Source organism: Monodelphis domestica, chromosome 6 (genome assembly GCF_027887165.1).
Source record: "Monodelphis domestica isolate mMonDom1 chromosome 6, mMonDom1.pri, whole genome shotgun sequence".
NCBI lineage: Eukaryota > Metazoa > Chordata > Mammalia > Didelphimorphia > Didelphidae > Monodelphis > Monodelphis domestica.
In genome coordinates this window covers 46468038-46540126 of record NC_077232.1, presented here as the reverse complement: position 1 = coordinate 46540126, position 72089 = coordinate 46468038, and the positions used below count along the sequence as shown (strand labels likewise).

The window sequence follows — 72089 nt, the reverse complement described above, 5'->3', positions numbered from 1 at the left end:
CCCCTCACCCTGGACAAGTCTCTTCACCCCATGGGAATCTGTTTCCTCATCTCTAAGATGAGGGCATTGAATAGGTAAATCCTAAGGTCCATCCCAGCTTTAAGGACTATAATAGAAAAAGATAAGACTTTAATTTGCAATGTGAACAAGAAGTGGACTTCTTGTACCTAGTTTGTGAATTTTGTGTGTTCTTTTTGTTAATCTCATGTTTCTTCTTTAAAAAGCAATTTTTAATCAAGTGACCTTTCTTGTAGCAAAAGAAACATTCCCTAGTTTCTCTGCACTGGTTTTTGTCTGTAACTAGGTTTCTTGTAACTAGATGTTGTGTAAGTCTTAACTGTGTTTAGTCTCTTGATTTCATCAATCTCCTTTTCCTTCAAATTTTTCTGTCATTTCTAACTTTTCCTTTAGGTCTTGGACTTGTTTACTTTGTTCTGAATTACTATCATGTAAGTTGCTGCCTCATGCAGTTCTATCAGGGTGGCCGAATCATACTTAGGGAAATAGTGCTTGAAGAAATCTTTTAAATTAGGTGTGCAACCCCTTAGAAATTGCCTATGGACATGCCTTGAAGATTTTTCACTATTTGTTTCTAAGACCTAAGATTGATTCTGCCATCTCTAACAGATGGTCAATGTATGTGGCAGGATGTTCCCCTTTGTCCTGCACAATCTTATCAAACCTAGCCCATGCATTTGGTTTTGAGCAGCATTGTTTTATGGCCTGAAGAAAGTATTCCCAGCATTTTCTTAGATAAGACATGCTAGTAGGGTTAGCAAAGTCCATATCTAGACCAGCTAGTCAGGCTACTATCAGATCCTGTCTTCTCTAGGAATTGCCTTTGTTCATGTGGGCTAAACAATTCTGAGAGTAGGAACTCTACATCCTCAAAATTAGGATCAAAAATCCCAAAAGCTCTTTTCAACTCCTTTTGAGGTTTGAAAGGATTTTCTACAAATTTTGGGAAACATGTTTTTATGGATTCAAGTTCCTGTGAGGAGAATTGTCTATGGGCTCTGGAGTATAGCACACCAGCAGTTGATGATAGCTTAGTGACCTCTTTTAATGGACAGATTTTCTCAGGTTCAAAGTCAGGCTTGTTCTCATTGTCACCTTCATTTCCCTTATCAGTGACTTTAGCTGTCTTTTCTTCAGATGCACTGTCAGCCTGTCCATTGTCCTTGCCCATAACCTGATCTAGCCCTTTCTCCTTAATCAATTCCTCAAACACAGCCTTAATCATGCTTTCCAGGTTGTTATCAATAGCCAGTATCTTTTCTGCCTTCAGGGGAATCACAAATCTAAAGATCTTCTTTACTTGGGTTGGAGTCTGTAACACTGCCATTAAAATCACATACACTTGAGCCAAGACCTGCCAGAGTATAGGGTCTGTTTGAAATGGCAACTACAAAATAGACAGTTATGTTGCCTATATAATCAATAGATTCCACGATCATGTGGGTCATTCTGCTGTACAGAATGTGGTAGACCCAGAAATAAGTGATGACAGCAATGACCACAACTCCACAAATAACTTGTTTGAACATCTTTTATCTTTTCTATTCTGCCTTTCAAAGAATTGTGGGGTTCAGTCAGACTTCAAGGTGACAATTGTAATAGAAAAAGATAATCTAGGAGATATGTCTGTTGTGATAAATGAGATACTCTGGCTTGACTAGAGAGATACTAGGGGAAACTTGTGAGTGCCTAATTGTAATGGAGATAGAGATACTTCTGAGAGATAGAGAGATACTACCAGAGGGGATACTCTGGGGTGACTAGAGAGATACTAGGGGAAACCTGAAAATGCCAAGTTGTAATAGGGAGATACTACTACTAGGGGAAATCTTGTAGGGTGTTTATCAATTCCCTAGATGGCTAATTGATTAATATTTTTTCTACCCTCCTCCTCCCTCAATACCTCCCTTCACCACCCTCTTCTGAAGCTTTTGGATTTGTCCCTCCCCCTGAGTGGACTATGAGGTTTGTGAGGAAAAACTCTTTTCTCTTCCTTTCTCAAGTAAGGGGGTTTATTGGGAACAACAGGACAAGGATTGAAATTGAGGTAAGAGGGATGGGTTATCCCTAATCTATAATGAGGATTAGAAGGATTTTGAAAAATGTCAGTCCTGTCACAGCTGTGATACAAAATCTGTTAGGGAGATGGGAGGACAACTGTTTAATCTTCTTTCTTCTTCCTTCAAACTCAATTCTCAGAGACACCAATATCTACTTCACCACACTCAGCTCCAAAAGGCAAAAGTTAATTTCTTCACAGCCTAGCTCCAGAAGCCTTCCCCCTCCCAAGGGTCCTTAAGCCTAGAACAGCAGACGCTAGACACACACACACACACACACACACACACACACACACACACACACACACACACACACACACACAATCTACCCAATCATGGAGCTTGCAGTCAGATTGAATTGGACTCCATTTTGGTCGACTTACTTTGGGATCAGATTCCACTAGTCGGCCATCCATCTAAACCTGCGCCTGCACTATATTTGTACCTTGAAACTATAACATTCGTGCCCCCAGCTGCTCCCATCTTCTGCTCAGACCACAGATTTGTGGTTTCCCATTCTGAAGCAGCCTTAAAAATAAAAAGGCTTTCGCATTCCAGCAGCCTTCCCAACTAGGCCCACAGTACCATTTTCTTCCCTAATTAAAGAGTGGGTCACATTCCCAAATACACAAGTCTAGTCCTTTTTTCAAGAGTACCCACTCTGACTTGACCCTAATTGGGTCTGGCAGGTACCTCTGCTGTCAGGAAATCCAATCCCTTTAACAGAGGGCTGGAAATGACGACTTTGACATCTGGTGCCCCCTCAAAATGTTAATTTGGAAAGAACACAGAACTACTAAATAGTCAGAAAACCCACTCTTTAATGATGGAGAGGAGTTCAAGCTGTGATAGAGATGACAACTCCAAGGAACAAAAGAATTTGGGGCACCTATATACCATTTGAGGAATCCAAGGACAGGGAAAGATGATTAATTGACATTACTATGGCTATAAGGGAATGGGAGTGTTCAACCTATAGGGACAGGATACAATCAAGCTTGGGAAAGGAGCCATAGCCAAAAGGAGCTATTTACAATGAATACTAAAGTGTGGTCCCTACCCAGGTGGGGGGGGGGGGAGTCTTCTTGGGAAAGGGTCTCTAATACAATGGGAGAAACTACTGGGATAAAAGGATATTTTTGCATTTGATTAACATCTATTAACTCCACCTAGTGTGGAAAGGAAAACTGCATCAAGCTTTGGGCCTTTTTGCCACTGAGGTGGACCAGACAGCTGTTGGAGTGAAGATATTGACAACAATGACAGTTGGTGAGAGGAGGGGTGACTTAGAGAGTAATAGTTGCTCTAGAGGGCACTCTTTCCTGGCCCTAGGACTGGAAGGAGTGCTCTCTGTCTCTGGATAGAAGTACCTCTATTTCTGATTTTTTTTTAAAGCCCTTACCTTCCATCTTGGAATTAATACTGTGTATTGGTTCCAAGGCAGAAGAGTGGTAAGGGTTAGGCAATGGGGGTTAAGTGACTTGCCCAGGGTCACACAGCTGGGAAGTATCTGAGGTCATATTTGAACCTAGGACCTCCCATCTTTAGGCCTGGCTCTCAATCCACTGAGCTACCCAGTTGCTCCATATTCCTGATTTTTACCAACTGTTTGCTCTATCTGGATTCCTGTGATTGAGTCATCGAACAAAAGGATTTAAGGGGAGCAGTTTGAACTTAAGGCTGGTCTTTAAGGCGCTAGCCTGAAGAGACAGGCCCAACCAGCTCTGAAGATCAGGACCTTTTCTTCCTCTTGCTGTCTATTGCTAAGACTTTAAATTTAAGAAAGCTAGCATAGATTAACATAGCCAGGAATAAAAGAAAGCCTCCACCATCCTGCGAGTCCTGGCCTCAGCTCAAAAGCTGAGAAAGACTCAAATTCAATCTGGGGAAAAGTACAGGGAACCCCTCTTCCCTCTTCCCTGATACCTCCCCAATCCAAACTTGTTATTGAATTCATCTTTATTTAAATAACCCACAGTCAGATAAATGGAGAACTATCATTTCAGGGGGACATAAAGGGAGCAGAACCTAAGGATATCCATAAAAGGTCCTTATCAGATCCCTGCTGGGTGACCTTGTTCAAGGGGAGGTTTGTCCCTCTAGAGGGTCAGTGCTTACCTGCCCTGAGGTATCTTCAACATCAATAAATAGAGAAGACATCCCCTCAGGCTATCATAGTTGGCCCATTTTTCTGGAACCCCATTTTCAAAAATAGCCTCTCAGCAGGGGCTATCTTTCTCCATTTACCTCACCAGTATCCATATTCCCTCTCTCCCTTCAACTCCTCCATTCCCTGTTACAAAACCTTCCTCATCCCTTATAGCTCTTCCATCCTCAACAATTCCTTTAACTATTTCACTATCTAAGTCCATTATATATCATAAGGTCTATTTTTCAGTCTGAAACTGAAAGTCTGAGATTCCCTTCTGAATGGATTCTCACTGGAACTGGGACAAACCTGGGTTTCCAGCTTTCAAGCTAATCCTAAAACCTAGGGTTCATCAGATCTTACTAGGCTACAAGTTTGGGGGTTTCTAGATTCCACATGAACACTAATATACTTCTGTTTTTGTGCCTCATTCTTCTTACTATAGAACAAACAAAGTAGATGGACTATATGATTTTTCACAGCTCTAATTTCATGCTCTAGTAATCTTTACATATGATGGATTAATTGTGCAGCTGGAAAAAGAATCCAGTACCTTTGTGATGTGGTCACATAACAAAATGATATTACAAGAGATGGGTTTTTCACATACCAGAGTCACCAGGGGTGACCAAGATTCATAACTAGGGTTGGTCAAAAGTCTACACATTTGAACCTAGAACACGATCATATTAAATGTTATCACTGATATGATTCTTCTAGTCTCCAGAAGCCTCTCCCACTGTATCACACTCTCCTTTCATGGATCAAACTCAGGACCTTCAGAATACAAGGCTGACTGCACTAAAGAGTCATTTGGCTTGGGCTTGGCCTCACCTGACAGGGATTGTCTTTACCTTAGGGTCCATTATTCACTCTGAAACTGCTAGTCTCAGATTCCTTTCAGGGTAGATTCTCACAAGAACAGGGAATAAGTACAAGTTTTGGGGTCTCCAATTTACAAGCTAGTCCTAAAACTTGGGGTTCTTACTAGATCTTACTAGGCTACAAGTTTGGGGTTTCTAGATTCCATGTTGACAGTAGACACCTTGACCAAGATGGCACCCTTCTTTGTATATGTTCTGTGTCCTACCCTGGCCAATGCCACATGATGGCTCCTGAAAGAAAATTTCAGGGTCCACTGAGTTCCCTTCTCACATCATGTCTGATTAGAGCCTCTCAGTTGATCTCATATTTCTAGACTGTCCTATTAAATTTGATGATTTATTACCTCCAGTCCAAAGGGCAGACATCCAACAATCAGTCAATCATCCTGCATTTATTAACTGTTGACTATGTGCTATGTACAAATAAGATCAGAAAGACAATCCTTGCCCTCAAGGAGTTTATATTTTAAACAGAAAAAATAATCCACAAAATAAAGCTAAAAGTCTGGGTGGAGATGAGATGAAGGGTATACACAAACCAAGGATGGGTATGGAGCATGGCAGAGAAATTCCAGAGCTCAGCCTGGAAAAGAAGGAGCTGTGACTGGTGGTCTAAGCACCTTCCTAAAAGAGGATGTTCTGGGAGGAGTGATCCAATCAGAGGAATCAGCTGCAGAGAAATTAGGGTCATTTCAGTGGGTGGATTCCACAGAGCCTTCAGATGAAAGGATTTCTAGAGCATGACAGAGGAAGTCAAGCATGCCACCTGGAGAGGAGGATCAATATTTCCAGAACTATCCCTCTTACTTTCAAGATAACTGATGGAGCCATGAAATCTCCCTCTAAAGAATTCTGCTAGATTCCACATCAGCTACAGGAGGTAGGAGGAGGAGAGGGAAAGAACATGAATCATGTAACCATGGAAAAATATCCTTAATTAATTAATTAAATAAAATTTTTCAATTAATTTTTTAAATAAAGAATTCCTCTAGAAAAACTTGGCCTATTTGTCCTTCCAGAAGATGCTTTTCTCTATAAACTATAGTTTCCACCAAAGGATTTATTTCCTCTCATGCATTTGCCTTGTGTAATACAGTCCTCACAGTGAATGATGATCTCATAGAATTGAAAGCCACTCAAAATGACTTGCAGTCACCCTGCAAGCAGTCAAGGCAATTTGCAAACATTAAGGATGTCCAACACTCTTGTATTTGGACAGAGGATTTGGCCAGCCTTGTATTCCTAACTCAGAGGCAAGTCTGCATGTAGTACATACATAGTTGATGAATGCCTCAGGCCAGAAGACAAATAGTACATAAACCAAATAATCACCAAAGCTGTTACTTTGGCTTCCATACCTACACAAGCTCTAGTCATTCCTTCTATTAATTCACTTATCAGAGTTTCCATCCTTTAATAGGAGGATTTACCAAATCAACAGAGAGTCTAGAATGTTACACAAGTTTACATAATCTTACAGGAACTCCTCTATCCATAAATCAAGACTTGCTTTATTATTCTTTCCTTCCCTTCCTCTGGACCATGCAGTGATTCCTCTGATATCCATCTCTATAAATATTTTAACAGAAACTGAACCAAAATAATCATATACATAATTATATCCCTATATGCATGTACGTATCAAATTAATATATACTAAAATATTGTATCATATAATTATGTACATATATGTAGATAGATGATAAAGAGCAGAGAGAGATGGATAGATAGACAGACAGCAGGCAGGTAAACAGACAGACAGGCAGATAGCAGATAGATAGATAGATAGATAGATAGATAGATAGATAGATAGATAGATAGATAGATATAGATAAGTAGACAGGTGGATGGATGGATGGATGGATGGATGGATGGATAGATAGATGGATAGGTGGATGGATAGATAGATAGGTAGATAGATATAGATAAGTAGAGTGAATGGATGGATGAATGGAAAGGGGGGAGACAGAGAAGGGGGGAGGGAAAGACAGAGATGGAAACAGAGACAGGCAGACAGAGTCAGAGAGAGTTAGAGAGACAGAGAGAGAGAGACAGACAGAAAAAAGTCAGAGGGGGGAGGGGAGAGAGTCCCAATAATCTTAATGCAATTTTAAGCTTTAATAACTTGAACATCAGTGATATTTGGGGAGTACTCTGTGCACACACACAGATACAAACATATATACACACAAGTGTTTATGTTGGGGTGGAGAGGAGTAGAGAATCTTGTCCCCACAAACCAAAGGTTTAGAAAATGGTTGACATCTAACTGCAGGAGTCTGCCAGAACTAAGGAATAGCTTAAAACATTTTCAACCACAACCACAGCTAAGTAATAGGAATCATAAACAAACAAACTCTTAGCTGAATGTAATGTAGTGTGAAAGTCAAGCCAATGATTTATAGATACTGCTGGCAACATTTTTTAACTGTCTAAGAATATGCATTTTTATTCATTTACATTCACCCAGAAAATGATTACTGCAATTTATAAGCTACCTCCTGACATTTCATTTGTCATACTGATTTACAGTAAATTGGCTTGTACCCATATAATAAAGAATAGTTTAGCTATAGTACACTAGAATAAATTAATCAAGCACTCTAAAATTGAATTTTCACACTACAATCTTGTTTTGTTTTGTGTTTTTGCATAACTAAAAATAATAGTATCTGTCATAATTTATAACAGATAATGTGATTTTTGCTTTGCAGAAACAAACAACAAATTAAAAATCAAACCCTTTGCATTTCAGCAGTAGGGACGGTCATCACTTCATGAGAAACAAATGTTTCCCTTTCTTCAGTTGTACAATGGTGCATGAAATCTGGGAGCAAATGGAGCTTGTTAAAGTCCATGGGATTGGCTTAAAGACTATAAAATTTCAGGACAATTCAAATGACTTCTGGCATTAAAAAGACATTAAATCTCTTTGTAATTTAGAAGACAAGGCATACCACTGATCAACAATTTTAAGATAGCATCCTATTTGAAATATTATATATGATGTTTGTGTGAATGTTTATGCATATATGTACATAAATATGCTTATATGTGTGTATATATATATATATATTCATGTGTGTAAATGTGTGTATATATGTATATACATATATATTCACTAAACTATCCAAGGTATTAAAGCTACTCTACTTGGCATCACCATTTGGAAGGTGTATCCTGCACATAGTAGGTACTTTATTAATTTTTGTTTAGTCGAAAAGTGCTTCCTATGAATGAGACACTGTGGTAGATTTTTAGGGCTACAAAGAATAAAACAATATCTCTTTTCTCAAACAGTATAAATCGAATCAACCAAAAAAATAAGAATAAAATAGCTCACATTTGTATTATGTTTTGTGGTTCACAAAGTACCTTCGATAGACTTTATGGGATAATAGAAACTGATACACTTGATATGTTAGATATGCCATACACCAAGTATTCATGATTTGTTCACGCCCACCCTCCCTCTACTCGTAGAGATTGCAGCCCCTTTATGAGTCAGCAGGCGTTCTGGGTTGCCATAGTAAACTTCCCTTCTTGCTCCTGATTCCCTCAACCTACTCCATTGGGTGTCTGCAACGAGGCCATATGGCCCTGCCTTCACGAGATGAAATTCGAGGATCCATTGCTTTCAGCGTTGACTGGCACGTTTGATTTTTCTGCAAAGTCCTTTTGCTCCCATCAGTGGATCCCAACATGAACTTCCAAGGCTCAAATTATATACACACATAGATAGACACACATTTAAATATAGACACAGATACATCAAAATATTTATATGGGGTGTATGTATAAGTAGATATCCACATCCTATATATACTTACTGTAACATTTAAAATAGTTGTTACCCATAAACTGTGGCAGTTAAAAGAGTGGGAGCCATAAACTGTTATAATTAAAATGGTTGATAGATACAAATTATGCTAGATATAAGAGTGAGTGAGTAAATTTGACCGCAGAAAATATGTTTCACTACAGTGTCTTGGTTTTAAATCAAAATATAAGGTGGTCGCCAGGGAAATATTCCCAATTATTCAAATACCCAAGTCAACTGGGTTTTATAGAGATTTTAATTAATACAAATGTGGAATTAAAGAAAAGAGAGAAAGAGAGAAAAAGGAAATATGTATGAAGGGCCTTAAGCCAACATGGCCTAGACCTGAGTCTTAAGAGAGAGAGAATCAGTCAGTCTTTTATCACTCACCATAAGATTTGTCCAAGTAAGGGATTCAGAGGGACAGAGTCTCCCCAGAGGGAGTTCCAGCCAGAGTCCTCCTCAAAGAGCCTTTCAGTCAGAGACTGTTTCAAAGGGCCTCTCTCAAGAGCCTCCAGAGGGACAGAGTCCCCTCAGAGGAGCTCCAGAGAGACCTCCTTAGAGATTGTCCTCCAAGAGCTTCCCTTCTCCAGAGCCTATCTCAAGAGATTTTCCTCAAGTGATCCTAATCAGAGCTTCTCCAAAAGGATTGTCTTCTCAAGAGATTTTGCTTTTTCTTATATAGGGGTTTTTCTCCTGTCACCTCCCCTAAGTCCTTACATCTACCAATCACTGTAGACGTTTTCCAAAGGACAACCCATTCTAAAAACACTGCTGGGTCGACTAATCCCCTCAGTAAGTCTGAACCAGAGAAAACACAGCTGAGTTGACTAATCCCCTCAAGAGAAAACCTCTAAGTAAGTTTTCACCTCTTTGCTCCTGGCAAGTTTACAAGTTACCCGACCTTTATAGGTACCTAGCATCCCATTGTATCAATTCTAAAAACAGGCATGGCTCAAAGAACTCCCTGCCTCATCATAAGCATGGGTCCAAGTACTTTCATTGTTTAGCAAGGAGTTTTCTCCCCTAAAGCAGTCTTAAGTACGAGTGGAGTAGAGGTCCTCCCATTTCTGATCCTGGCAAATTCTCACAGTCAAAATGGGGAATGTTCCCAGTAGGGAATTGTTCCAATTGAGAATTCCCCATTGGGGAAAATTTTTAACATTCACAAGTCTGAAAAATTTCAAGACTTACGTTATCCATTGATGCATAGACACACATACCTATATCTGTCAGCTGGTGGTGGTCTTGTTTTTCTCTCCAACCCCTACTCGTATTAAAATCACTTAGTCATCTGATAAATAAATCTGCCCTATGGTGTGAATATGTCTAGTTGGTGGTAGAAGAGTATTATTCCTCCTAAGAGTATTTAAGTTTTTTAAGAGAATACTTATAACATATAACATCATATAATAATACATTGTAATACTTATATATTATAATATAATACTTGTATAACTTATAATGATATATTTCTATAGTATACTTATATAACATGATAATGTTTCAATACTTATGTCTTATATAACATAATATATAACAAACTCTCCCAATATAATATTTATAATACAATGTATTATACTTATATAACATAATAATATATTATACTATTTCTATAGCATTCTTATATAACATAATATATTTCAATATGTATATCTTATCAATAGTTTTAGTGGTAGTCTCTCAGTGACCGAGAATGACTATTATCTTTGTGCAGTTTCATCTACGATGTACCCTCATGTGGCTTTGGAGTCCAAAGGCTGAGGCGCAAAGTTTGGGGCACATGGGGCCTGGGACGCCAGTTGTTACGGGAGGTGTGGTTGTGGCCTGGTGTCGGCATTCACGCGCAGCGGCAAGATGTCGACGTCGCTCATCTTCAAAGGTGGCGGCGGCACGGTGAATGTGGGTTCGCCAGCTGCTTTTGTCAGAGGCAGCAAGTTCTAGTTTCTTTGGTGTAATGCCAGCCCACTTCAAGTTGGACTTTAGTTGATCCTTGAATCTTTTCTTTGGTCGGCCTTGTTTCCCGAGTCCAGCTGACAGTTCACCATAAAATACCTGTCTTGGTATTCGCTGTGGGTCCATGCGGATGACGTGTCCAGACCATCGTAGCTGGGTTTGGAGGACCAGGACTTCGATGCTGGTGGAGTTGGCTCTGTCAAGGACTTCCTGGTTGGTGATTCGGTCCTGCCATCGGATCCTTATGATTGACCAGAGAGAGCGTTGGTGGAATTGCTCCAGCTGCTTCATGTGCTTCCGGTACAGTGTCCATGTCTCGCAACCGTACAGGAGCGAGCTGAGGACCACTGCGTTATACACCTTGAGCTTCGTCGCAGTGCTTACACCTCTGTGTTGGAGGACTTTGGAGTGCAGCCGTCCGAGTGCCTGGCTGGCCTTTTGGATCCTGGCATTGATCTCGTGGTCTAGGGACCCGTTGTTGGCGATGGTGCTGCCCAGGTACTTGAAAGTGTTGACGTTAGAAAGCTACGTGCCATTGATTGTAATGCACGGCTGGTTCGTTGGCCTCCCTGGTGCAGGTTGGAACAGCACCTCTGTTTTGCTGAGGCTGATAGTCAGGCCAAACAGTTTTGTTGAGGTGGAGAACCTGTCCACAATGGTTTGGAGATGATTTTCTTGGTGGGCCATGAGAGCACAGTCATCTGCGAAGAGAGCTTCCAGGATGAGTCTCTCTGTTGTCTTTGTTTTTGCAGTCAGGCGGCGAAGGTCGAATAGTGAGCCATCCAGTCGGTATTTGATGTAGATGCCCAGGTCTAGATCCATCACAGCATGTCATAATACTTGGGTGAAGGATAGGTTGAATAGTACCAAGCGAGGACACAGCCTTGTTTCACGCCATTGGAGATGTTGAAGAGATCAGAAGTCTCTCCACCAGATAGGACTTCCCCTGTCACGTCAACATAAAAGAGCTGGATCAGTTTGATGAATTTTGCTGGGCAACTGAGCTTGCTGAGGATCACCCACAATGCATCCCTGTTCACTGTGTCGAATGCCTTCGTCAGGTCTATGAAGACAATGTAGAGACTCAGGTCCTGCTCAAGGCATTTTTCCTGCATTTGCCTCACCATGAAGACCATGTCGATGGTGCTGCGATCTGGTTGGAAGCCACATTGTGACTCAGGCAGGTTCTGCTCTGAAACAGATGACAGGAGTCTGTTGAGTATAACACGGGCAAGGATCTTTCCAGCAGTGGAGAGTAGTGAGATGCCTCTGTAGATGTCACAGGCTGCTCATGCAATATCATATGCTTATAATATATAGCATACTATCCTAATATAAAATTTATCATACAATGTATTATAATACTTATATAACATAACAATATATTGCACTATTTCTAAAGTATTCTTATATAACCTATATTTCAATATTTATATCTTATATGCTTATAATATATAACATACTCTCCCAATATAATATTTATAATGCAATGTATTATAATACTTATATAACATAATAATATATTACACTATTTATATAGTATTCTTATATAACATATATTTCAATATTTATATCTTATATGCTTATAATATATAACATACTATCACAAAAGAATATTTATAATATAATGTATTATAATACTTATATAACATAATAATATATTGCACTATTTCTAAAGTATTCTTATATAACATATCTTTCAATATTTATACCTTATCTATATACTTATAATATATAACATACTATCCTAATATAATATTTATAATACAATGTCTTATAATACTTATATAACATAATAATATATTACACTATTTCTATAGTATTCTTATATAACATATATTTAAATATTTATATATTATAATATATAACATGCTATCATAATATTTTTATAATATAATATATTATAATACCTATATAACTTATAATATAAGGGAATGAATTTCTAACAGCAGCATTTTAGGTGGGATAACAGATTGGAGGATGAGACTCATTGGGGCACAGAGACTATGGCAGGTACCATGCAGATCCCACACACTGCTCCATCCATCTCTGAATAAAACTAGCCCCGACCCCACTTCTCAGCACTTCTCCATATCCAAATCTCTTTGGTTACTTCCATCATTTAAAACCCTTCCATGGATCCTTATTGCCCTGTGGCATTTTCAGGCTTATTTTACATCATGCATCTGCAGATCCTTTATGTTCTGACCACACTAAGGCCCTCTGCTATTCACCACACTTCCTCTGGGTCTTTACCGGGTTGTTTTCAGTGTCTGGAATGCTCTCTTGCCTCATCTCTGCCTATTAGAATGTCTAGGTTCCTTCAAAGATAAGCTCATGTGCTATCTGGACTACTTCCTACAAAAGAAGAAAGGGGGCAGCTGGGTAGCTCAGTGGATTAAGAGCCAGGCCTAGAGATGGGAGGTCCTGGATTAAAATCTGGCCTCAGACACTTCCCAGCTGTGTGACCCTGGACAAGTCACTTGACCCCCAATGCCTAGCCCTTACTGCTCTTCTGCCTTGGAGCCAATACACAGTATTGATTCCAAGACAAAAGGTAAGGGCTTAAAAAAAAAAAAGACTATTTGAAATTGTATATATGTATATAAATACATATATATAAACATGTGTATGTGTATGCACACATATTCATGTATTAATGTGTATATGCGTGCATGTATATTTACATGTATGTATTGGTGTGTGGAAAATATGTGTGTATGCATGCATATATATGTGTGTGTGTGTGTGTGTTCACCAAACTTTCCAAGATATTAACACCGCCATTGTAATTGGCAATACCATTTGGAAGCTATAGCTTACATATAGTAGGTCCTTTCCTAATTTTCATTAAGTCAATAAACAAGCATTTTAATTGCTTATTATGAATGTGGCATTATAGATTTTAGGACTACAAAAGATGAAGCACACCTTATTCTCAGAGAATCAGAAGTACACATTGTCTTATCCCAATGTAAATTTAAGCTTTTTGAGAGCGAGGATTGGGTTTTTTATCTTTGGGTTTTTGGTTGTTTTGTTTTTGTCTCTGTATCCCCATTCCCTAAACCCCACCTATTTTTTCCTGTTTCTGCCTTGAAGGACTAAAATAAACCAAGCCTAATCTCACAACCCCATAAAAGGCCTTTAAATACTTGAAGACTGCTGACATGTTACTCTATCTAGAGTCTTCTCTTTTCATTCTCAGTTACTTCAATTAATTTTCATATGGAATAGTCTTGAGGCCCTTCCCTATGCTGGCTGCCCCTCTCTGGAGGTTTTCCCACACCTCAATATTGTGAATGAATTGTAATACCCAAAACTTAACAGATAATTACAAGAATTGTTTTTATGATCATAGAAGAACAAGGAAGATAAAATTTTGTTGGGTCTATTAAAAAATGCTTTGGTGTCTCAGAATATGGGAAGGATATTTTCCAAGACATGTCCATTAAGAAAATAGGAAGCCATCTTACTTGAAAAACCCACTCTCAAAATGAATCTCCATTATAGATTGCATATACAAGTAGTTTTCCAATATCTGTTTGAAGACCTCCAATGAGAAGACCACCATCTCTTATGATAACCTATTCCATTTTAAGACAGTTTGTGCTAGCCCCAGATGTTTCTAATCATCTCAAAAGATGTCAGAAATTTTCGAAGAAATTCTCCCAATATATATAATCATAATAAAATATCACAAATGGCACAAAGAGTTCAAAATTATCTGAGTTCAAATCCATCCTCAGATACTAGTTGTGAGACCCTGGGCAAGTCATATAATCCCTCTCTGACTCAGCTTCCTGTAACTGAAAATTGGTGATAATAATAGAGCCTAATTCCCAGGGTTGTTGTGAAGATCAGTTGGTAATATTTTAAAGGTGCTTAACTCAGTGCCTCTCACAGATTAGGCACGTAATAAAAGCTTATTCTTTTCCCTTCACCATAAATCTATGTGGTGCTCTATAGCTTTTAAAGCTTTTCCCCTTCCATTATTTCATTTGATCCATAATTCAGTTTAAATTTTTATTTAAAAATTAAAAATAAAGATGTGAACCATGGCTCAGGGTCAGCCTTCCCACAAGGAGTTCCCACTTAGAGATATGTACAATCTTAAGCCCAGGGCTAGACTTGATCCAAAAATGAGGGGGCCCCATGGCAGGATATGGAGATTTTTTTATTCTTCTCTGGTTCTTATGCCATGATCCCAAAGTAACTTTTGGTATCCCTAAAACAAATCTCTAAAATCCCTAAAACAAAGCTTAAGTATCACCCATGTCTTGAGTGCCCCAAAAGGGATTAACTCAAAATAGAATATAAACAAAGGGTATAGGACAATTTATTTATCTCCACCCTAGAAAATCTTTAAGCCAGAATAACTCAGAGGCATATATTAACAAATAGAGAAAAAAATATAAATGATTTCCCACAAAACTATTAATGACTTTCAACAGTAAAGATCATTGTGGGAGGGATTCTATTCAGGAAAGTTATGGAGGTGGCACAGTGGAGATGGTGCAGGGCCTGGAGTCAGGAAGACCCCAGTCTGAAAGCCAAGAAATGCCCTTTCCCACTTTGCTAGAAGGACACACTATGCCCCAAAGACAGAAGTTTAGAAGTAAGTCTATTTCTTATTCTTGTTATGGACCACAAAGTGAGCAACTCCTTCCTGGCTCAATCACTAATCATCTTAGACTGATCCCCCATCGATGGTAACAAATGAGGAATGACTGAGTCATCTAAACTAGGCACGTGTCCTTCAGGAAAGGTCCAGAGTGCACAGAGTCCCTTAAGAGGAGCCATATTTTGATCAAGGACACATGTAATACCCAGTGAAATTTCATGTCAGCTAGGGGAAGGATGGGGGGAGGGGAGGGAGGGAAATAATATGATTCTTGTAACCAAGGAATAATGTTCTAAATTGACTAAATAAATTAATTTTTAAAATGAAAGAAATATAAAACATAAAAGCCATTCCCCTTGAGGAAAAAAAAAGAGGAGCTATAGTCATGCCGGTTCCATGGGAAATGCCCCAATTTAGAAGAAAAAAGGGTTTACCATTGGTTGCCATTCAAACTATATGGCATTCAGGGCATTTAGGGGAGAGGAACGTATTAGGAATAATAATAGCAAAGTGGAAGAGGGGATTTCTTTGTGCTTTCTAACCAGAAACAATGTGCCTAGTGTAAAAATTAAAATTAATATACAATAACTTCAAATATTATATTTTATAAGATTTACTAATGATTACTAGAAGTAGCAAAATGAAAAGGTAACAAAATAAAACCACGTGCCCATGGCTAATCTATCTGTTCAAACAGTTCGCTCCACCAATGTCCCAACCCAGGAAGGAAAAAGAGCTAACCACAGAAGATCAACTTATTTATCCCCTGTCTAGGTCAGCGTGTAAGGACAGGAAGTCAGTTGGCTCCTGGGAAATGTAGTTCAAAGGCACAAGATTTCCAATTACACACTAGGTCAACCTGAGTTCTTGGACACCTTTTTCTGCTTTCTAGTTCCTCTGATAGGTCTCTTGAGCAGAGATTCTGAGAAATGGACATTTTCAGATCTGATGGTAACCTTGTGAGTGCAAGAGGTTAGAAATAGAGAGATCATGAATCATGTAACCTTGGGAAAATATTCTAAATTAAAAGAGGAAAAAAAAACATTGCCTAGCCCTTACCACTCTTCTGCCTTGGAACCAATACACAGTATTGATTCCAAAACGGAAGGTAAGGATTAAAAAAAAGGAAAAAAATTAAAGTATAGTCAGACCCCTTGCCTTCAAAGTATTCATGAAATTACTGTAATGGCACCTAGTAAACACCTTTATCCCTCTCTTATTATACATTTGGGGCATTAGCATTGTTCTCAAATATATATATATATATATGTATATATATATATCAATATCACATTAAATTTTATAAAGCACATTAAAAATATATCATCTGGTTCTCACAACAATCCTGGAATGTTAGGTACTATTATTATCTCCATTTGATGGATAATAAAACAGAGGTTAACAGAAGTTCAGTGTCTTGTCTTTACCTCTTGAGAGATCATAATGAATTTTAGGAGTTATTGTTTTATGTTTCTTCCTGTATTTGTCAAATGTATCCCTCTGAGTCCTTCTGTCCCAATAATTTTCTGTGATGGAGACAATAAACAGCTATTCTATATCCTATACTCATATTGTATCATGAGTATCTTTTCTAGAAGGCAGGATTTGCACCCAGGTTATTCTGATCCTGGGTTAGCATTCTACCCACTGTGTGACCTGTTTTCCTGATCCCTTAAGAAGTCAAAATATTTTTGTAAGTATTCATCCATATCACTTAGATTGCCATATTTTTTGCCATATAATTGGGCATAGTAGTTTTTAATGATTGCCTTGATTTCCTCTTCATTAGAGGTGAGGTCTCCCTTTTCATCTTGGATACTGTCAATTTGGCTTTTTTCTTTCCTTTTTTTAATTAGACTAATAGAACTTCATCAATTTTATTTGTTTTTTCAAAGTACCAGCTTCTAGTCTTATTTATTAAATCAATAGTTCTTTGACTTTCAATTTTATTAATTTCTCCTTTGATTTTTATGATCTCTAATTTAGTCTTCATCTGAGGATTTTTAATTTGTTCACTTTCTAGTTTTTTAATTTGCATGCCCAATTCATTGACCTCTGCCCTTCTTAATTTGTTTATGAACTCAAGGATATAAATTTCCCCCTGAGAACTGCTTTGGCTGCATCCCATAGGTTTTGAAAGGATGTCTCACCATTGTCATTTTCTTCAATCAAGTTATTAATTGTTTCTACGATTTGTTCTTTAACTAGCTGGTTTTGGAGAATCATATTGTTTAATTTCCAATTAATTTTTGATTTATCTATCCATGTACCCTTACTAATTATTATTTTTATTGCACTGTGGTCTGAGAAGGTTGCATTTATTATTTCTGCCCTTTTGCACTTGTTTGCAATGATTTTGTGCCCTAGTACATGGTCAATTTTTGTGAATGTACCATGTACTGCTGAAAAGAAGGTGTATTCCTTTTTGTCCCTATTTATTTTTCTCCATATGTCTACTAACTCTAATTTTTCAGACTTGTACAAGAATATTCATAGCTGCGCTCTTTGTGGTGGCCAAAAATTGGAAAATGAGGGGATGCCCTTCAATTGGGGAATGGCTGAACAAATTGTGGTATATGTTGGTGATGGAATATTATTGTGCTAAAAGGAATAATAAAGTGGAGGAATTCCATGGGAACTGGAACAACCTCCAGGAAGTGATGCAGAGTGAGAGGAGCAGAACCAGGAAAACATTGTACACAGAGACTGACACATTGTGGTACCAGAGAACGTAATGGACTTCTCCAGTAATGGCTTTACAATGTCCCTGAACAACCTGCAAGGATCTATGAGAAAAAAAAAAACTATCCTCAAGCAGAGGACAAACTGAGGGAGTAAAAACACTGAGGAAAAGCAACTGCTTGACTACAGAGGTTGAGGGGACATGATCGAGGAGAGTTGCTAAATGAGCGCCCTAATGCAAATACCAACAAGGAAATGGTTCAGAGCAAGGACACATGTGATACGCAGACGAATCACCGCTAGGGAAGGGGTGGGGGGGTGGGGGAGGAGGAAAAGAAAATGATCTCTTTCCAATGAACAATGTATGAAAATGACCAAATAAAATAATGTTTAAAAAAAAAGAAAGAAGTCAAAATAACAGGATGTTGCCATGGCAGCAGATTTTAGAGTCACAAATATTAAATATTCACTTGCTAGACAACAGGAAAAAGGTAACAATGATAAGAAATCTCTTTCAAGAATATTTATTATGTGCTTGTTTTACATTCTAGTGCACGTGTCCAATACTATGCATTTTACAATTTTTTTTTGTGGGGTGGGGGCACGGATCATGAATCATGGAACCATGGAAAAATATTCTAAATTTTTAAAGGAAACAAATTTTTAAAAAGTATAGTCCTCTTGTCTTCAAAGTATTCATGAAATAACTTCAATGGCACCTAGTAAACACCTTTATCCCTCTCTTATCATCCATTGGGGCATTAGCATTGTTCTCAAAGGACCCCTTGAAAATTGGCATCCTGAAAACTCTTCTTTCTCCTATGCCTTAACACAAATTGATGTCACAGCCTAGATCAGCAAACCTCACCTCTTGAATTATTCCCCTTCATTAAGTCCACACATTTTACCAAAAGTCAAGCCATCAGTAGACAAAGGCTTATCACCTTCACAAAATTCTACTGCCTTAGAGGCACACTCTCAGTCTGCCAGCATATAAATTAATATAAATTGACTTCAGAATGGTTTTCTATTAATAGCCACAGAAAACTGAAAGAGGACCAATCTCAAATTCAGCAACTAACTGATATTTTGCAATGCCTCCCCAATAATCTTCCTTTGGGTGGCTCCAATTCCTTTTAAATTTATCATTTAAAAATAACCTTACTAGTCAAAACAGCCCTCTTAGCTAGGAAGAACTGAATAGAGATAAAAGAGAAGAATTACATGCAAAATTGACTTGCTTGAAATTAAAAGACAGATGCAGCCAACTAGTGTAATTGAAAGACTCTTAAGAGTGGAAACTAAGAAAACGTGACAAAATGAGTTAGGCTCAGAAAGGCTCAGAAAGAAACACAATTTACCTTTTCATCAATGAAAGTCTTCATTCTCATATTTCCTACAAAGAAATAGGGTAGGTGAGGCAAAGAGGCCAAAAATAAAAAGAGGGAGAGAATGAGAGATGAGTAACTCCATGTACACACTTCAGTTATAAAAAAAGAATATGAGAGATAGAAGAGCCCTCCAAGGTCATCTAGCAAAACTATACTTGTGAAGCATATTGAAAAGAGCTACAAATTGGAGTTCAAGGACCTGGGTTCAAATCCCACGGGCTTCAAATCTTTCATCTGTAAAAAGCCATTTGTATTTGATAATCTCTAAGAATATCTTTCTAGCTTTTAGTCCTTGGAGCTCCTTCAGTAACATCCTTGATCTATGGCTCTCTGGCCTCCACATAAAAACCTCCAGGGACAAGGAACTCACTACTTTTTTTTTTTTTAAACCCCTACCTTCCATCTTGGAGTCAATACTATGTATTGGCTCCAAGGCAGAAGAGTGGCAAGGGCTAGGCAATGGGGGTCAAGTGACTTGCCCAGGGTCACACAGCTGGGAAGTGTCTGAGGCTAGATTTGAACCTAGGACCTCCCGTCTCTAGGCCTGACTCTCAATCCACTGAGCCACCCAGTTGCCCCCAGAACGCACTACTTTTTGATAAATCCCATCATGCTTTGGGACATCTTGACTCAGGAAGTTGTTTTTATCTTCCTCAAATATTGAACCAAAATCTATTCTTCTGAATTTTCTAACTATTAAGTTCTTCCTTCTGGGGCCAAATAGAAATCTCATGTCCTTTTCACAGAATGGAACTTCAAATACTTCAAGAAATCGATCAAACAGCTTGGAAAAGCCTTCTTTTACAGACTAGATACCCCCCAGCTCCTCTAACTGCTCACCTTTTTGACATGCTTCTGGTCCATTCACCATCCTAGTCAAACTCCAGCCTACCAACTATTTATTACAAGTCATTTTGGTCATTTATTTTGCTGGAAATTTATTACATTTCTACATGAGAAGATTCACGGAGGAGAATCTAGAATAGTCTAACCCTTCATCATTTCTAAAAATATTTCAAGGAGGAAATCGGAGATTTTCCCCACATGGTTCAAGGCCTATGATTTCATCAATATTGTTAAAGGTTCTTGACCTAGGGTCCAAAGATCTTTTTTGTTTGTCTGTTTATTTTGTTTTAATATTTAAATATTTAACTAATATTTAATATTTGATATTTTGTAATAATATTAATAATTAATAATAAAATGTAATTCAATCAAGTTGATCTCTTTTATGTTCCTATAGAATTTATTTTTTGCATTTAAAAACATCATTCTGAGAAGAAAATCAGAAATTTCACCAAAAGGAGACCATAACCCAAAAAAGATCGAATGTAGGCAATTCCTTGCCATAGAAACTCCCTCCATAGACCTAGTAATTCAATTAGCAAGCATGCATTCATTAAGCACTTAGGCACTGCACCATACCTGAATCTGTGCAAGGCATTGAGGAAATAAAGATAAAAAGGAAATAGTTCTTGCAACATTGCTTCTCCTGAGTGGGCAAGAACTATTGCCTTTCTATCTTTAGTTCTTCACCATATATATATATATATATATATATATATATATATATATATATATATATATATATATGTGTGTGTGTGTGTGTGTGTGTGTGTGTGTGTGTGTGTGTGTGTGTGTGTATACATTACATATGTATACAAAATAACATAAATTAATTTGTGAGGAGGGCACTGGAAATTTGGGAAATCGGGAAGAACCTCATGTAAAAGATGGTGCTTAAACTGAATTTTGGAGAAAACAAAGGATTCTAATAATATAAATTGCTATCTGATCTGTAACATAATTTCAAGGAATTATCTGGGGCCTCTGTGTGACAAATAACTTCCTCAAGGTCACACAGCCAGCCAATAGCAGAGGAAAGAAACCAGGGACAGCCAATGAGTATGTTCTGACATACTTTTTTTTTTCCAGAAAAAAGTATCAAATCCACAAAGCGAATATTTTAATCTTTAAATCCCTGATTCTCCATCCCACTTACCATAGAAACTGTTCCAAATCTTCTCTTATCCCTTCTATCCCCCAGCCCACACAGAGCACCCCCTTCTCCATCTTAGCTGAAGGCTTTGCCTCATATTTTAGAACATTGAGTCCATTTTCTGAGAGCTCCCTCTCTCTCCCTTCCTCTTCATCTCACAATCGCGTCATGTTAACTCCCTCCTTGGTTCCAGTCTCAGAAGAAGAGGAAGGTCTTCTTTTCATTCAGATTAACTTCATTTTCACTCATCCCACAGAGCCAATCCACTGTGAAATCTTGTTTCTACCTTCCTGAAAACTCTTACATACATCTGGTTCTCTCCACCCACACACCCTAGTTTATGCCTTCATCGCCGCCATTTTGATTATTGCAACAGTCTTTCTATTGGCCTCCTTGACTCCAGTCTCTTCCAATTATATCTTCCTCAAAACCACCAAAGTGGTTTTCGTCAAGCAAATATCTGACAATGTAGCCCCCTTAGACCCCCTTAATAGACTTTTGTGGTTCCTGATCCTTTCTAGGATCAGGATGCACATTCTTTTATTATGATGATGACTCTCCTCCATGGCTCCAGTACAGCCCTGCTGGCCTTCCTGCTCTTGCTCACTTGATGTGACTCCATCTCCCATCTCCTTTCCTTTGTACTGGTTGTCCTAGTATCCAGACTGCTGTCCCATCCCCCCTCAACCTCTGGGAATGCTTCATGACCTTCGGGATTCAGCCCCAATCAGGGTGGCTCAGTGGCTCCATGGGCTGAGAGACAAGCCCAGACTTTCATGGATGGGTTGCCATAGGCATAGTTGGGGAGAATATCCACACAGGGGATATCATAGAGTTTTTGATGAGTACTATTTTTATTATTTCTCTCTTTCCCTTTACCCCTACCATTTCTCCCCCACCACAAGCACTGCTACCATGAGACAATTGATGTCACACCGACTGCAGCATCCTCACGGCTGCCCATCAATGGATGTGGGGCACAGATGCTGGAACAACCTGCTCCCTGTCGATTTTAAGTCCTTGTTTGTGGCTTCAGATGAAAGCTCTTTCCCCTAGAATTTCAGTCACATTGATAGTTCAGAACTGAAATAGAAAAGGAAACAAGAAAAATGCTACCTGAAATAGTCTATCCACTCTGCCCTCATTTTAAAAACCAAGACAAACACCTCAAGTCTGAAAATATTTCTGATTAGCCATCTGCCTTTCCTGAAATCATTGGATGATTCCACAATGATTGCTCTTGCCTTGGCTGAGAAGAACTGGCTTAGAGATGGAAAAGGGACCTTTAACCAAGTCAAGGTAATATTTTCAAGCTCTTTATTTTTGATAAAAATAAAACATCCCAGGGAATAATAAGCTGAGGCTCAGAGTGGCTCAGAGATGGCCTCTGAGATGATTTCTAGCTCTAACTGTAGGATTCTGTGTTGCCATGATGTATGAATAAAAAACAAAATGGGATAAAGATGTCACACCTCACTGATTTTTGACCTCTGAATAATTATTCAGATTTGTTCATGCTGTTTCATATTTTATCACCTTTATTTCCAACTGCAGATTCCTACTACCACCTTCCCAGTAAATCTTTCCTAGTAAACTCCTCCACACACCAAAAAGAAAGTAAGAGAAAACAAAGATTTCATTTGTTATATTCTATCTAGCTGAGTTCTGCAATGATATTCCTGCCACTAAAGATAATGAATGTCAACCATCCTTTCATTAATTCAACAATAAGAACTAGAATCATAAGCTCATGGATTTAGAGCCAAAATGCACCTTAGAAGTCATTCATTTTTGCAGGTGAGGAAACTGAGGCCCAGATAAGTGACTTGCTCAGGGTCACACAATTATTTCACTTACAGAAATCATTTCATCAATAGAACTGATATTTCCTATATTCCTGCTTGGATGTTGCATTTATAAAATTTTACTTCCTTTTTGGTCCCCTTTCTCTTTCATGATAGATAGATACATACATACATAGATACATAGATACATAGATGGATAGATAGATAGAGATAAGTGGACAGGTGGATGGATGGGTGAATGGAGAGAGAGAGATGGATGGATGGATGGATGGATGGATGGATGGATGGATGGATGGATGGATAGACAAATAGAAACACAGACAGATAGATAGATAGATAGATAGATAGATAGATAGATAGATAGATAGATAGATAGATAGATAGATAGATAGACAGGTGGATAGGTGGATGGATGGATGGATGAATGGATGGATGGATGGATGGATGGATGGATGGATGGATGGATGGATGGATCCATAGATCGATATATGATTGATTGATAGACAGAATAGGATCAAACATTTATTTAGCACTTCATGTTGGACACTATGCTAAACAGTGGCAGTACAACAAGCCAATAGGAGAATCACTGCCCTCAAGAAACTAACATTTTAATGAGAAAAGCAACAATATATGAAGGGCCAGAAGAGGTTAGGTACTTAATTGCTCATGAATAAAGGGGCTGGTGAAGAGGTAAAGTCTGGAGAATGACTCCATATTGCACCTAAGTGAGCATGGCTGTGGCCACTTTGAAATAGTGATCAGGAAAAAAAAAATAGCCCTCATTGGGAAGATTTTTTTTTTCTTGAATACCCAACACCACCTAGATCTAAAATAAACTTTATTCTACAATCAGATCTTTCTCTTTTTTACACCTTCTTGCTTAGGTGTCATAATTAGAAAGACACCAAACAATGGTTTAATAACCAATTTTTAAATTTTTTTATTTTTATTGTCATGTAAAACACACTTCCTTATTGGTCATTGTTATAAAAGCAAACTGATACAAAACCAAAACCCCAAAATAAAACCCTAAATACCTTGATGTGAAATATGACTCTAAGAGTCCTTTCTCTGGAGGGGGACAGCATTCTCGGTCATAAGTCTTTCAGGGTTGTCCCAGATCATTGCATTGCTGAGGGTTGTCAAGTTCTTATTCCAAAACCTGGGGGCTTTCAGTTTATCAAACACTTGGTTTCTAAGGTCATTTACCCCTGTTTATTGTGTATCTAAATTACTCCTTTGATCTACCATTCTATTTTTTAGCTAGTACCAGACTGTTTTGATGGTTGCTGTTTTATAGTACAGTCTGAGATCTGGTATACTGTTAGGCCACCTTCCTTCACATTTTTTTTTAATTAGTTCCCTTTATATTCTTGACCTTTTGATCTTCCTGATGAATTTTGTTATTATTTTCTTCTAGTTCTGTAAAATAACTATTTGGTGGTTTGATTGGTATGGCACTGAATAACTAAAGTAAATAGGTAGAATTGTCATTTTTATTATATTATCTTGATCTACCCATGAGCAATTAATATTTTTCCAATTATTTAGATGTGACTTTATTTGTGTGAAAAGTGTTTTGTTATTGTGTTCATATAATTCTTTGCCTTTGCAAGCAGACTCCCAGGTATTTTAAAGTGTCTAGAGTGATTTTAAATGTCATTTCTCTTTCTCACTCTTGCTGCTGAATTTTGTTGGTAATATATAGAAATATTAATAATTTATGTGGATTTGTTTTGTATCCTGCAACTTCACTAAAGTTATTATTTCAACTAGTTTGTAAGTTGATTCTCTGGGATTCTCTTTTTCCTTCAGTTTCTTTTTTCTTATTGCTAAAGCTAGCATTTCTAACATAATATTAAATAATAATGGTGATAATGGGCATCCTTGCTTCACTCCTGAACTTACTGGGAAGGAAGGCTTCTAACTTATCTCCATTGTTGATGATTTCAGATAGACACTACTTATCAATTTAAGGAATGACCCATGTATTCCTATGAGTTCTAGAGTTTTTAATAATTCTGAGAGTCCAAATTTTTAAAAAATACTGGCTGATCATGTAAAACCCAGTGGAATTGTGTGTTGGCTATGGGAAGAGGATGAGGGGAGGGGAGGGAAAGAACATGAATCTTGTAAGCATGGAAAAATATTCTAAATTAATTAATTAAATAAAATTTTCCAAATTAAAAAAAAAATACTGGCTGATGCAGGATTCTACCCCAGATCATTTAACTCCAAATACATATTTTTTCTCCACACCATACCATTTGTCAAGCACTGTGCTAGTCACTCTGTGGGTTACAAAAATTAAATCATCCATGGTCTCTCATGCTACTTGCAATCCAAGAGATAATCCCACATACACATTGATAGATAGGTGTTTGTGTAAAGAGAGACACAAACCACATACCTTTTGAAGGACTAAGGTCGAAAAGTGGTTTCCTAACCAGAAGGAGTGGAAAAAAAGACAGTTTATTTTTTAAATAGCATTTTATTTTTCCCTAATTACAGGTAAAAACAATTTTAATATACTTTTTAAAATTCTGAGTTCCAAATTCTCTCCTTCCTTCCCTCACTCCATCCTTCCTGCCCCCTCCTTGAGACAATAAGCAATCTGATATCAATTTTATATGTGCCATCACGTAAAACATTTTTTTCCATATTCATTTTGTAGATCTTGTTCTTTGTGCACATGCCTCATGGTCTTCTAACACTAACTTATGAATGTATGACCTGGCTCATAATGATCCCTCCAACTGGGATGCTTTCCCTCCCCACACCTACTGAAGACCTGTTCATTCTTCCACAGCTAGGTCCAAAAACAACAGTCATTAGTGTCCCAGGTGTCCCACATCTCCTCCAACATTTGGCCTTTTCCTCTTCTGTCATATTGGCCCATCTGATAGGCTTGGAGTGGTACTTCGGGGCTGTTTTAATTTGCATTTCTCTAATCAAGAGCAATTTGGAGACATTAATTCATTGCTGGTGGAGTTGTGAATTGATCCAACCATTCTGGAGGGCAATCTGGAATTATGCCCAAAAGGCACTAAAAGACTGTCTGCCCTTTGATCCAGGCATAGCACTGCTGGGTTTGTACCCCCAAAGAGATAATAAGGAAAAAGTCTTGTACAAGAATATTCATAGCTGCGCTCTTTGTGGTGGCCAAAAATTGGAAAATGAGGGGATGCCCATCAATTGGGGAATGTCTGAACAAATTGGTATATGTTGGTGATGGAATACTATTGTGCTAAAAGGAATAATAAAGTGGAGGAATTCCATGTGAACTGGAACAACCTCCAGGAAGTGATGCAGAGCGAGAGGAGCAGAACCAGGAGAACATTGTACACAGAGACTGACACACTGTGGCACAAGAGAACGTAATGGACTTCTCCATTAGTGACAATACAATGATCCTGAACAACTTAGAGGGATCTAGGAGAAAGAACATTATCCACATTCAGAGGAAAAACTGTGGGAGTAGAAACACAGAAGAAAAACAACTACTTGAATACATGGGTCAAGGAGGAAGTGATTGGGGATGTAGACTCTAAATGAACATCCTAGTCCAAACATCAACAACATGAAAAAAGTTTTTGACCAAAGACACGTGTAAAACCCAGTGGAATTGTGAGTCAGTTACAGGATGGTGTGGAGGAAGAGGAGGGAAAGAATATGATTCTTGTAACCAAGGAATAATGTTCTAAATTGACCAATTAACTAAAAATTAAAAAAAAATTTTAATTTTAAAAAAGAGTGATTTGGATCATTTCTTTTCATATGGGGCTTGAGTAAATGGCATCTGAGCAACATGTGAAAGGATGCTTGAGTCTTCAATGGGTGTGAGGAAAGAAACTATTCCAGGTAAAAGGATCAATATGAGCCAGGTAAAAGGCCACACATTATTAGTATGTCAGTGTTAGAAAAGAACAAGGCACAAATCACAAGCAGTTTGCTTCAGCTCATGACATTCTCAATGGATTTTGATTAAGAATGAGTCCTAAGCTGTGATCACCATCTCTTCCAGTAGCTCTGATGGCCAGTGATATTAGTCCATTTGGATCATTACAATACATTTGTCATTTTCCTTTGCTGTCATATTAGCCAATCTGTTAGGCATGAGATAGTGTCTCAAAGTTGTTTTAATTTGCATTTACCTAATAATCATTAGTGATTTAGAGCATTTTAATGACTATTAATAACTGATTTTTTTCTTCTAAAAACTACCTGTTCAAATTCTTTGATCATATATTAACTAGGATATTGGTCTTATTTTTATGAATTTGATGCAATTCCATATATGTCTGAGAGGAGAGGTCTTTATCAAAGAAACTTACTATAAAAATTTCCCCCAGTTTTCAAATATTGGTTGCACTGGTTTTCTTTGTGAAAACCTTTTTAATTTGATGAAATCAAAATTACCCATTGAGCTTTCCATGCTCTTCTCTATCTCTTGTTTGGTCATAAATTATTCTCTTTGCCAAAGATCTGACTAGTAAAATTTCTGATACTCCCATAATTTATATTATCAGCCTTACATCTAAATCATGTACCTATTTTGACCTTATCTTGGTATATAGTGTGAATGTTGGTCTATACCTAAGTTTCTGCCAAACTGCTTTCAAGTTTTCCCAGCTTTTTTTTTTTTTAATCAAATAGTGAGTTCATGTCCCAAATACATGGATCTTTGGGTTTATCAAACACTAGAATACTTTAGTCATGTATGACTATGCATTGTATATCTATTCTACTTCACTGATCTACTACTTTATTTCTTAGTCAGTACCGGAGTGTTTTTATGATTAGTACTTTGTAATACAATTGTAGATCTGATACTACTGAGCTACCTTACTTCATATTTTTTGTCACTGAGTCTCTTAATATTTTGACCTTTTATTCTTCCAAATGAATTTTATTTTTTTTCTAACTCAATAAAATACCTTTTTTGGTGCTGAATAAATTGGTACAATTGCCATTTTTATTATATTGGTTCAACCTACCCATGAGCAATTAATATTTCTCCAATTGTTTAGATCTATCTTTGTGTGAAAAGTGTTTTGTAATTGTGTTTTGTATAGTTTCTGAGTTTTCCTAGCAGGTAGATTCCCAAGTATTTTATAGTGTCTGCAGTTATTTTCAATGGAATTTCTCTTTCTATCTCCTCCTACTGGACTTAATTAGTAATATAAATGTTGATGATTGATGTGGTTTTATTTTATATCCTATAACTTTGCTACCATTGTTCATTGTTTCAACTAGTTTTTTAGCTGATTCTCTAAGATTCTGTCAGTATATCATGATATACTTGGAAAATATACAACAAAAAAGAACAAATTAAAAATCCTCAGTTAAAAATCAAATAAGGAATCCTGAAAATCAAAGGAAAGATTTAAAAAATTAAGTTAAAAAGTGATAATTTTGCTTGTTTATTACTTAATGTCTTCAATTTCTTTTTCTAGTCTTACTGCTATCACTGCCATTTCTAGTGCAATATTAAAGAATAGTGATGATACTAGACATTCTTTCTTCACCTTGGATCTTATTACTTATTGGGAAAGCTTTTTGCTTATCCCTGTTATAGATAATGCTTGCTGATAGTTTTTAGATAGATACTACTAGTTATTTAAAAAAAAAAACTCCATTTATTCTGATGCTCTCTAGTGTTTTAAATAGGAGTTAGCATAATAATTTGTTGAAAGCTTTTTCTGAATCTATTGATGTAATCATGTTATTTTGGTTATTTTGTTATTTATATGATCAATTATGCTGATGTTTTTTCTACATTACTACATTGTTGGTATAAAGTCCACCTGGTCATGATGTATGATATTTGTGATAAATTTCTATGTCTCCTTGCTAGTATTTTAATTTAAATTTTTGCATCAATTTTCATTAAGGAAATTGGTCTATAGTTTCTCTGTTTTTGTTTTCTCTAGTTTCAGTATCAAAATTATGTTTGTTCTACAAAAGGAATTTAATAGCATATTTTCTTTTCCAATTTTTTCAAATAGTTCATATAGTATTAGTTTTTTAAATGTTTGGTAGAATTAAATTGTAATCTGGTCCTGGTCATTATTTTAGGGAGCTCCTTTATGGCTTGTTCAATTTTTCTAAGACAGGGTTATTTAGGTATTGTATTTCCTCTGTTAATCTGAGCAGTTTATAACTTTGTAAACATTTATCAATTTTGTTTAGATTGTTAGGTTTATTGACATATAATTGTGTAAAATCACTCCAAATAGTTGCTTTAATTTCATCTTCATTAGTAATGCATTTACCCTTTTCACTTTTGATAATGATAATTTGGTTTTCTTCTTTTTTTAATCAAACCAAAGGTTTATCAATTTTATTGTTGTTTTTTCATAAAACCAGCTTTTAGTCTTATTTATTACCTCATTTTCTTAAACTTTTATTAATCTCTCTTTTAATTTTCAGGATTTCTTATTTGGTGTTTGAGGATTTTTAATTTGTTCTTTTTATAGTGTTTTTTAAACTGTGTGCCTATTTTATTGATCTGTTCTTTCTCTATTTTATTGATAAGCATTTAGAGATATACATTTTCCCCTAAGGATTGCTTTGTTTGCATCCTACAAAATTTAATATTGTCTCACCGTTTTCTTTCTCTTTAATGAAATTATTTTTCTATGATTTATTCTTTAGGATTAGATTATTTAGTTAGTGTTTTAGTAAATGTAATTTTATTGCATTATGTTCTGAAAAGGATGCATTTACTATTTCTGCCTTTCTGAATTTGTCTCCGGTTTTTAGTCCCTATATACAAAGTCAATTTTGTGAAGGTTCTAAGTGCACCTGAGAAAAAAGGAATTCTCCTTTCTATTTCCATTCACTTTTCTCCAAAGGTCTATCATACTTAATTTTTATAAAACTATTCATCTTCCTAATTTCTTTCTTATTTCTTTAATGAATAGTCTTATCTAGTTCTGAGAGAAAAAATTTCAGGGCCCCCACTAGTATAGTTTTATTATCTATTTCCTCCTATAACTCATTTAACTTTTCCCTTATGAATCTGGACATTATGCCATCTGTTGCATATGTTTAGTGTTGATATTACTTCGTTGTCTATGGTAACCTTAGTAAAATATAGTTTTCCTGTTTTTCTCTTTTAATTAAATCTATTTTAAACTTTGCCCTAAGATCATGATTGCTACCCTTGCCTTTTTGTAGATGTTCAAACATTTCCTGACACCCTCTCCATTTCCCCCTCCACTATAAAAGCTCTTCCTTGCATACCTCTTATATGTGAAATAATTTTGTCTTTATTCTTTGGTGAGGAGAGCCTCTCTGTTCATTAATGCTTAGGAGAGACACTTCTTTCATCATAAATTCTGGTGAGATTCTTAGTGGTCTTAGTCTCGTGTGTATTGAAAGTTCTCGGGGGATTCTTCAGCATCTCCTGGCTCTTCGGATTCTGGTTTCCTAATCAGGACTTTGGATTCTGGTGAGATTTGCTTTCAGATTCACATTTTCAGTGTGGAGACATTAGGATTAAACTTAGGGTATTGGTAGCTAGGCAATACTTTCTATCTACCTACATTTTTCTACTTTCACCCTTTCCACTTCTTTGTAAATAAAGCTGCTAAAAGTAATTTTGACTTAAGCTGTAATATTTTTAAATCAGCGACCAAAACACTTTAGAATTCTCATATTTAGAATAAAACCCAAATTTTAAATATATGTATTCTTGGACCAGGTTGTAAAAGGCTTTACACCCCAGCGAATTCAGTGAATACTAGTATGTCTGTGGTGAGGGCTTGCTGAGAGTCCTTTTCAAGCCTGCCTTTCTCCTTTGCTGTCCTCCTGCCACCCAGTTCTCATCTATGAGTTCAAGAAGGTTGAAGATAACAGAGACACGTCAAACTCATAGGTGAGTTAGGGGAGCATGTAACCCAGACATATGATGCTTCCTCTGGTGGAAGGGGCAGGTGAGAACAGTTTGTTCCAATGACCATGAAGGTAGTGGAAGCAGGCAATTTGGAGTGCTTAGGGTTTGATTAGACATTTAAGAAACCAAAGATGTCTACTGCACTCTAAGCCATCACTTTTCAACCTTTGTCTTGCCATTGGACTTTGATGACTCTAGGAGAAAGAGTGAAGTTGATAATTTTGTACAATTCTGCCTCACTTAAATCTAATTTATGTACAAGTCAAAAAACATCACTAATGGATCCTCTTAAAGTATGAAGCACAACAATCAATGTATACTCCCTTCTAAGTGCCCTAATAATGATAACATTCTTAGGAATGACAAGTATCATCTTCCCATATAAGGATGTAAAAAGTTTATTATATTAAGTCCCTTACATGATTTCTCTTTCAAGTTTACCTTTTTATGCTTCTCTTGAGGTTTGTGTCTGAGTGTCAAATTTTCTATCTATTCAGCTCTGGTCTTTTTATCAGGAATGCTAGAAAGTCCTCTATTTCATTTAACATCAATTTTTTTCCTTTGAAAATTAAACTTTTGCTGATCAGGTTATTCTCGGTTATAAGACTAGTTTCCAATGATCTCTTAATAGTCAATTAGAGTAATCTTTTAATGGTCTTCATCTTTACCAACCTCTCTGTTGTATTTAATAGTGCTGACTACCTCTCTTCCTAGATTTTCTCCCCTCTCTGGGTTTTCAAGTACTATTCTTTCCAGTTTTTCTTCCTACTTATTTAATTTTCTCCTTCTCCTTCTCTGGTTTGTCTTCCATATCTTGCCCCCAATGGGTGGTTGTTCCACAAGATTATTTTGTGGCCCTCTTTGCTTTTTTCTCTACACTTTCTTGTTGACTTTATAAGTTCCCATGTGTTTAATTATCATCTCTGTGAAGATGTCTCAGCTCTATTTACCTATCTCATTCTCTCCTTGACCTTTAGTACAGTATTATCAATTGCCTATTGAATATTTCAAGTTAGATACCCTAGAGACATCTCAAACTAAAACAAACATATCCAGAACAAAACCCATTATCTTTCCCCAAACATCATCTTTCTACTAAACTTCCTTATTTCTGTTAAAAGAACCACCATCTATCTTCCCAGCCTCCTGGATTCATGACTTCAGTCTTATCCATGACTCCTCACTCTCCTTCACTTCAAAAGCAATCAATTAACAAAGTTTGTCACTTATAATTCTACATTTTGTTTATCTGTATCCTGCATTCACATAGCCACTGCCTTAGTTCAACACTTCTCCTCTCAATTATTCCAACAGCCTTCTCAATAGTCTCCTTGCTCAATTCTTTTACCACTCCAGTTAATACTATATATCATTCATTGCCAAATTCATTTTACTTAAACACAGATCTGACCACATGGCTCTCCTATTCAACCAACTTTAGTGGCTTTCTATTGCCGCTAGGATAAAATATAAACTCCTCTGTTTGCCTTTTAAAGCCTTTCACAACTTGATCTAAGCCTCTCTTCCCTCTGATCTCACTGGACATCACTCCTTTTCCATCTCTCTACAAAATAGCCCAAATTGCCTTCTCTCTGTTCTTCATTTTCATCCCTCTATCTTCCATCCTTTGCCTTTGCAGTGGCCATTCTCCCTGCCTCGAATGCTCTCTTCTTATCTCTATCTTACAAGTAGCCATCACTACCTTCAAGACACAACTCAACTTCTGCAGAGCGCTTTTCTTGATATCAGTTGCTAGTGCTCACCTTCCTACATTATATTTATCTTTATTGCACATATACATATGTACATATAAATATTTTTTCAGGTTGTCTTTCAGACAGAATGTAAGCTTCTTGGGAGCACAGGTTGTTTTATTCTTTGTATTTGTGTCCTTGATTCCCAGTGCCTAGCCCAGTTCTCGGCATCCTTAATCAATATTTATTGACTAAGGCAAGTTAAGAACTTATTTGATGCTCTACTTTTAGCACAGAGATTTCTAGCAGCCATCTAGACTACCAAGGGTGACATCACTTCTATATTGTACCTTCATGCCAAGGTTTGTGATCTATTCCTTAAATATCACATCAATTTCATTTTTCCGTGCTGGTAATCTATGATCTGCTTTAATGATATTTCTTTTGTTCCAGCTTTTATTTGAATCTGCTCTCTACCATGCTTCTCCTTTCTGGTTCCTGGACTTCATATATTTTCTTACTATAAAATGCTAATCATTCTATTTTTGCTTCAAAAAAGGCATTTTTGACATCTAATTTGCCTTCTTGAATTTGGATAGTTTACCTTGCTTTGGGCCTTTGTGAAGATTTGAGATCATAAATTTTATTTCTGCCTTCTTTCTTGGATTTTGCCTCTACTAAATTTCTGGGCATTTTTATTATGATTCTTCCTACATTGTAAGTCCTTTCTATGATATATGGCTTGGTGAATAAACTCAAGCAATCTTCTCCATCTTGCCTTCTTTTCTTTTAAAAAAAATAGTTATTTAATTAATTAATTTTGAATATTTTCCCAAGGTTACATGAATGGTATTCTTTTCCTCTCCTCCATCAATGCCACTCCCATAGCCAATGAGCAATTCTACTGGGTTTTACATGTGCCTTTGATCAAGACCTATTTCCATATTGTTGATATTTGCACTAGGATGATCATTTAGAGTCTACATTCCCAATCTTATCCCCATCAGCACATGTAATTAAGCAGTTGTTTTTCTTCTGTGTTTCTACTCCCACAGTTTTTCCTCTGAATGTGGATAGTGTTCTTTCTCATCGATCCCTCCGGGTTGTTCATGATCACTTCATTGCCACTAATGGAGAAGTCCGTTACATTCAATTGTACCACAGTGTATCCATCTCTGTGTACAATGTTCTGGTTCTGCTCCTTTCACTCTGCATCAATTCCTGGAGGTCTTTTCAGTTCACATGGAATTCCTCCACATTATTATTCCTTTGAGCACAATAGTATTCCATCACCAACATATACCACAATTTGTTCAGCCATTCCCCAATTGAAGGGCATCCCCTCATTTTCTAATTTTTTGCCACCACAAAGAGCATAGCCATAAATATTTTTGTACAGGTCTTTATCCTTATTATCTCTTTAGGGTATAAACCCAGAAGTGGTATGACTGGATCAAAGGGCACTTGCCTCCTTTTCTATTTGAAGTTCTTTTGATTAGATCATTTAGACTCCAGAAAATACATTTTACATTCCCTTGTTAGGTACACTACCTCCCTGATAATTAGTCAGACATTCCAGTATTTCAAGTTATACAGAAAACCAAATTCTGTTCTTAGACACCATCTTCTTAACCAACTACTGACTTCCCAAGTCTGCCTTTATGTTTTAAAGTCCTTACCTTCAATCTGCAGCTGGACTGAAAACACATGTGTGTTGGAAGGTCTTCAGTCACTTGCCCTGAGCTTCATCATCCTTTACATATATTTCTGGATTCTCTCTAGTAGGATAATCTTTGTGTGAGAAGCACCAAATGTTGGTAGTAATCACAAGCATTCACAGAGCAAGAAGGCCTGTGATCCTCACAGTTTGCATGTCCAGGACAATAGTCATTAAATTTGAAAAACATCCAGGAATGCTCTATCACACCCCATTCCTTCTACAAGAACAGAGTAGATTTTCATACTATTCTGTGAAATCAGAAGAATTCAATTCAAATCTTGGCTCTGGTATTTATCACCTATACAAACCTGAGCAAATTATTTCTCTCTGAATCTCAGATTCCTTCTCTGAAAAATGAAAAGGTTAAGAGGTGTCATAGAATAGGAGAAAGAGAGTAAACCCAAGAGCTACATAGACCTGGGAACAAGCCCTAACTTTGACAGACAATAGCTAGATGACTCTGGGGAAGTCCCTAAATCTCACAGCTCCCAAGACAACTCTCTCAGGCCACAAATCCAAATTGGAAGAGGCAGTTCCTCACAGGAAGGTCTCTTCTCATCCCATCTAACCCTGAAAAAAGAATATTGAACTAAATGGCATATGAAATCCTTTCCAGCTTTAAATTCATAGCTCAATGACCCTTTTGTTATGGATACCAAAAATGCACCAGGACACTTCAAGCAAAAATCACCAATCACCACTATTTGTCTATTGTGAAATTCAAAACTATTCCACCTAATCAGACCATTCTTTAGAAGATGTGATTTAGCTATTTCCTGATCAGTAACAATGGAGATACTTGGAATAATAGAATCAGGTCTTGGAAACTCTACATTCTTCACCCTACTCAGTTTAACAAGATTTTGAAGGTCTGCATCAAACTCAATATTTAATTATCGGAGGAGATGGCCTTCAACAGACATGTGCAAAAAAAAAGGACAGACCTCTGGGCTGTCTTAAGTCAAGCTAAGTCCTCATTGGTACAGATGAGATGCAGAAAAATGATGTAAAAATGTCCATATAAGGCACTGCACTTCTTGGCCCCTCCTCTTCCCCTGGAGAGACGACTCTGCCTGGCAGCTTGCTAAGCGTTCCAACATCTTGGAGTGTTGAGTGGTGAGTTTTGCCCTGGAGCTGATTTCAGGTTGGGGCATCTTAGCTTATCCTCTTTGGAGGTCAGGCTGATTCTTTCCTCCTTCACACTCAAACCCTTACTTTCTAGATCTCTTATCTTCCTGCCCGGGACTAGCCTCTTCCTTCCTCCTTCTTCTTAAAATCTTCTCTACTATATCAATTAAATCACCATGAAATTGGGCAGCTGACTTGGGTATTTTATTATTTGGGATTTCCCTTGGTGACCACTTAAATTTAAATTTTTTTTCAGTCTCAACCATAATTTCACCCTTTCCACTATCCCTTCCTGGAGAATCTCTTTCCTAACAGCCCCTATAGACATCATTCCTTAGAGGAAAAGCTCTTCAGATACTCCAGTTTCCTCTTCTTCAGTCATGGCTTGAGACCTATTTCTTAGAGTCATGTTTTCATTCTATTTTTCTGTCCCTTATATATGACATTCTTCCACCTTCTACACCCCTGTATAAGATCACCATTGCTCTATGTCTTTTCAGATCCTTCTCCCTGTCCCCAACTTTCATTTTTACACTAGTCATTCACTAAAATCTGGAAAGTGGATAGGCATCTTTTGAGCCCCTTTTCCTTTTCTTTGAGGATATTTCACACTCAAAATGGAACATGACAATAGATGCCTGCTCTTCCTACTTTCTTTTTTTTTTTAACCCTTAACTTCAGTCTTAGAATCCATATTGTATATTGGTTCTGTATGGGATAAGATAACAAACAAACACAGACTCCCCACTTATGAAAAACTGGATTCATATTCAGAAGGCCAGAGTAAAAGGAGACAGCAGTTTTATTATTCTTTTCACCAAAAGGAACAAATGTCCTAATGACAAGTGCCAAATGGATAAGCTCAGATAAAAAATATAGAGGGTCTCTAATCACAAAACAGTCCCATCCTCCCCTCCCATCACTGTTCTGGTTGGGAAAATTGTGACACAGTCTTGAAAGGGGAAGTTTCTAACTTAAAATAGCAAAGTACAAAGGAAAAGTTACATTCCACATTCCTTTAAGAGATAAAGAAGTGATGGAACTGGCAACTGACCTTGAGTTGGGGCCCTTTGTTCCTTATTATCAATCACTCCTTCCTGGCTCATCTCTGGGACTTTTAGATAAAACAGTCACCAAAAGCAACAAACTAGCTTCCATATCTCCTTCCCTAGTAAACTGAGCTTTTGCCTTGAAGAAATGGGGTGCAAGCCAAATATTCATTCTGAATACACTTAGTTCTATCTCACTCAGTTCTAAGGCAGAAGAGCAGTAAGGGCTAGGCCATGGGGGTTAAGTGACTTGCCCAAAGTCATAGAATTAGGAAGCATCTGAGATCAAATCTGAACCTAGGACCTCCTGACTCTAGGTCTGGCTCTCAATTCACTAAGCCATCAAGCTTCCCACTTCTCCCAACTTTCTAAAAACAAGATCCTCAGACCTTTGCTATTTTCATAAGTAACTTTTGTCCCTAACTTTGCTGGAGAACCAATATGGCAACTTTCTGTGAAGGTCTATGGTCTCAGTCATTTTTCTTGTTTTTACTTTGTTAGTCCTATTCTACCTTTTTAGCACTGTCACCTTCACTCCCAACTTTCTTTACCTTTATCTTTCTCCCTCTGCTCTGAAATTTCTCTTCCCTTTCTCTGTTTCTCTCCTCTCTTTCCTTCTCCTTAATTTAACTCATTTTCCTTCTCTTCTCCCTCATTCTGTGGAGTATTCTGTCATAACAGACTAGAAAGGTAAGGGGATAGCTAGATGACTCAATAGATTGAGAGCCAGGCCTAAAAACAGGAGATCCTGGGTTCAAATTGACCTCAGAAGCTTCCTAGTTGTATGATCCTGAACAAATCACTTATCCCTAGTTGCCTAGCCTTTACTGCTCTTCTGCCTTGGAACCAATACACAGTATTGATTCTAAGATAGAAGATGAGTTTTAAAAAGACCAAAAAATGATAATTTTAAAAAGAGAGAGAAAAAAGCTTCCTAGAATTATTCTCAGTCACCTCATTCATGAAAGTTTTCAGTCTTCCACAGCCTCCTACACTGGTGAGGAAGAGGACTTTCTGACAGAAAACACCTGAGGGGAGGGCGGGGGCGGGGGGGGGGGGGTAATGTGTAAGAAAGGGCACGGTCATGGCTCCCACTTCTGTGTCCAGGCTCCCAGCTCACCCAGGGAAATTCCAAGGTTTACTTGCCGTAGCCCCTCCTCTGGTCTATCTCCATAACTCCCCATCCTCTCCATCTCCATGAACATCCCTACCTCTCAGGGCTTGTCTTCTAAGAATTGGAAGCCGGAGTTCATTGTTTCTCCACAAGCTGTTGCTGCCATCTGCTGGCGCTACTGTCAGCTGCTGTGGCTGACAGGGAGGGAGAGAAGGAAGGAAGGAAGGAAGGAAGGAAGGAAGGAAGGAAGGAAGGAAGGAAGGAAGGAAGGAAGGAAGGAAGGAAGGAAGGAAGGAAGGAAGGAAGGAAGGAAGGAAGGGAGGAAGGGAGGAAGGGAGGAAGGAAGGAAGGAAGGAAGGAAGGAAGGAAGGAAGGAAGGAAGGAAGGGAGGAAGGAAGGAAGGAAGGAAGGAAGGAAGGAAGGAAGGAAGGAAGGAAGGAAGGAAGGGAGGAAGGGAGGAAGGGAGGAAGGGAGGAAAGGGAAGGAGGGAGGGAGGGAGGGAAAGAAAAGGAAAAGAAATTCTCCCACTTATACTCCTAACTGATTAGGAGAAATGAATTCTTTCAATTCCCATTATATTCCTAGAAACTAGTAACTGGATTATAGAAAATTGATGTGAAACATTTATAAACTATGGTAGTCACTTAAGACTGGGGGCAGGGGCAGCTAGGTGGCTAAGTGGATAGAGTCAGGTCTGGAGACAGGAAGTTCTAAGTTTAAATCTGACCTCAGATACTTCCTTGCTGTGTGACCCTGGGCAAATCACCTAACCCCAGTTATCACTTGTCTAAGTTGTAAACAGATATTTAGTATTGATTCTAAGACAAAAGGTAAAGGTTTAAAAAAAATAGAAGTGAAGAGTGGGGACTAATGATGCTTTCATGTGAATACTTCCCACCATCACAACTGTTCTTGGGCTTCAACACAACCCTTTCTTCAACTGAAAGCCTTTTCCTCCCCCTTGTTTTGCCTCTCCAAACAATCTTCTCCCAACACACCAAGACCCAGAATTATAGAATTTCAGGGTTGGAGAGGACTTTAGTAGCCATCTAAACAATGCCCATCCTTCAAATAATCCCCACTACAACAGAAGCAACAAGGTGCCTCTCAGACTTTGCTTTAAGACCTCCCCCATCACCCTTGTGAAGGGGAAACTGCTAGCTTTTGTCCAGTGAGAGTTTGCCTCTAGAGAGATCACAGATTCTGCTGGTCTCAGACTGGATAATAGGCCTTAAGATACTTAATAGTTCTAGTTAGGTGGAGTTAGAAGGTTTTCATCAAATGCTAAATATCCTTTTGTCCTAGAAGTTTCTCCTATTGTATCAGCATCCTCTCCCTCTCAGTTCCCCAAAAGGTATATAAATTACTCAAATTCTATGGTGCTTAGGAGATGTCCTCTAGTGTGGTAGTCCTCCCAGGGGTGGTGTAGCCAGAGTGCAGGGGCCTATGGCTCTGTGTGGCTTCCGAATATTGAACACCATCCCTATACTGATAAAAGACATGTTTTTTCTGACTATTTAATAGTGCTGTGTTTTTTCCAGCTTAACAAAAGCCTAAGGTTCTTAATTCTGCAATGTCAAAATTAATATTGAAAACTATATTCATGTCATGTTAGACATATGTTAACTTGGAAATAACAGAACTATCAAATAGTCAGAAAAACCAAGTCTTTAATCAGGAGAGGGATAAATCCAGTATTTGATTCTTTACTCAGAGTCTGGTGCCACAACTTTTTCAGGGTATAAACCCTGGATTCTGGGGATTTTATTCCTGGGAGTGCCACCGCCCTAGATGACGACTCCAAGGAACAAAAGAATTAGGGGAACCTATATACTATTTAGGGAATCCAGGGGCAGGGAAAGATGATTGACATCACTATAGCTACAAGGAAATGGGAGTGTTCAAACCACACTGACTGGATACAATCAAGCTTGGGAATCATAGGTAGAGGCTAGGGTGTAAGAGAAGGGGCTACTTAATGGATACTAAAGGATGGTTCCTGCCTAGGTGTGGATCTTCCTGGGAAAGGGTCTGATACAATAGGGGAGACTCCCTAAAACAAGGAGGATCCTTAGCATATGCTTAGTCCCACCCAACTGGGATTGTCATTCACCAGAGGGTCTGCCACTCAGTCTGACACTGTTAGCTTGGGATTCCCTTCAGGGTAGATTCCCTAGGGAACCTGGAACAAGTACAAACTTTGGGGTCTTCAACCTACAAGTTAATCCTGAAACCTGGGGTTCACCAGATCCCACTAGGCCATAAGTTTGGGGTTCCTAGGTTCCATGTTGACACATATTAACTTTTTAAAAAACTTAAAAATTTGGACCACATAGTATTTCATTTATTTATTTGTTTATTTGTTTGTTTATTTATTTATTTTACTTAAGACCTGTTGCCATGTTCTAAACCCACACTTCAATCTCCTACTTCCAATCAGTTTGGTTCCCAAACAAGTAGTTTATTGGCTATTTGCTTAACTCTTGGTATCATTACCTTGAAGTTTTCCTCAATGTAATTCATAACTGTTGGAATACATGCTGTCAAGGTGGAATATAGAAACCCAAACTTGTGCAGCTCTTAAGTGGAGGCTTTCAGGAATTGTGCGGAATTAATTAAAAAAGTGATTTTTTCTGACTATATAATAGTTCCATGTCCAACAGTACCAATGGTCAGTTATATATAATTCTTTTTTTAAAAATCATTGAATCATTTGAACATAGTAGGAGCAGCATTTGATACCCATGTTAGAAAGAACTTATGATATAGAGAAGGAATTACAGTATGGTGGTCAGTGTTGGTCTTTAATTCATGAAGCTCCAAGTTTGAAACCTACTTCTGACACTACCTGTTTCACCATGGACATTCATTACCTTGCCTTTCTGAGTTTCTAGTAACTCACAAAATTTTATTTATTTATTGGGATCATAATCTGGAAGTTCTCTCTCAGCAAAATTTCTTGAGCTAAATAAACTTAGGAATTTTCCTCAAAACACAGTCAATTATGTACACTAAGAGTAAATAATTAATTCATTAATAAATTAATAAAATCCTATGCTTAAAACTACTTGCTAGGTCCTTTAGTATTTAATAAACACCTGGAGCCTCCAGGTATTATTTTCCCCAAAGAGGGAAACTCAGATTGACTTTTTGTTACTGTTATAGCCAAAAAAAATGAAAAAAATTCCACATCCAAGCATGGAGAATCTAAACAAAAACAAAAAGTACAATGTGATCAGTGGATTTAGAACCAAAGAATAAGACTTTGAATCCCAGCTGTGAATTTTAAAACTACTCCACCTCACTCAGACCTTCCTTTATAAGATTTGATTTAGCTATCTCCTGATTGTAACAATGAAGACACTCTTTAACAGTCAGTAATGTCTCCTAGTACTTTACATTACTCCACCCTACTTAGACATACTTTAGGGGAAGAGAAAGTTGTAATCTTCTAGTTGAACAATGAAGGTCCTTAGTTCTCACCTTACAGTGAAGCTAGAACTTTAAGCTAAGTCTAGTTTTAGACCTTAATACAAAAAGGTGTTAAGTAACTATAAAGGTTAAATTAATCACAAAAAGGTCAAGTAACTCACAAAAGGTGAACTTAACAAAAAAGTGTGAAGTAGCGTATGGGCAGACCCTGGAGAAAGCCTTTGATGTGATTGGTAGATGTGAAAATTTAGAGGTGGAGACATAAGGGTAAAAGGTCTATATATTTGGGATTTTTTCATCTCTCAAAATCTTTTTCCCAGGAAAGTTGGATCTGGCTGATCACTTCCTGTGAGCAGCCTGGGAGCTCACTCAGACAGCTTCCTTGAGAAGGTCTCCTGGTAAGTGATAAGACTGACTTCCTTTCCCTTGGGCTCAGGGAGGCCCCTTTGGCCAAGGCCTTTAACTCCTTCCTGGCTCAGCCTGAGCCAGAGCAGTTTAAATTAACTCTTTTTCCTCTCCCTCTCTCTTCTCCTTAAATTCATTCCCTCTATATTAATTAAATTACCATAAATTTCCAGACTGACTTGGGAATTTTATTTGGTGGTCATTTAAATCTAGATTTAAAGTCACAACTCTAAATTCATCTTTACACAGTGATGTCATACATTTCCTTGTGTGACCTTAGACAAATCATTAAATTTCTTTGGGCCTCATCTCTCACTTGTAAAAATGAAGGGATTGAAGTAAACAGATCTAGGTTTATGATGTCATGGTTCTGGATTATTATCTCATGAAAAAAAGAATGAACAGAACTTAGATAAAGACTTGTTGAAAAAGTTATGCTCTGCTCTCCCTCTGGTGGCTCTCCAGCAACACAGCAACCCACAGCTCTAAAAAGCAACATTCCCCAAAAGTGACTGAGCTCTTGGAGGACATTCTATTTAATTGTATTACCCCTTCAGTCTCCCCACCCCACCTCACCCCACGTTGGAATGCCCAGCCTATCATAAAGGAGGGGAAAACAACTAGAGATGAAGATAGAATTCCATTAGTATATGCTTTTTCTTCCTTTTTCAACCCTTACCTTTCTTCTTGGAATCAATACTGTGTATTGGTTCCAAGGCAGAAGAGTGGTAAGGGTTAGGCAATGGGGGTCAAGTGACTTGCCCAGGGTCACACAGCTGGGAAGTATCTGAGGCCAGATTTGAACCTAGGACCTCCTGTCTCTAGGCCTGGCTCTCAATCCACTGATCTACCCAGCTGCCCCTGAGTATATGCTTTTGAAGAAAATTTAGGGCATTAGATGACTTCTATTTTTTGCTGTTCTCTAAGGCTTGTTTGCTTAAGTTATTAACCTAAATAACCATAAAGTCATAACAGACAGTGATACAGCCCTTGCCTAAAGTGTACAAAGTAGTTCATCTCATTTTAGCCCCAACAGCACTTTGAAGTAGATCTTAGAGGTGATTTTATTTTACAGATGAAGAAACTGAAGTCTTTTCTTAAATCTCTGGAGCTCTCAGGAGCCTTGGACAGTCACCCTCTTCTCAAATGCTACCCTTTTCCCTCTGGGTTTTAGAGTCAATGCTCCATCCTGGTTGTCCTCCCTATCAGATGACTCCTCAGCATCCTTTGCTGGATGTTTATCCAAGGCCATGCCCATGAACCCTAGCTGTCCCTGGGGCTCTCTCCTGGACCACCTTCTCTATTATTTCACTTAGTGATCTTACCAGCTCCTATGGATTCCATTTTCATCTCTGGGTTAATCATTCTCAGATTATCCAGCCCTAACCTCTGTCCTCACCTAACCTCAGGAGACTTGTATCTGACATCTTGAAGTACATGGTCCATAGATATCTTAAACTCAGCATGTGCCAAACTGGACTCATGTCCAGATCCTCCTACTATTGTAGAGCAATGGTGTCTACCTGGAATTGGAGGCATCTAAACAATACATGAGGAGCCCTATAGGTTGAATATTGACTTAGAAAAGCATACACACACACACACACACACACACACACACACACACACACTTAAATTAATACATCAGTACATTAAAATCAAATAAGAACATCATTTTAATCTGACTCAGGCTCCCAAGTAGAATCATGTGGTTGAGTGTCTGCTTAAGAAGGTACTATCAACATGGAATCTAGAAATCCCAAACTTGTAGCCTAGTAAAATCTGATGAACCCCAAGTTTTAGGATTAGATTGTAAGTTGGAGACCCCAAAGTTTGTACTGTTCCCTGTTCCTATGGGAATTCACCCTGAAGAGAATCTGAGGCTAGCAGTTTCAGGCTGAATAATGGACCCTAAAGTAAAAGACAATCCACTTGAGGTGGAGGTTAAGCCCAAGCTGAATGACTCTTCTTGTCTCCACCTCTCTCAGTATATCACCCCCTCCTTCTGAACATCAAACTCAGAACCTTGAGCTTTAGAGACTGATGTGCTGCCTACTCCTAAAGAGTAGTGGGGATTATTTGTGGGGTATAGGTTGTTCTAGATGGCTACTGGAGTCCATTCCAACCCTGAAATTCTATAGTTCTGTGTCCAGGTGTGTTGGGAGAGTTTATATTTGGAGAGGAGAAATTCTATATTACGGTAGCCTCCAGTTCCTTCCTTACCTCAAATGTCTCCCAATTTGAGTCAATTCTCCCTTAGATACCAAAGTGATCTTCTTAAAGTGCATGTCTAAACAGGTCACCCTCTCCATTCAATAAATTTCAGTGGCTCCCTATTACCACCAAGATCAAATGTAAAATCCCACTGGGCATTTTCTGTCTATCTCCATTGCCTTGAATTCTCTTTCTCTTCATTGGTGCCTCCTGGCTTCTCTGCCTTCCTTCAAACTCCAGCTAAAATCCCTCTTTCTACCAAAAACTTTTGCCAATTGCTAATGCCTTCTCTCTGTTGATTTATCTCCCACTTATCATATGTAGTGTGTACAACTCTGTTTACTTGTTGTCTCCCCCTTTAGATTGTGAGCTCAAGGGCAGTACCTGTCTTTTGCCTCTCTTTGTATCCCCTTCATCTGGCACATAGTAGCTACTTAATACCTGTTAACTGAATGCCTGAATCTATAACCAGCAGAGCCATAACTAGCAATTCTTATGCCCTGAGGAAACCACATAAAAGCATCCTCAAATCTTTTTTTTTTTTAACAAATCATTTGAATAGGTGGTAGGGTGAAGAAAGCTTTAGTGCTCAAGTGAAGTAGTTTGGTATAGTAGAAAGAACTCTGGCTTTGGAATCAGAGAACCTAAATTCAAATCCTACCTCTGTTTCTTGGTTACTTGTTAGACCTTGGACAAGTCACAACCATCTATAAAAGGAGAACTTTGGACTAGTGCATCTCTGAGGTTCCTTCTAGTTCTGGAACTAATGATCCTATGACACCCAGAGAGGGAAGAAATAGAGACACCAAGACACTAACTCCCACTGTTTTGAGATTCTGGGATATCCTTAATGGAGAGGATTCCAGGAGCTTGACTGAAATATAGCTGCTTCCAGGAGGTGGGAGGAGGGAAGGAAATAATTATTAGATAACTTCCTAATTTAGGTAATTATTCTTGCTAAGTTTAGAGAACCATATAATTTGGGAATAAAAAAGACCTCAGAGGCCATGTAATAATGCTCAAAAAAAGAAAGGGATCATCACTTTTCTAGACTCAGTTCTAAAGAAGAAATATAAATGCCATCAGTGACTTTTACATTTTAGCATCCTAGGGTAAAACCCCACTTGTAAAATCCTGAACTCTCTCGTCCTCCTGAGGAAAAAGAGGAAGCCCTAGAGAAGGAAGCAGGTTTGTCATCCTGGAGTAAAGAAAAATCCTTTGGCAAAAATATCATCCCATTAGAGAACTACCCAGCATTTAACAGTGAGGTCAGAAATAGAAATATGGAACAATTTTAAAAGGCAACTAGTGAACCAATGAGTAAAATCCTGGGCCTAGCATCAGGAAGAGCTGAATTCAAATCAAGCCTCAGAAACTTACTGTGGGACCCTGGACAAATCACTTAATGTTTGCCTTTGTCCTCAACTGTAAGATGGGAATAATAATAGCCCCAACTTCCTAGGGTGGTTGTGAGGGTCAGATGAGGTATTTGTAAAAAAAGCATTTACCACAGTGCCTGGCACCATAGTAGGCACTTAATACAATGCTTCTTCTCTTTCCTTTCCCCCCAAGGAAGATAAAATAGATGTCAAGGATCTGTAAACTTAGATGGGGAAAAAAATACTTCCCAATTTTCACCAACTTTTTGTTTCCTTTGTAATTCTGTGTGTTTTATGTTAAATATTTTAGAACTTTTTTAAAGAACAAGTTCACAGATTTTATTAGACTGCCAAAGGGGTCTATGACACACAGTAAAAAAACAAATACCCAGGGCTTAATCTTAGAGAGTTGCCTGGAATACACATCAGTCTGTGTCAGAGGACTAGATTCTAGATCTTTTTCACTCTAAGATTAATATTCTACATCTCTTTTAATGAGATATCTAAATAGAAAAATATATAGTGTCTATAATAAATAGAAATATCTATAGTGACACCTCCCATGAACTGGGAATTCATTCCATTTGAATCTCTTCCTATGACTTAGAATAATCATACTACTTATTTGACACAGTCTATTTCTATAACTGTTTGTTGGGCGTCCACATACTCAGAAGAGTAATAATACTTTCCCTCCCCTCTGTTGGCTGCCCAGTAAGGTTCCCTGGACAAGATATAAATTCAAGACCTTGGACTTTGTTCAGGAAGAAAGTGAGGCTCTCTGAACCAACACCAAATTAATGAATAGAATTCATACACTTGAGGAAGAAAGGAAAGGGACAGATAGGAAGGGAAGAAGGAAGGAAGAAGGGAGGGAGAGAAAAAGAAGTAAGGGGGTAGAAGAGAGGGACGGAGGAAGGGAAGAAGGGAGGGAGGGAGGGAGGAAAGAGTAGAGGGTGGAAGAGAAGGAAGAAGGGAGGGAGGGAGGGAGGAAAGAGCAGAGGGTGGAAGAGAAGGAAAAAGGGAGGGAATGAAGGAATGAATGGTCATCTTCACTGCAGGATGAACACTCTGGGGCACACACCACTAAGAACATTTCCCAGTGGTGCGTCTGGCCCACTGGTGCGTCCTCACGTAACGCTAAGTCTAGCCCATCCCGGCCCACTACCCCCATTTGGAGGCCTCACAGGGCCTGGCTGCCCTTCCCAAGATGGCGTTCGAATTCGCAACCGCTGTAGGCACGGCCAGCTCCGCCCCGCCCCCGTGCGTGTCCTCTCGCTGGTTACGGCGGCGGCGTCTCTTTAGAAGGGGCCGCTCTAGCGCGTCTCAGCGTTCTGTCGGTGGTAGTGGGCGGAGCGAGCTGGTCGAGTTGGTGGTTGCTACGTGAGGAGCCGTTATTTCATGGCTGCTACGGGCCAGACTACTGAGGTGCGGGCGACGGCGCGGCAGGAGCCAGGACGGGCGCCGGGCAAGGTACTGCATGGTGACCGGGGCTGGAAAGCGGTGAGGGTGAAGGGTTCGGGTCTTGGGCCTAGCAGGCACCGGAGCTGCCTCGGGCAAAGGCTCCCAGGCTTGAATCCTGGTCCCGCCGCTTTTTTCACTACCTCGGTACTCTTCGGTGTGCATCTCCCCTACCCCGTCTCTCTTTTTCTTGGCGCCATGCCCAGGGTGGAGGTGGGGGGGTGTTTAAGGACCCAGGGTTTTCATCCCCCACAAATGCCCTCGCCGACTTTGGCGAACCCCCCAATTTCTCTTGGCATGAGTTTCTAGAAAGGGAGGGGGCGGAGGCAGCTACGAAGCCTGCAACAAAGCACTGTGTTCAAATCCTCGTTGGTGCTGGTCCCTTAAAAAGCTACGTTTCTGTTGCCCCGAATGTAAGGCAGCAGGTGTGGACAAGATGGCCTCTGCGCTCCTACGCAGGTTGAATTTCGGGGGTCGGCAGACCTTTGGAATTTTTCGCCGCAGCTTCCGTGGGGTTGTGTCACTTTTAGAATGGTATTTGGGAGGAGGGGCGGGAGCTGTGGGTCCCCCAGGCATCTTCGTCAGTCAAGTGTCTATTAATAAAGCTTCTTCTCCGTGCCAGGCGCTGGGGGTGCCAGAAGAGGTACAAGAGGAGACGACGCCCCAGGAAGCTGGCGAAGGGGGGGGGGGTTGGGGGCCGGGGAGCCGGGACGCTCGGGAATGGGGATGGAGGGCGACTGCAGAGTTTCATGTATCCAAAACAAACCCGCGCCGTGACCCCACAGTTACAGCATTGGGATGGACTCTCAAAATCCGTTTATTTTGAAGTCTTGTTCAAAGATTTTCCATGGCGTCATGGAATTGGAAAATGGTGTAAGCAATCAAAATGGCCGACCTCGGGGGTGTGGTCAAATGGTTTGGTGCAATGATGTAATGCTTTGGAATGCCGCAATGCGGACTCGAGGGAGAGGGTGGGGGAGGGGCCCAGCAGGCTGGGCCGAGAAGGCCCTGCTGTTGTGAGGGCAAATTTAAATGCCTGGTTATTAAGGATCCACCTCCTCGTGTTGATTCACTATACTAAGCATTTGTTACCAAGTTTTTAATTTTTTAAAAATCCTTATTTTCCAGAATCAGTACAGTGTATTGATTCCAAGACAGGAGAGCTATATGGGCTATCAATGAGTTAAGTGACTTGCCCAGGGTCACATATCTGGAAGTATCTTTAGTTACATTTGAACCCAGGACCTACTGGCTGTGTCCACTAAGATACCACCTATCTCCAGTCCCACCCTTTTATCCAAGTCTTTTGGAGACTAAATCAATTTGAGGGCTGTGTGGAATCAATTAGGGATAGTTAAGTAATTAACAGGAAAGGCTGGGGACAACATTTGTTTCTAGTTGTTTAATAGGTAACGAGATTTCCTAACCCTTGCTGGCTCTCTGCTTAGAATTGGTAATAAGACAGAAGTTGAGGGTTTTAAAGAAGTGATTGGGGAAGGAGAGATGAAGGGTGATAATTGGAGGTGATCATGTAGTCATTGAAGTTTTTTATTTTTGTAGATAGTAGGAAAGATTAAAAGGGGAAAATAAGGAAAGGATTGCTCCAGCTCTCCAAGGAGACGGAAGGTGACACCCACTTTGTCCTAAGACAGACTCCAAGCAAGGGAGAAGAGTGAGGGGTTTTAGGTGCAGAGGGTAGGTAATGGGGAAATTCAGCATGGATGATGTTCATCTGTGGAAAGCTGGAGGGCCTGGGGAATGTTGAAGTATGGATGGAGTAAGGGAATACTGCTGGGTTTTGATCAAAATGGAGTTTTGTATTAGTGGGTTCTGGTTTGTTTAGCATGGATTTGTAGTGGATTTGGTGCTGATCATTACTATTCTTTCAACTGAGAGGGGTGAGGAAATGGGGAGTGACTCACAAGCTAAGCTCTGGGAACCCCAGAAAGAGAAGGGTGCAAGTGATTCAGAAGGAGAAGGCTAGTGCCTGTTGAAATGCTAATAAGACTGAAGAAAGCATTAGGACAGATGAGGAAAAAGGGAATTATGGTTTGTGGGGATCTTGGATGTGATGACGCAGTTTCAAATGAGAACCAAAGGTTGATTACCCTGGAAAAACAAAAGTCATAGAAATGGGGAAGATGATAGCTGCTTTCAGATGTTGTAAGACTGATAATGGGAGGATTCAATCTTTGAATGGCTAGATGTTAGGGAGGTGAATTTTTTTTTTTTAAGTAAGGATTTCTAGGGATTCTTGGCCCTTAACCCCACCTCCCCAAAAAAAGGACATGCAGAAAAATTGCAAACTAAGATTCATGTTGGGAGGGGATAGGAAAATGAATTTCAAGGGTTTATCTTTTTCCATTCTAGGAAGATGACTATATTAAAAGGTAATATTCACTTGTGTTTTCCCTTCCAGCCCTTTGTGTATTGATTCTTTGAGTTGATGTAGATCACTGAAAAGTTCTGAGGCTCCATGAAATCAGACTAAACATCTTTAGATTGAAGTTCTGCAAAACCTCACAATTCTTTTATAGACTCTTGGAGGTTGGGAGAGGGCTTTAAAAGCAAAGCCAAAAAAATTTTGTCAGTCAGCGAAGATTTATTAAGTATCTACTATATGTGCCAAGCACTGAAGCTACATGCTGAAAATACAAAGAAAAGCAAGAGTCCCTGCCCTTGAAGAGCTCATAATAAGGCAGCCACTGGTTCTTTTCAAATCCTAATGTTCTGTGATTGATGTTATAAAGAAATTCTTCTAATTGTGGTATAGAGCATCCTTTATGACAAGGGAGGACATTTTTGGTAAGCTTGATTCTTCCCCTTTTGTGCCCTGTGGAATATCGGTAATCAGGAGGTGCATATTGTTATCAAGGAATCATGTGATCTTTTTGGTTTTGGAAATAAAATCTGAGATTTCTTGTTTTATCAAATCAACATACACTAACAACAAAAAATAATATCCTCCACATCTTAGTTGTGATTGTGAAGATGTGGTTTATGGCTTTTAAATTACCTGTGAAGGCTTGACTTTCTTCAAGCCCTGTGGAGAATGTTGCATAAATGGTTCCTATAAAGATTTTGTAATTACTGCTGCCCTTTTTGTGTTCAATAGGTCTATCATCCTTTCCTTGGAGAGTTTTCCCTTTGTGATACTTTGATGTTTGACATTGGAGTATCTTTAAAACTTTTTTAAAGCCTTTTCTTACCTTTATTTGAGGAGAGAACATACCAAATCATTAAATTGGGGGGGGGGGTATTGTAAGACAACCCTGATACTTTTGTCTTCCATTTTCCAGAACAATTTGTGCACATTTTCTTCCCATATACTGCGCCATGCAGTTGCAGAAGTGCTCTAAGGGAGGTGTTACAGCCTATAGTTAAGTTTGTGCATATTTTAATGCCTTATTTGGGGTGGGGTGGGGTTCCCGACTAGCAAGTTGCTCAAGGTCACCTAGCTAGTAAGTGAGTGGTAAGGATAAAATCAATTGCACCTACTCTTTTTTTAACAATTTACCCCCTGGAACTTGTAAAAAATAATTGCTTTTCCAAAAATGGCTTCTGATTGACATTTTAATGGTCATTGTCTACTACTAATATCACCTTGACCTTCATATATATATATAGTCCATTCAGATTCTACATGAAAGATTCTACTGCTCTGATGGCAAATCGAGACAGAATTTATATTTATATATATATATTTGAGTGAATTGATGCTGAAGGATTGGATCAAGCCATGTAGCTAAAACAGAAGCTGTATGTACTTTTCCTCTTGGATAGCCAGCCACCATTGTCTTGTTTGCTTAATTGTCACTTCTACAATGAATTTCTTCCCTGAGTATTTGATCAGATTCACCTGTTCATCTCAACTTCTTAATTATTAAAACCTTTTCTGTCTTTGTAACAACTCTTAAGTCAAAAGAGTAAGCGCTAGGCAAACTAGGGGTGACTTACCCAGGATCACACAGCTAGGAAGTGTCTTATGCCACATTTGAATTCAGGTCCTACCTACTCCAGTCCTGGCCGTCTTACCAGCAGAGCCACCTATTTTGCCCTCAACCATATCTTTTTAAGTATTTTCCTTTTCTTATCTTGTACGCTGATCACTGAATACCAATGGCAGTGGTTCTGCACTTGATTAAAAAAATAGATGCCATAGAAACATTGGCAAATCTGTTGTTTTACCAGTTTTTAATGTTTTGGAGAAATTATGGCTTATTGCTCAGATTGTGAAATGTAAGTGGGTGGGCAGTCAATTGGTGGACAACGAGCTGGGCTCAATTAAATAGAAGGAAGAAAACTGCAGGCTGGATTACATTTGGGAAAGTTCACAACGCTTTCAGACATTCCAAGCTTCCCTTTGCTGCAGAAGTCCATCTTACTAACATCAGTTTTCTCCCACTGCTGCTATATGCCTGCAAATCATGGAATATTAAGCCCTCAGAAGGATCAAAATTACAGGTGACTTATGGAAAGATTCCTGATGGGTTTAAGTAGACTGCAGCATATTGTCAATAATGACTTGTATGCAAGAAATCATGTAAAAGCACAGCGTGTATAACCAGAAAAGGAATTTGACTTTTCATAGGATAACAAATGAACAGCCTAAGCATTGCTCTGATACTCACAAAATATTAAAATACCTGGAGGAAAGCCTCCAATGTGTTGGGTAACTCCTCTAGAGGATATTTGGACAAGAATTACACAGGATGAGAAGTCTTGGATGGGATCTGCACCAATGGAGGATTACCCACACTGATGAGCACACTTCTAATCTTCTTTGAGAAAGAGACTCCTTGGCTCATTAATAATTTTAAGGGAATTATCTGCAGAAAAGGTCATTGATAGGCCCTCTACTCATGTGAGGAAATCTGGCCCTTTTCATTGGGCAGTCTGAGGAATTTCAGTCACTAAAGTAAATCTTTGTGATTATTTAAAACTTTTTATTTCTCCTCATCACATTCTGAGTGCAAACAAGGAATCTACATGAGAACAAGGGTGTATATGTGTCTGTGTATGTACATGCCCATGCACAATTTTGTGGGGGTAATAAGAACTTCAATTTTATTATTCTGGAAATGGCGTGAAGTTTGAGTGAAATAAAAGGCCCAACTATCTAAGCTATCCAAAAGTGGAATGTGCTGCCTTGGTAGAATTCCCTGTTTGTTAATGGCTATCTTTGAGCAGAGACTAGATGATTACTTGTCAGAAATGTCAAGGAGGGGATTCAAGCTTCAGGTAGAGGTTAGACTTAGGGAGATGATGTCTGAGATCCCTTCCAATTCTTAAAGACTTTTGATTGGGGATGGTGGGGGTCTAAATGGCTCTGGTTAAAGAAAGCCATCCTAATTATCCCAATCATTTATTGAGCATTTTATTAAGCCCTTACTTTGTACCCAGGGCCTCTTATTTCAAAAGACACATGGACAGACTCATACCTTTGGAACTGGTAAGAAACTCGACACATCTAAACCAAACCCACTCATTTACTTATAAGGACACAGGTCCAGAGAAGTGTGATTATAGGCAATTTTTAGATGCAGTAAAATGTTATTCTTGTGTCCCATTATGCAAAATCTTGGCTACAGCAGGCAGGGACTGCTAAGGAAATTTTGTGTCTCTCCTTGATAAATGAATTTAGTTTTAATTTAAGCTGATGAAACTCCACCTTAAATACTGATTACAAGCAAGGAAAAAATCAAAAGGATGGGTAAATAAGTAATAAAAAGTAATTAAAGTAATTAAAACAGTTGTTTTAAGTTAGATAAATTATTATTTTAGAAATGTTCAAATAAACTATTGCACTTGGGGGAAACCATTATGGAAAAACCTTGAAGCTTTATGTTCTGAAATGGTAAATGGGAACAAACTGTTGAAAGTAGAACTAGCTTAGGAAACTTCTTAAGAATTAAATTATCAGAGGGCATCTGGGTAGATCAGTGAATCAAGAGCCAGGCCTAGAGAAGAGAGGTCCTAGGTTCAAATGTGGCCTCGGACACTTCCCAGCTGGGTGACCCTAGGCAAGTCACTTAACTCCCATTGCCTAGCCCTTACCACTCTTCTGTCTTGGAATCAATACATATGTATATGTATATGTATACTTTGTATTGATTCCAAGACAGAAGGTAAGGGTTTTAAAAGGAAGAAAGAAATTTCCAGGCTAGGCTAGTTTGCCTATTTAGTGGCCTCTATTGACCCCCCCTTCCCCATGTTTTATTTCAACATTGGCCCAACTTTTTGGTTTTTTATTTTGCTTTCTGAACTTCTTAGAGTATGAAATAGCAGAATAACTGTCAAATCAACACAATTAAAATCAGCTATTACAAGCAAATTGGAGTTTCCGGGAAGGGGGAAAGGGTTGACAATGGTGGTAGGTTTGGGTGCCTCCCATTATTAGAATTTGAGGGAATTTGTGATTCTGAAAACAAATTTATCCAGTTTCAGAATTTTACCTATAGTAAGCTTTTTGCCCTGGAAAAGGCAGTCATAGTCTTTTTCTATTTCTAGTACCCAGAATTCTGGTTATCTTAAGTGGTAAAGTAAAGTTAAATTTGTTGGATTTGACAGCTGGGTTGAGTATGGCTATCTCATGTTGAAAATGTTGATGAACTTTATACAACTACCAATGTATCCAGAATATGGTGCATGAAAGAAAATTTCTTTTTTTTAAATTCCCTTAAAAGTAAATTTATATTTTCAGTCTAAATAAGAAGGGGGTTGGGGGATAAAATTCTATAGGGTGGTATATAAGTGTTGTACTTTTTAGTGTCAGGCCTCTAGGTTAAAAAAATATATATAACAAATCTTATTCACTTTAATGCTTTCTCTAGGGTGATCCTCAATAGAACCTACTAGAGGCTACAGAAAAAAACCTAGGCAGAATAAAAAACGGTGAAATAGGTTGTTCTAAGGAAGTAAGATGGATCCCTGTTCAGTTGGAGTTCAGCTTCGTGCTACCAATGAATGTCATAAGACATACTATACGCGACATACTGGCTTCAAGACCTTGCAAGAATTGTCATCAAATGATGCGCTTTTACTTCAGCTTAGAACCGGAATGACCCTCTCTGGAAACAATACAATTTGCTTCCATCATGCAAAAATTTACATTGATCGATTTGAGGACTTGCAAAAGTCATGTTGTGATCCTTTTAACATACACAAAAAACTTGCCAAGAAAAATTTGCATGCGATTGACTTAGATGATGCCACTTTCCTAAGTGCCAAGTTTGGAAGACAGCTTGTACCTGGTTGGAAGCTTTGTCCAAAATGCACACAGATAATCAATGGAAGTGTGGATGTTGAATCTGAAGATCGTCAAAAAAGAAAAGCTGATTCAGACGTATGTATTATGGGCCAATTTTTAACTTACTTAGGTCTACAATTTAGAGTTTTGCTTGGGTAGTATAAGAAGCACATTTAAGAAAATCATACTCATAGGCACTTTAAGTCAAAGTATATTATGTATTCAAAATTTAGACAGGTGGGAATAATTTAAGTGGTGCTTACTTATTCCCACTCACCCCACCCCCATTTTTCGGCATTTAAGTGGTAAGGAGTGATAACTTTTCATAACTAGAAGGCTGGCCAGGAGATAATAGCAGGTGGCTTGCAATAAATGTTTCTCCTTGCTCTTTTTTTCTCTTTTTTTATCTCCTCACCCATGTTTGGATTTGTGGGTGTGTCTAGGAACACAGTTCAGAATCTTGTTGCCCTTTTTCTTAATTTTATGCCTCCTGTGGGGGTTACCAAAAACATTCTGCTTTGTGAACAGTTTTGGTTTTTGTGGTATGAGAGGAGGGGTCTCTTTGTTTTCAAGGTTATCTTGAAAAGTGTGTGCCTTCTATTTGTAATAACTTAACAATTCAACAGTCAAACTCATGAAAAATTGCTTGGCACGGGCTTATATTGCATATTAATGAGTAACAAACTGTTCTTCCTTCCCTTCCCCCCCATAACAATACCATGTGTTAGAAAGCACTTTTTCATTCCTGCTACTACAGTGACCTTTCCCTTGGTTGTTACTTAATAGTCACATTTTAGAAAACTAAATGTTGTTTTATCACAGACTCCTGTAACACATCATCAGAAATATGTATGAAATAACTGAAAAACCTTCCCCTTTGAATGTTGAAACTTTATCTCTAAAGTCTCACGATTCACTGATTTCTCAAACAGAAACAACTTAAATCTTTTGACTCAACTATTTTCACTGTGCTGGATTGACTTTTGTTTTGTTTGTTGTTTTTCCTTCCTCTTCATTGCTATCAACCTTTAGTTCTGCTGCCAGTGTGTCTTCCTCTTATGCCTCCCTTCTGTGCTGCTTTTCATTTGCTGTTGTATATATAATAAATGGAATAACCAAGATTGTTTAAGAGTTGTATAACCTGAGAAACAGTAGGCAATGAATAATGGCCTGATGCCATCTTCAGAATAAGGTTCAGTTTGAGTGCATTGGGCCTCCCAGGCTTTGTTTCACTTTTGTGCAAGGCAGGCAGTATTCTATTCTGGATGGATGGCTTGGCAGTCATTAAGTGGGGATGCTTAATAATTGTAGAAGTCTAATTTTGGAACTTTTGCCTTTCTTTAGGGGAGGACTGCTAAAGCCTTGAGGTCCTTACAGTTTGCAAATCCAGGAAAGCAAACTGAATTTACTCCAGAGACTACTACTGGTAAGAGGGAAAAGAGAAGGCAAACCAAGGCAACCAATTCAGACAGGTAGGCAATTAATATTAAGAAATGGAAGCTGACCATCTGACATCTTGACTAATTTTTGTTTCATCTTCATTTCTGAGATTTCCAAAAATAGGCGGGGAAGGGAGCATAACGGAGAAATGTCCCTTGGTCCCAGTTTATTCATTTTATAAATGAAAGTGGTTTCTAGGTTTCAACTCTTATAAATTCTGCTTTTATTAAATAAGTAAATTATATGTAGAGATCATAATTTATAGCATGATAGTAAGTTATGGTCTTCAAACTTCAAGACACTAAGTGTTTTAAATTTAGATCTAAATTTGGGGAGCTACAGAAATAAAACCAACAAAATTAATCAGGGTAGCTGACTAAAAGTGTGATTTATTTTTCTGAACATTGCCTTTCAGATTGAAATCAAAATAGTAAAGCTAACACAATACAAATACTAACTACAGTAACATTTCTGCATATTTCCTTTGACTAGGAATATTTCTTAAGTTTTGTTTGATGCATTTTTATATTTTGCTATACTGGAAGGAATTTTTGTTTATTAAAAAAAACTCTTGTGTTCCACAGTATTGAAGTAAAACTACCCACACCCTCAAATGAATAACAAAAGTGATAAGCTTTGGTTGGGGGGGGGGGGTGTTTTAACAGAAGATTTGTGAGTGAAGTTACCTTCCTATTCCTACATTAAGTTGATATTTTTAGGTGACCTTTTCAACTTTGGGAGATAGGCTCCCATCAATCCAAAGAATTTAGATTATCACTTCTTAAATGGAGATTTGTGACTACTACATATATGATTTGCTTTGATATAATATTATCAACCACATCTGCAGAATCATACCCAACTTAATAGAAGTAGTCACAGTGAATATTAGAAATCTTTTGTCATTTTATCCATCTGGAATAAATTGTAAAAAATTCTCCCTCTCCTCACTACTTTCAGATTGTTTTGGATTTTCTGCTAAAAGTTAGTTGCTAAGGAAATTGTTTTGGGGGGAGAGGTAGGTATTTACTTTGTTAGGAACTAGGTAATCATAATGCTAGATTTCTTTTTAGAAACAACTTATTTTCTTTTTTTTATAGGCAGGTGATACCACCAAAGAGCAAAGTCTATGACAGCCAAGGCCTACTGATATTCAGTGGAATGGATCTCTGTGACTGCCTTGATGAAGATTGTCTGGGTTGTTTCTACGCTTGTCCCAATTGTGGTTCTAACAAGTGTGGAGCTGAATGCCGCTGTGACAGAAAATGGCTTTATGAACAGATTGAGATAGAAGGAGGAGAGATTATTCATAATAAGCATGCTGGGTAATTTGAATTGTTTGAAAATGAGCTAATCTAATTCTATGTAGCTCAAAAATTCTGCTGTAGAATATATTTAGAATTTAAGCATGATAAACTAGTGACAGAAGGTTTGAAAAATGTCGTTTCCATATGAATGTTGTATACTAGATGTTTCAGAATTCATTGTTTTGTGTACATTTTAGCTGGACTTTTAAAAATCAGCTTTAGTATGTTGTAGATAAATAAGCTAGCCAAGTAGATGGGGGAATAGTACTTGACTGTGCAAAGAAACATACCTTTATACAATTATTAAAAACCGTTCTGTATTGGTTACTAAGAATTAAACAGGCCAAAAATCTTCAAAGCAGTTTTTCAGATTATATTCACTTTGAATAAAGAAACAAAATTAAAATTCAATTGTTTATAAGGCTATCCTAAGTGTTCTTAGGCCTTTTCTATCCAGCCTTTTGTCAAGTCAAAGATTTTTTACTATTTTTAAGTTTTTGGCCTGGATTTCTGAATTGAGCTAATAGATGCAACTCTGTTACCACCACCACTACCACCACCCTCTCAGTCCTTTACATGATTCAAACCAAATAAGCCTTTTCACCAAATGGAATTTAGGTTTCCTGTCCTTTTAAGTATTTATTGACATACAAGATTTGTGTTTCTGTAATCCTTCAATAAGTTATAATAGGATGGTCCTTAGGTATATACAGTGTTAATGGCTTTGTTTTTTTTAGAAGAGGTATAATTCTCACAATAAAAATAGAATACAATAGTCTCGAGGTAATACATAGTCTTCAAAATAAGAGTTCTTATATTTCAAATGATTTAAAAAGCAATTTTTAAATGTTGGTACCAAGTCCCTGGCACACATTCCTTGGGAAATTACCCAAAGAACATTTACAGTTCCTCCTTTCATCAGTTTCTCATACAAATTTAGCTTTGAAGATCCTGCCTTCCAAAGAATTCTCACTTTAAAAGAGTTCACTGAGAAATGTAAATCCTACTACTTTCCTGGATGACAATTTGCCAGACTGGTTAGTGTTCTACATTTTTAAACAATGAATCTGTAAGTCCATTTCTTGTTTAAAGTGAGTGTGCTAACAGAATCCTTCAGGTCCTTTCTACTTCTATGTTTTTGCTTGGCTTAAGGAAACCTGACTCTTAAAATAAATGATAAAACTACAAATTTCCGTTCTATATGGATTCTGGTAGAAAAGTTGGTGTTATTAGCATGCTAAAAAAAAAAACAAAAAAGATACATTGAAATTAGAAGTGTAAACATCTAGATTTGTGTTTTCACGTACATATTTTGATTGTTGCTAGTTAAATTGTACTTTTGCATAATTGAGTAGTATGATGTTATTAAAAAAGGTTTTTTTTTTTTAACATAGTTTTATTTGACTTTCTAAAAGTCTAGTGCCTAGCTGTACTTTTGCAATGAATATCATACTGATGGAATTTTGTGTTAGAAAATCTAGTTGTAATATCCAAGGCTTTGATAAGACTTTGCCTACTAGGGCCTCACAGCCCATATTAATTTTACTTTCTTGATGTGGGCATGTTCATTTATGTTAGAAAAATCTTTATTGATTGTGTTGAGTCCCAATCTGTTAATCTACTGAGCATAGTGTTTATGTGAGTTATATAGGTATTATACATATAGCTGTATTGTACCTTATCAGAAATATGCTATTAAATATAAAAATATCCTAAGAAAGCTATATACTTAAATATTTATTGGGGGGGGGGTGAGTTTTTCCTACTTGAAGACTTGTCAGTTTATTGTGGAGACAAACGTGTAGCTTTGTTTAGCATCATATCTATGATAATTCAGAGAAAGGAAATGTTTCGGAGGTGATAGCTGTTGTCCAAGAAGATCTGATTTAAAACTGACTTAAGTTTTGGGGTTGTGGTTTGTTTTGTTTTTTTCATCTTATTTGTATGGGTACTCTATTCATGTGGGTACATCCATCCATGTATAGCTTCTACAATCTGTTTTTTTGTGTGTGTGTATCTTTGTAGTATCTAAGCTATATACTATTCACACAACAAGAAATAAATCTATTAATAGTAGTATTTAACATCCTACTTTTAGATAGGTAAAACTTTTGGAAGCCAAACACAGGGCTCTTGGCTCTTTGTAGGAAAAGCAGCAATGTTTCCAGTTTAATAGTTACTTTGCTAAAGGCATTTTGTTTTGTTGTAAAATTTTGCATGTAATTTGTTTGGTTTTTGCTGACACCTACTGGAATTATAAGACAATAAAGCAAGCTTCTCAGCCATTACTGCTTCATCTTGATTTCTACTGTGAAAATGAGCTTTTGTGTGTTTTGTATCTTTCATAGTCATTATGACTTGGTGGAATACCCCAAAAAAGCTTTCAACTTGGATAAAAAGTCTTAGCAAACCACTAGCTAATTTTGAGATTATTTCCTCTAATTTTTTGTATTTATAGGTGAAGAAACTTATGTGAATGAATGATGTCTTCCTTTAGGAAAGAAGGTATTTTGAAAGATAAATTAGATTTCTTGCTCTTAAATACAGAAAAAGACCAAATCCATTAACAACAAAACACTTTTCTAAGCTGTTTTTGTTATTAGAAATATTTAATATTATTGGGGGGGTGGCCTTTGAGGGAGCAGGCTTCAAATATTGGATTAATGTGGTTTTTACTTTAGTTATTTAATCTTATTTATGATTTTGCTAAAAAATAATAAAAAGATTTCACTAATTCATTAATGATCAGACCAGGCTTTTTAATCTTATCTTCAATTAAATTACTTAAAAGGTAGTCCTATTCAGCACTCAATTTCCTATAGACTTAATCATGAGAGAGAAGTCATTTTTATATAATAGCCCTCAAAAATTGGAAGAATGTTGTCACATCATCTAAACTAGAATTAGATTGTAGGTTTTAAAGAGAAAATAGGCTACATCATAGACCCTACCAAGTATTGGACTTGAAAGTGAAATGTCATGTCTTAAATTACCCCAAATAACCAAAAATAAAATCATACAAAAAGCACTTTATAGATAGTATCTGCAGTACATTTCTCTAATGCATTCTTAATATTAAAAATAAGTCATTTAACAAATTATGATGAAAATAAGAATTCCCTCTGAATTCCAGATTCATTACACCAAGGAATGACAGCATGAATATAAACATGAGTTCATCATTTTGGAGATTATGATTAAGGGAAGTTTAGAAACATAAGCTTCTGGGATGATGTTTCCCAAATCATTCAGTAGTGTTGGTACCTTGTGTCCCACATGAGTTATGAAAATGCTACTTTATCCTTAAAATATTAGCTCATGAGTTGGAAATGCTTATTAAGTAAAATAAGTTTTTTATTAAAATCTTGATTTTCCCAAGACATTTTAAACCCTTACCTTCTGTATTGGAATCAATACTATGTATTGGTTCCAACTGTAAAGATTAAAATTTGGGGGGTAGCTGGGACAAGTAGAAATTAGTTTCTCTCTGCAAGGAGATTTATATTTTTTAGAGGTTTATTGAAGGTTGAGAATTTAAGAAAATACAGAATAAGAAAGCACGTGTCTAGGCCCAGGGAGGCCTAGACAATCTGTGACAAGGAAATCACTTTAAAAGACTGATATATATTAATTTAAGGTCACCAAGGAATTCAGCTATGTAATTCCTAAATGAAAACTCAAGTCAGCAGTCAATCTTTTATGGAGTTTAATTACAATAGGAGGAAGAAAGGAATTAGAGATAGAGAGAAAAAGGGAGAGAAGGGAATAGGGCTTAAATACCCCTTCTGTTTAGGCTGGGCAAAGAAAAGACATCAGTCCCTATTGCTCACGTGACCAAAATGGAGAAACAGTCTCAGAGGCCCCCACCTTCAGCTTCCTTCAGAGCAAGCTTCTCAGAGCACACTCCCACCACACCGACAAACTCCTCCAAACACCACCAACCCCCTGAGTCTTCAGACCCCCCTCTCTTTAAGGAAACCATCCAAGTTGCCTCCCCTCAGTTCTCCCATCTACCAATCACTGTCCATCCATTTCCCTGTGCCAATGGAGGCTCTAGCTTAACCCGGGACCACCCAGAGGTCTCTGGCTTTGCACATGTCTGTTGAAGGTCATATTTTCAAATAATTAAATCTTTGATCCTTTGCTACAGCCCTTCCTAAATCCTGTTAACCTGAGTAGGGTAGAGATTGGAATAATTAAATTCAAGACCCACTATCAATAGGAAATTTTTCAAGTATGAAATTTCCCAATGGTGAAATTTCCAATATTTATAAGTCTAAGAAATTTTGAGGTTTACAAATCTCAGCATTATGAAAAAGACAAGTCTGCTTGGAAGTGGCAGCAGGAAAGCAGAGAGACCCCGCCATAGGTGGAGACCCTTTAAATAATAATTTACTCTCGGCCCAGGTGAGAATTCAGTGAGATTACAAAGTATTCTGGGGAAGTGGAGCAAGGACTTTTGGGGATTGAAGTCCTGGATTCAAGTCTCCATTTTTAAACAAGGCAGATGAGTGGTAAGGGCTAGGCAATGGGGTGACTTGCCCAGGGTCACACAACTGGGAAGTTCCTGGGGCCAGATTTGAACCTAGGACCTCCCTTCTCTAGGTCTGGCTCTCAAAACACTGGGCTACCCAGCTGCCCCAAGATGCTTTTATTTTAAAGCCCTTTTGAATACTTGATATCTGTCTATAAACTATGTCTTCTAAGCCAACTGTACTTTTATTACTTATATTCTTCAACTAATTCTCATTTGACATGGTTTCTAATCCCTTTGCCACCCTGGGGGTTTTCCTTGAACATAGATTTTTAAAATGACAACCTGAAACAGACACAATATTCCTGATATCTGAGACTTCCTAGTATGCAATTCAATATTTATTCATTTTACTGGCTGCTGTTGATACTGAGTTTGCCATCCACTAAAATATCCAAATGTTTTTCAGATGAACTTGTCCACCATTGAACTTTCCTCTCAAATATGTGGAGACACCAGAATGAATTTCTCTTGCAGACATGTATCTGATCTGAGCCCTGTGTCCAAAAAGGCTCAACAACTTCCATGCTACTAAGTTCAAGTGATTTTGTTTCTTGATTCTTCAAGAGCCTCCTTAGACTGGCACTGTCTTACCTTTACACCTTCATTTTGGTTTCCTCCACGTTTTCCTATTTGTCCAAATAACACTACTTCTGGTTCCCAGGCAAACTGAGTGCTTTACCACCTTCCTATTCCCAAATGGTGATGAAAGCATAGTGGAGCCCTCTCCCTTGGGCAAAAATCCCTATGCACCTGTAAATCTTTAGGCGGCATGGGATGGATGGTCCTGGGAAGCTATTCTAATCTGGCCTTAGAAAAGTCTAGTTCTCCCCCTGGGAGAGCCATAGGATAATGACATTTTTTACAAATCTCTTAACACTAGAAATCAAAGAAAAGATGCTCACCTGCATCGGTAGGGGGACTTGACTCATCCTGGAGTTTCCTCTACAATGTAATCACAGGTCCAGGCCCTATCCCAATTAATTCCAATATATAGTAAGGTCCTATTTTCTGCCTACCGCTGTGTTTTTGCATGTATGGTCTCCAGGAGGCTTATTTGCTAAAAGATGTGACCAATAGACTTCCTCATTCCAAAAGATGCACATCCCATCATCCAAGAAGCCTCCTCTCATTGTCCCCATCAGTACTAAACTTCCCCCAGGGCCTCATCTTGGATTTTGTTCAGAGCCTCTCCAAAGCATTTATAAACCTGACAGATTTCAGAAGGACACCCCAAAGGTTCTGGAGAAAGGGCAGTGTGGGAGACTGTAGCACAATGGGAAAAGCTCTGGTTTGGGAGTATGAAGACATGAAGTAAGTACATCCCAGTGTCCCTGAGCCTACATAGCTTCCAAGGTCCCTTTTTCCTCTAAACGGATGAACTCAGAAAGGTCTTATGATAATTTGAACTGAAATTCAATACAGTAAATCAGTCTAAGAGGGATAGGAAGCCTTAAAAAAAAATGAAATTATGCTCCCCTATAAAGAAATTTGATGAGTTGGCTGAAGAAAATGTGGACAGCTTCATTACCAACTTAGATTTTTAAAAGACATTCATGAGATAGAACTAGGTGCAGGTAGGAACAAATGCAAAAATATGACCATCCCATAATAATAATAGGTGGTGAGCAAAGCTAAGAATAACCAAAAGATGAGATTTTGATTTGACTTGGTTTTAGCCATTGTATGGGGTAATGAGGTTCAAAGAAGACAGAAGGACCACAGCTCCTGGTGTAAGAGATAAATGATGATAAAAGGCAAAGCTGCTTAGTTCAATTTGCTTCTTATTTCTCCCAGCACCCCAATCCCCACCCTGTAAAAAAAAAAAATCCTTTAGATTGAAGTGGCTAGGACAAAAAATAATTAATAGGGAATTAATTTCCTTAGACAGTAGACTATGAACACCATCTTGCCTTTTTAAATTCAAGTCACCACATCTGGATGATGACATCCTAGAGCAATGATAAGATCATAGCATCACAGTCTTTGAATCCTAAATCTAGAACTGGAAAGGATTTTAGAGACCATCCAATCCAACCCTTTCATTTTATAGAAGAAAAAACTGAGACATCTCAGAGGTTAACTGACTTGCCCCAAATCCTAGAAACAAATGGCATTTAGCTAGTTCTGTAAGGTTTGCAGAATGCTTTAGAAACATTTTTTGGGTCCCCTCTACTATTTTGTAAGTTTATCCCCATTTTATAGGTGAAGAAAATTGAGTTTAAGTGATTTTCTCAGGCTCACATAGTATGAGTCAATATTCAAACTAAGATTAGAACTCTTCTGAGTCCAAGTCTAAAATTCTTTATTTTTTTGTAATCCATGATAGAATTGTTCAAATTATAACAATATGATTTATACTTCTACACCATTTTGAAGGTTGCAAGGCAATAAATCAAATGTGGAAACTGAAGTTCTGAAGTGTTTTGTGACTTTCCCATGATCATACATGTGAAGATTAAATTTAACTCTCCCTGATTGTGAAGATTAAATTATAATCCCTGACTATTTTTAGATTTAATCCCCATAAGTGTAAATACCCTACTTAAAGTTAAGTATGGAGATCTGCCTGCTTTTAGATCTAATCACCAAAAGTGCAAACATCCCATTTAATCATTTAGTGGGAGGTCTGTGACTCACATGTGTGATAGTGGGTGATGAATCAGAATCGACTGACTGTCTCTTGGGCTGTCCTAGAGCAGGACTTCAACTGTGATTGATAGAAATGGAATTGGAGGAAGGCACAGGAAGTGACGCAAGAAAAAATGTCTTTAAAAGGAGATGTTACTTCCTGTGAGAGGATAATTCTTTATTCTTTGATCTGCTAACTGGACCTGAGACCCTGTTCCTGACTGGACTGACATGTGATGAGTGAAAAGCTGACTCTTAACTGCTGGTTTTTCTCTGAAAAGACTGGCCTCAGGAAAGACTTATCCTCTTGAGGGAGGCTCCCTGTATCCCCAGAACTAACTCTCCCTGCCCAAGGGCCAGGAACAAATTCATTAGAGTTTAGGCTAGATATCTTATCCTCTCTCTGATTTCTTGTTTCACTCTACATTTTTAAAAATAAATTGCAAATAAAATCTCTTGGGAATTCATTAAATTCCTGGTGACCACACATAAATTATAAGTCCAACCCTTTTAAAATTAAACCCCCTTTCCCCCCTTACACACAGTTAATAAAAGTGGCTGAGGTGGGATTCAAATTCAAATACTGATTCTAGGTTTATTTCCACTATATTGCCTTACATAATATTTGAGGTATATGAGGTGTTCAGAAAGTACTGGCACCTCTGATGCAAGGGCTTCTCAAGCCCTCTTCAGGGCTGCTCATCCACCTTGGTGTCTACCTGGGGTTCCAAGAAGCCATACAGTGGCCACATTCTAGTAAAACCATCTTGGCAGATGGACTAAACTAGGTTGAGAGTAAGTGACAGGCCTCAAACCTACCAGAGAATTAGGAGGATGGCTACCCCAAAGAAGAAAACTTTGCTTGCCAGAATAGACAGATGAAAACAATTTATTCCAACAACCAAGATGGTGACCGAAGCAGGCTCAATAGAGTACTTTGAGCTTGGTCATACATCAAAGATGCAATGGTCATCCACTGAATCCTGGGCAATTGCCAGTGATCCCATATTTTGTCTTGACACCGAATTTTGGTGACTGGAAGAGAATGATGACTTTGTGCAACTCTGCCTCACTTAAATCCAACTCATGCAAGGCAAATCATCTCACAATGTCATTGATCCTCTTAAAAAATGATGGATGAATAACAAAATCATTCTAAAGATCACTCAAAGAATTGTAAGTGGTGATTACTGAGCTAGGAAGTTTTGAAATACTACAAAGAATAGGAAATATGCCATAAGAATATCTATACAAATATCACATACACAAATTTGATTTTTTTTTATCATTGATCTAATTAAGAATATAGCTAGAGTGCTTCCCAAATCCATTGCTCATGCAACATTTTGACACATTACATGACATAGAATCTTGACAGTTTAAAACATTGTCACCTATTAAAAATAATTTTAGTAGGGATAAATGTAAAATCTTGTACTTGAATTCACAGAATCATCTTTACAAGTACAAAATGTAGAGGTCTGGTTATACAGATATCTGAAAAAAATATATAGGTTTTAGTAAACTTGCAATCAGCCTAAGTAAATAGTGTGACATGGAAGAAGAATTAATGCAATCTCCTTCTGCGTCGATGGAGTCAAGCCTATAGGAGTTCCCCTCCTCTCTTCTGGTCCTGTCACATGGAAGGTACACATATCCCTTCCACACTGACTTTCCTCATCATGGTTTGGTTAGATTGCAGGTCAGCATAAAAATTAAATGGGAATTTTGGGGGAATTTTGCAGAAGTAGTGGGAAACACAAAGGCAGGCAAACAACACAAAAAAGTTCAGAAAAACAAACACGTAAAATATATGTATAGTATTGTATAACATCAATATGTTATCTTTTAAATAGTTGTGATTTCTTTTTTTAAGTTAAAAAAAATGGTGAAAAGAATATGAAAGCCAGAAGACACAGAAAGGCTAGACCTATAGATAGCCTATGGCCAAAGACAATTCAGATTTTACGAGGTACTGCAAATGTCTCATGAAAGAAAAAGAAAAAAATTCAAGTCTCCTCTGGTCAAAGGGAAAGCCAAAAATTTTATGTGGTTTTCTAGAGCCTGGGGATGCCACACTCTTAACCCCCAGAATCTGGATGGGATGCCTCTATTTTATTCACTTCTGGGAGCCAGATTTTAGGAAGACTGCAAATATCTGAGCGTGTCCAAGGTTGAATAACCAAGACAGTCAAAGACCTTGAGTCCATGCTATATGAAGATTCATTGAAGTAATCAGGAGAAAAAATAATAACATTTGGAGTTGGATGACATAGTAGCTCTCTAGAAATCCTTGAAAGATAGAAAGAGAAGAATCTAACCCAATACCTTCATTTTCTTCATTGTTTAATCATTTCAATCACATCTGGCTCCTTGTGACTATTTGGGGTTTTCTTGGTAAAAATTTACTGGCAAACCCTTACGTGACCTTGGGAAATTCATTTCACCCTGTGTGCCTTAGTTTCCCCATCTGTAAAGTAAGCTGGAGAAGGAAATGGCAAACCACTCCAGTATCTCTGCCAAGAAAACCCCAAATGGATTCACAAAGAGCAGCAATTACTTATCCACCTATATGTCAGAACCATACAGTTCACAACTGGAATTTGAACCCATCTTCAGAGCCGGTGAGTTTTTTTTTTCTTTTGCTCTTAAAATTCTATCCTATTTTCCATTATGCCCAGCATAATGCCTTATATTTAGTAGTATTGCACTTAAATTTTTGCCTATTGAGTGTATAGTAATGGCTAGCTGGACGTCCAGCTGTAGTCTCCTGGCTACATAGGTCTCCCATCAAAGGCAAGGGTTAGTTTGCCCAAGAAAATAATCAGGTGTTGTCTGAAAACCTTTGGGGTTAGCCTGTACCCTTGCAAACTAGGAGAGGGAACAGCCATAGATTATCCCCTTCTTTATTCCCTTCTTTTCCCTTTCCTATTGTCCCAAGAAAATTATGCCAAATGGCACAGCCTGATGGAGTGTCACTTGCCCAGCATCCTTTATGGAAATTGTCTAAGACAAAGGAGAAATCATTCAGAGAATTCCCAGAGAGCCCTTCCAGTCTGTTCAGAGTCTTGTCTGGTCATGACTGTCCATGAAAATATTTGGGTTTAGGACCCCCCAACAGTGTGGTTACATCAGGTCCTAACAAGACACTGTGGGGACAAGACAGGAATGGAATTTTAATACAAGCAATAAAGGAAACTCAAGAGAGTACACAACTTTCCATTTATGTGCTTAAGTAATAACAACAAAGGATTCTAAGCAATATGACTTTATGATATTGGACTTTACTCAAGGGAACTGAATCTAGTTACTGGTTAAAATTTATTCATGATGGATTTTAGTTTTTTGTTGATTTTTTTATGGGAGACGCTTTTGTTCTTGTTGCTGTATGAATATATCTGGAGGTCCATTGAACTCTTTTGAGGTTTTGAAAATTAGATAATCTAAGTGTGGAAACATGCTGCAGTCTCCCTCATTTTTTGTCTGAAAGATGGGCAACTATGGGTGGGGATGCTGTCGGTTATTTGTTAGACATAGTGAATTTGAATTTGAGCCCATATTTTTGTTTTGGGTTTTTTTTCCCCAACCCTGGGAAGGAGAGTGGGGAGGAGCATATTAGGAAATAACTATGAAATAAAAATTAAAAAAAACATCTCTACCACTTTAAAAAAGTGTGATGACATGACAAGATCACTGAATTGGAAATCAGAGGAAATTGGAAATCATATTCATACCTACGAGCCTTACCACCCTTACTGTTCATGGACAAGTCGTTTTTCATCTTCTGGCATCAACTTTATAATCTATAAAAGGTAGAGGGTGGGATTAGATGAACTATAAAATTCCTTCCAGCTATAAATATATTATTCTTATTGTGATATTCTCTAGGAATTTCTTAAATTCAGCTATTTCTTATATTTAATGTTATTATAGGCTCAAAATCAATCAAAGTTGATTTTTAAAATATCCAAGGGGAAGATTCCAGAAGAATGGAAAAGACCTTAATGATCAAAGGCATTAGTAACTATTTGACAAAATAATTATATGAAGTCAACAAGGATTTTCTTTTCTCTTTTCTCTTCTCGTCCTTTCCCCTTCTCTTTTCCCTTTTCCCTTCTCTTTCCCTTTTTCTCTTTTCCCTTCTCTTTTCTCTTTTCCCTTCTCCCTTTCTTTTCCTTCCCTTCCCTTCCCTTCTTTTCTTTTCATTTATTAAGCTCCTATTAAGTACAAACAGAGTGTGATGAATGTAATAGCAACCTACTGGATTTATTCAGTTTGAGGGGACAGGCTGTGGGACAGGGATGGCATGATAAGATCTTTATTCTTCAAGACCAGTTTGGAAGGTGATCAGAGTGGGGAGAGACAATGCAAGAATGCCAACCATCAGGCTATTGCAATAATCTAGGGATGAGGCATCAGGATGGTGGCAGCGCTACAGAAGAGAAGTATCTGGCATTTAAGGGTGATCTTGCAAAGGCAGAGTCAACAGGACTTTGGTAACAAGTTGGATTTGGGAGGTAAGAGAACGAAGGGCCAAGAATGACTCTTTGGTGGTGAGTCAGAGTGCCAGGAGCAGGGACTTTGAAGAGAGCATCCCCAGGTTGGAAGCCAGACTTCATAGAGTTAAGATAATAGAGGGAGAAAGGAAAGGAAATGGAGGCGCCATCTGCTGATGGTTTTCTCAAGGAGTTTAGAGAATGGTCCATGTACCAGGTTCTTAATAAAAAAGTGAAAACAGAACAGGCAGACTTTTGCAGATGCTTTTCTATAGCAGACCATCATCTTCACAGTTCAATAACTAACCTAGAGGTCTAGAGAGCAGAAGGTCCTAATGTCTATTGTTTGATGATTTTCCTCCCCATTTGATCTATCTTCTACGCAAATATTAAAATTACAAAAAAATCAAGAAACGTGCAATTTAAGATAACTTCATGCAATCATCCATAATGCATCTATCAAGCAAAACATCAGCATAGGGAAATGAGGTATTTGGCAATAGGTTCAGATGACCTTGTAAGCATCTTCACAATAATACATACTCATTCATAAAAGAATAGTTAATCACACTTTAGGAAATAACAAAGTAATTGAAAAATTCCTTATTGCCTTGATAAAATTGATAAAATTGACTGGGCATCTTATTAGGTGAATCTATCTTTCTATATACCCTCAGTGGACTTTCCAGATGGACAATGAGCTGAGCTTAAAATTCTCTAGTAGGAGATTAGATTACATGGGAAACTGCAGGATTTTCAGCAATTCTAAGTTGCTTACTAGTATAGAAATTCATCCCTTCTCTCTCCCCTCCATGTCCTCTTCTCTTCTCCCCCCATATTGAAAGGATCTTCTAAGGAAGATTTTCTCAAAATGCTATAGGCAAGAATTTCATAAGATGAGTCCATAGAAAAAGTACTTGCGCAGATTAAGACTATTAATGTTTTAAAATACCTAAGTATAGAATTTTAGAGCTGAGAGTGACCTGTAAGGGGGGAAAGGGGTTTTATTATAAAAAGGTTGAATTGGATTATTTAATTATAGGGTCACCAGGAATTTAATTTATTCCAAAGAGATTTATTTATTTATAATTTATTGACAAAATATAGAAGGAGTGAAGTAAGAAAACCAGAGAGAGGATAGGGTAAGATATCTAGCCTAAGCACTAAGTTTACTCCCAGCCTCTGGCTCAACCCAGGCAGGGAGAGTTAGTCCTTAGCCAGAGAGGCCTCAGCAAAGCCAAGGACCTGGGGATGTCTCTCTCAAGAGGTAGGTCTCTCCTGAGGCTAGTCTCTTCAGAAAATCCAGGAAAGGAGTCAGCTTTTTCACTCACCATGTGTTAGTCTAAAGGGAATGATTCAAGGACAGTCTCACCAGGAACAGGGGCTCAGGTCCAGTCAGCAATTCTTCACCAGCCTCCAACTCGAACTCAGAACTCCAGAAGACGCCAAGTCCAAATTGAACTCCTTAGGAAGTTGTAACTCCCTTTTAAAGACTCTTTATTTTGCATCACTTCCTGTACCTTCCCCTAATTTTACATCTACCAATCACAGTTCAAGCTTTGCTTAGGATGGCCCATGGGGCAGTCAGTTTGATTCTGATTCATCACCCACTATTGCACATATGGGTCACAGACCTCCCACTTATTGATTAAGTGGAATGTTTACACTTTTGGTGATTAGATTTAAACATGGGCAGATCTCTCCCCTCAACTGTAAGTAGCATGTTCACACTTTTGGTGATTAAATCTAAAAATGGGCAGGGGAGTTAATTTCATTTTCACAATCAGGGGAAAGTTAATTAATTTCATTTCCACAATCAGGGGAAAGTTAAATTTAATATTCACAGACCTTAAAGATCTTCTATCCCAAATGCCCCTTTTTTAAAACAAGTTAGAAAACAGAGGTCAAGCAATATGAAATAGATTGCCCAAAGCCACGAATGGGAAAGCTGGAATTGACTTCTATTCCATAACTTTTATCATGATGGTCTCTCTCATGTTCTTTATTTATTAAAATATATTTTAATGACAACTTCTATTTTAATATAATCTATATTGTCTAATATGTTCTTCCCCTTCCCATAAGACTATTACTTACAACAAAGGGAAGAAACATAGAAAAGAGAGAAATGAAGTAGTTCAGCAAAATTAGCCCATTCTTTGAAAAAGTCTAAAGTCTTCAAAGAATAGAGGGAGATGCCTTCTCATATGTCTTCTTTGGGGTCAAATTTGGTTATTACAATTTGATAACATGTAATTTCAGTTATTTCAGAAGTGGGGGTGTTTATAAACATTTTATATGTTGTTTTCCTGGTTCTGCTTTACCTCATTTCACATTCGTTCATATAAATCTTCCTATACTTCTTGGATTCCCTTGAAAAAAAGTTACATCATCCTAAAATGTATATATCCTTTGAGAAAGTGGCTTTTATTTTTGCTTTAAAAAATTCATTTCCAAAACTTCTATGAAGTAGCACTTTCAGCATCAGGAGACATTTGTTTAATGATATTTACACATTGTTGAGGTAGTATTTGGAACCATGTTCATTAACTATTAATAATTATTTGTGTCAGTGGTTTTCCTAGTCACTTGGGATCTGAAATCCTTAATGTTTGCTGGTTCATTCTACTAGAACACTTGGTTTTTCATACTTTGACTGTTATTTTATTTAACTTGCTTATGTCCTCTGGGTCTCCAATAGGTTTTCCACATATTATTGGATGGGCAGCCTATTAAATTAACCCATCAGTATGTATGTCTTAGAAGATAAACACTACACATGGACAATGAGTAAGTCCCTGAATTTAAAAGGAGGAAGAGAATTAGTGGGATCTCATATTTAGAAATTGCACAGTACATTCTTCCAATGATACCAAGCTACACTCTGTACCAGCTGGATGTAAATGACTAGGGATGCAGATAAGAAAAAAAAAAGTAAGACTGTCCCTGCCCTCAAGAGGTTCATAATCTAATGAGAGAAAACAATGCAAGAAAGGAATCTGGAAAGGGGGAAGACACTTCCTGGGTACCCAGCATATGGTAATCTTGTTGTGTGCCCTTGAAACTGACCACTTTGTTTTACGAAACCCCAAATTTACTCTGGTCCCATGAGAATTTGCACAAAAGCAACTGTCAGACCAGACCCTTGTCCCAAACTGAACAATGAGCCATCGAGCACCCTAAGCTCCCTGGATAGGAATGATAGAGATACTCAAATCTTAAGTACCCCTTTTTGGTTTCTTGGTTTCTCTTATCTGTGTTTGGCCTTCTCCTAAAAAACGTAGGCTCAGGCTACAACCTTTAAGTAACAGGCCAGGCATCTCTCTTTGGTTATATTCCCTCTTATATTCTAGACTCTAGCTAGGCTTCTCTTTCCTTAGCTTCCTTTCCTATACTCCCTTAAGTGTATATAAGACCCCTAGTTGTTTAGTTCAATGAAATTCTCATTCATGGTGTATTTTCCCAGAGAATTTGTTCTGAGAGTCTCAGAGCTTGAAATCATTGTCTCTCTTGTCCTGATCAAAGATATGTTCTATATAACTGCTTTG

The 72089-nt window shown here is 37.9% G+C and overlaps 1 protein-coding gene across 2 annotated transcripts; it reads left to right on the top strand.

Moving 5' to 3' along the window:
* Positions 1–35759: 35759 nt before the first annotated feature.
* On the top strand, positions 35760–59165 carry ARL14EP (ADP ribosylation factor like GTPase 14 effector protein). 2 transcript variants are annotated; one of them, XM_056801990.1, is made up of 5 exons: positions 35760–35818; positions 41746–41823; positions 53718–54229; positions 55478–55605; positions 56674–59165. In XM_056801990.1, exons 3-5 carry the CDS (start codon positions 53807–53809, stop codon positions 56900–56902), a joined length of 780 nt encoding a protein of 259 aa, XP_056657968.1. In that variant the 5' UTR covers positions 35760–35818; positions 41746–41823; positions 53718–53806; the 3' UTR covers positions 56903–59165. The 2 variants fall into 2 exon arrangements, with proteins under 2 accessions (XP_056657968.1, XP_001380319.2); XM_001380282.5 differs by lacking the exons at positions 35760–35818; positions 41746–41823 and adding an exon at positions 46760–46896.
* The last annotated feature ends 12924 nt before the right edge of the window (positions 59166–72089 follow it).

Excerpts from the sequence above, each read along its gene's own strand:
- ARL14EP (XM_056801990.1), top strand. The coding sequence starts at position 53,807 with ATGGATCCCTGTTCAGTTGGAGTTCAGCTTCGTGCTACCAATGAATGT. Across the intron at positions 54,230-55,477 it reads AAAGAAAAGCTGATTCAGAC|GGGAGGACTGCTAAAGCCTT; the intron begins GTATGTATTATG and ends GCCTTTCTTTAG. Across the intron at positions 55,606-56,673 it reads AAGGCAACCAATTCAGACAG|GCAGGTGATACCACCAAAGA; the intron begins GTAGGCAATTAA and ends TTTTTTTTATAG.